The 72,089-nt window shown below is 42.8% G+C and overlaps 2 protein-coding genes across 3 annotated transcripts; both read left to right on the forward strand.

The window, feature by feature from the left end:
- The first annotated feature begins 7,594 nt into the window (after positions 1-7,594).
- On the forward strand, positions 7,595-22,333 carry LOC140135322 (surfactant protein C-like). 2 transcript variants are annotated; one of them, XM_072156645.1, is made up of 6 exons: positions 7,595-7,701; positions 16,681-16,824; positions 16,912-17,049; positions 18,087-18,203; positions 18,949-19,071; positions 21,776-22,333. In XM_072156645.1, exons 1-6 carry the CDS (start codon positions 7,660-7,662, stop codon positions 21,854-21,856), a joined length of 645 nt encoding a protein of 214 aa, XP_072012746.1. In that variant the 5' UTR covers positions 7,595-7,659; the 3' UTR covers positions 21,857-22,333. The 2 variants fall into 2 exon arrangements, with proteins under 2 accessions (XP_072012746.1, XP_072012747.1); XM_072156646.1 differs by having other exon boundaries at positions 7,611-7,701; positions 16,699-16,824.
- A 15,072-nt stretch (positions 22,334-37,405) lies between these two features.
- Positions 37,406-39,004, forward strand: LOC140065940 (general transcription factor II-I repeat domain-containing protein 2-like). The gene has a single exon (XM_072113500.1). It carries the CDS (start codon positions 37,406-37,408, stop codon positions 39,002-39,004), a length of 1,599 nt encoding a protein of 532 aa, XP_071969601.1.
- Positions 39,005-72,089: the final 33,085 nt, after the last annotated feature.

Below are 72,089 nucleotides of genomic sequence, written 5' to 3' on the forward strand. Positions count from 1 at the left end.
GTCCGAGCCAAAGCCCTACCCATTCCCTTTCCTTAACTTCTGTGATAGGCCATCCCCTCCTATCTACTGGTCCCTCTGATTTAGTATTTTTAGATATGGATTGCTAGTTCCAACCTCGACATTTCAGAAATGAGACTGGATGGTTTGATCTTCTATCTCTTCAGTCATTACAAGACCCGTTGACTCTTAACATGTGTTGCTCTCTTCAAGTCTGACAATTTCTTTATTCACATTCCCCTGATTCTGGATATGAACATAACCTCACACAATTTGAGAGGCTATGCTTGGGTGCTTCTGTCATCCCACACACGCCCTCTGGCGTACTCTCTATTGTTGGGCTCCCAATTGACTTCCCCTACTCAAGATCAGGATAGAGTTTTTTTTTTTTTTTTTTTTTCTTTTTTTCTTTCTTTCCTTAGAAAAAAATCAAACTTTATTCCAATATATATACAGATTACCACATTTTCCTTCACTATACAATAAAAGCAGCCCAAAAACCCCTAACATACATCTCTAGTCCAAAAATTTTTTTCTTTTTTTTTTTTTTTTTTCCTCCCTCTTCCCTCACTCTTTGTACAGTTATTAGAGGTACATATCATCACTCTCATACTACAAGAAAATTACATTACAAGACCAATATTGAATTGCCTATACTTAACTACCACAGTGCATATTACATAGATACCTTTATCAAAGTGCCTAGTACAAAAATACATGATATCTGGAAATATTCTTTAAAAACATGTTTGGGCCCTCCCTATACAGATATCCAACTTTACATATAAAAAAAAAAAAAAACAAAACACCCTAAATAAGAACAGAAAAAAAACAAAAGAGGATCGCACAAGTGATTATAACATCATGGCCTGTACTTAGACTCTCAATGCTTGATATGAGATAGAAGATAAAATCATTACTAAGTACTTTTTACCCATCCTGCTGTATATACAGAGCTTTGGAATACAAGTACATCAATAAATATACAAATAACTGTAACAGAGTAAGAGATGCTCATTTTGGACAAATCCCAAATATCTGCAAAGCTTTGAAATAAAAACTTCATCAATGTACCCCAAAATAGACATTATTTTTCTCCTTTTTTTTCCCCCTTCTTTCTCTTTTTTCTCCTCTTTCCACCCCTCTTCCCTCCGCCCCTCTTCTTCCTCCCCCCAGTCCTCCCTCCACGGTGCATGAGCAGGGAACTCGTATCAACCTATATATGGAAAAAAAAAAAAAAAAAACCCTCTCGTGCCTCTCTCCTCCAACCATCCCTTTTTATCTAACCTGCTTCTTCCATCTACTCCATTTATTTTCATACTCCAATGTCCGACCCTTTGCTCTTGCCCATCCCATTTGAATATCTGACACTCTATTTACTTCATTTTCCCACATATTAACTGTTGGAGCATTTTCGGATATCCACATCTTAAGAATTATTTTTCTGGCCAAGAATAACATTAGAGATAGTAATTTTTTTTCCTTATTTGGTATCTTAATTTTCTTAATATAGCCCAATATACCTACCCAAGCATCTAGCTGTAACTCTATCCCTATTATTCTACTCATTTTTTCAAAGACATCCACCCAATAACGGTGAAGTTTCGGGCATCTCCAAAAGAGGTGTACCCAATCTGCTCCATCATTTCCACACTTTACACATTTATCGTTGTGCCTGTACCCCACCTTATTTAACCACTTTGGGGTTCTATGTAACCTGTTAGTGATAAAAAATTGTGAAATTCTATGTGAACCGTTATTGGATACCCGTGTAAAGTTCCTTAGGATATACTCCCATATCTCTTCACCCTCTACATGATTTCCCAAATCCTGTTCCCACCCCTGTATACATTTAAACTTTACCTTTTGCGTGTTTTCGTGACTAAGTAAATTATAAATAACAGCTAAGTTTTTCTTCCTTACCAGTTCATTAAATTTCCCCGAGCACCTAATGGTGCATTTGTGTTTCAATTTTTGAAAAAACCACCATAATCTGATGTACCTAAATAGGTCCTTATTCCCTAGCATAAACTCCTTTTTTAATACCTCAAACGTTTTTATTGTTCCATTTTCAACTAATTGACCCATATACCTTATACCCTTATTTATCCAACCCTTATAGTCCCTTAACCTCTCCCCTTTCACTAACAAATTATCCCAAATAGGGGTAGATTCCAGCCAGTCATTGTTACCCAAAATTTTTTTTTTAACCTTTCCCCAACTATCAAATGAGGTGGCTAACAGCTTAACCCTCTTAATCTCTGGTGTGGGAACTGTCTCCATAATCTCCTCTATCCTTAACTCACGATCTTGAAAATTAAATTGGCTCACAACCCCCCGTATCAAGTCCTCTGGAGTGTCTTTCAGAATGGCTGCCGCCTGAGCGGCCAAAAAATACAGGTTCCAATCAGGCAGAGCAAGACCTCCTTTTTCTTTTGGGCACTTCAAATTGCTTTTGCCTATACGTGCTTTCCTACCTGCCCAGAAGAAATTAACACATATTTTATCCATTATAGCAAATATTCTTCCGGGTATTTTCACTGGTGAGTTCCTGAAGATGTACAGTGCTTGTGGCAAGAACACCATCTTGATCAGGGTAAGTCTCGCTGCATATGATAATTTTAGTTTCGCCCATATCTTAACCTTATTTCTCCATTTTCTTAGCAAAGGTACCACGTTCAGTTCTACAAACCTATTCACTGAGTTAGAGACTATGATCCCCAAATACTTAAATGTTTTCTGCCCAGAAATAATTTCCACTGGCAGGTCAGATACAATTTCTTCTTTCCCGAGGGGCATTAACATTGATTTTGCCCAATTTATACGTAAACCTGACACCCTCCCAAACTTATGAAGAATATCTCTAACCTTATTTATGGCTTCAGACGGGCTACCAAGGAAGATTATCATATCGTCCGCGTAAAGGGACGTTTTTAGTTCTCTTTCCCCAAAACTAATACCTCTAATCCCTCTCTCTTTTCGTATCATAACTGCCACTACCTCTATCACTAGGGAGAAAATAAAAGGGGATAGGGGGCAACCCTGTCTTGTCCCTCTAGCTAAGGGAAACGGGGGCGACCTCTGTCCCCCGATACAGACCGCGGCACCCGGATGTTTATATAAAAGTTGTACCCATCTAATAAATGTCTTTCCGAATCCCATCTTCTCCATCGCCACCCACAAGAAGTCCCATTCTACTCGGTCAAATGCCTTGGTTGCATCGAGGGAGAGGATCGCCCCCCCATCCCTCAGCACCTCCGGGGCTTCCATACAGGAAAATAACTTTCTCAAATTAGACGTGGTTGTTCTCCCCGCCATAAAACCACATTGATTTTCAGATACAACCTCCGTTATCACTTTCGTAAGTCTCTTAGCCAGAACTTGTGCTAGGACCTTTACGTCCACGTTCAAAAATGAAATGTGTCTATATGCATCAGGGTCAGTTCTATCCTTATCTGGTTTAGGGATTAAAATGATGTCTGTCTCATACATTGATAAAGGTAACTCTCCCCTAGTAAAGGCCTGTTCAAATACCCCTAGTAATTCCGTCGCTAGAGTTTCCCCGTATCTCTGGTAGATCTCGCCTGGTAGCCCATCCGGACCTGGAGCTTTATTCCCTGGGAGTTCCTCGATCACCTCCTTGATCTCCTGTAGTGTCAGGGGGGAGTCCAATAGATTCCTACTCTCCTCTTTCAGTACCTCTACTTCCACCCCACCAAAAAAATCCATTAGCTCCTCCTTTGTCCCCTTCCATTCTGAAGTGTAGATGTCCCTAAAGTATTCCTGGAAAAATTCCAAAATCTCCACTTCCTTATTTAACACAATCCCCCGTTTATTTTTAATAGCTGTTATTATTTGCGTGGAGCCTTTTTCCTTTACTAAGCTTGCCAGGAGTTTGCTGGGTTTTTCACCCTCCATAAACCACATACTCTTACAGATTAATGAGGAACTATACACCTTTTGTTCAATGTGCTTCTCATATTCCTCCGTTGCTTTTTCCCAGAGTGCCTTGTTCTCTATTGAGGTTACCTTTAAATAGTCACTTTCCAATTTTTCAACTTCTTTCTTCAACCCTACCTCCTTTTGACGAAACTTAAATTTACAATTTAATACAGGATAGAGTTTTAATGCTTCCTCACAAACCTCTCATGAGCTCCTGTTTGCAAGAAGCCATGTCCTATTCATATTGGGTCTCCACGAAATTGTGAATCCTGTGTCCTTCTCTTGATCCCATGTGTTAGCATTGTGAATTTGAGGGAGTTACCACCTTCAGCAAATTCTAGACTTGTTATTCCCTCACCCCTTGCTGGGACTCCATTCACACTCTTATCCGCTCAATTAGAAATACCAACATTGATCTGAGCCCTGTTCTCTTCATTCTTCATCACTGTGATATTCACCCATTTGTACAAACATTTGCCCCTGTGCTTCTTGTTGTTGCTAAGAAGTGCAGGAAAAGAACTGAAGCCCCACTGTAGCTTTTTGCATCCTTAGGGTCAAAAATATAATATACATGGAGACTCTGACCTCTTCTTTGAACCATTCCTATAACAAATTATATCGAACATGGTTGCCTTGGGTTACCTTTCAGATTTCCCAAGCTTACCATTTCCCAAGCTGAAATTTAAACGCAGTTAATATTACCAGCGAGTTGCCTTTTGCTTTTATTTCGCAAGTCCAGGAGACAAGTTATCTGCAGCTGATATTAAATGTCTCAAGTTTTCCTTTACCTGCTCCACATTTTCTGTTTTCAGGCAATAATTACAGAAGATACAATCAGAGGTAGATGTCCTTTACTTCTACCCACTGCATGTGCACTGCCAAGACTTGGTCCTTACTCGACGCTGTTTTGCCTGATGAATGCGCCAAATTGATTTTGAAACGCATAGTCCTACCTTCTCCTCAATAATAGGCTTTGCCAATTAACTGCTCACCACACGCTCAATCATCCCAACATTGTTACTCATACTGCTTTGGCTTGGATTTCATTCCCCCATATTGATCAATTGTCTTTTCAAAATGGATTCTCATCCCTTTTTTGGTGGTGATAGTAATGCAAGTCAGCCAGCAGTGTGGTAGTGGTGTCAGAGTTGAAGTAAAATATGACCAGCAGTGGTGTCGCTATGTTCTCATGCAACAGTTGTGCATCAAATTCTTCCTCTTTTTGGTAAAGAATTGATTTTAAATTTTAACTTTCTTTATGTAAGAAAATACTGTTTTTGTCTGTATGAGATTCATCTGTCAAATTGATGCTTCAAATTCAATACAATGAATAATTTTTTATATAAAAATATAGAAAATAGTTAGATGTTATATGAGGGTCCCTATATAAATCTCTTTTCTAGTACATCTCAAAATAACTATTCTGCTTATAAAAAAATATGAGGCTGCGTGACTATTGGCTACTGGGGGCTGCATCACTATAGGTTAATGTGATCTGTGTGACTATTGGTTACTGGGGGCTGCGACTATTGGCTACATGTGGCTTTGTGACTCACTAACAGAAAGAACGTTGTGTTGGAAAATATTTGAGGGTTTTGTTAGAAATGCTATCCTGGATTATTTCACTGTATGTAAGCTCAACCACCTTATATAAGCTATGGATGTTGTGTATGTGGACTTTTCCAAGGCATTTGATACAGTGCTGGTTGGTACATAACATGAGACTGCTAGGACTAGGGAAAAATCTGTGAATTTGGGTTAGTAATTGGCTTAGTGATAGAAAACACAGGGTCGTCATTAATGGCACATTCTCAGATTGGGGTGATGTAACCAGTGCCACAAGGGTCAGTATCGGGCCCCTACCTTTTAATATTTTTTTATTAATTATCTTATAGTAGGTTTACACAAGCTTTGCAGATGATACTAAGCTGTTTAAAGTAATTAATACCAAGGCCAATAGTATAACATTACAGAGGAATTTGTGGAAGCTGGATGATTGGGTGGATAAATGGCTCATGAGGTTGAATGTCGATAAATGTAAGGTTATGCACTTGGAAACAAAACATACAATTATGTTCTAAACAGTCAATTAACGTATATACTTGTACATAAGCTGACCCAAGTATAAGCCCTGTTGCCTAATTTCAACACAAAAAACTGTGACAACCACCACCCAGTATATAGCCTGCCTGCCCCTGCCCCCCAGAATATAGCCTGCCAGTCCGAAGATGCACCGATGCATCCGAAGCAAGAAGAGAACATTGGAAAGGTGATTACAGTGTAAATTTTTTATGGACTCGCATATAAGCCGAGTTAGGTTTTTTCAGCACAATTTTTGTGCTGAAAAACTTGTCTTATAATTCAGTATATACAGTAAAGCTGCAGCGGAAAAAGACTTGGTGGTTTTGGTGGATAGTAAACTTACTTTTAGTGATCAGTGCCAGACAGCTTCTTATAAAGTAAATATAATTATGTGATGTATCAAGAGAAGAATAAATCACATGATAAGGACATATACAGATCCTTGTCAGACCACACATGGAAGTTTTAGGCACCAGTGTATAAAAAGGACACAGTAGAACTGGAGCGGGTGCAGACGAGAGTAACAACGATTACTAGGGTATGGACAGACTAGAATACAATGAGAGATTACATAATTTGGGATTATTCAGGTTAGAAAAATTACATCTGAGGGGAGAACTCATTTCAATGTACAAATACCTAAATGGGCAGTACAAGGATCTCTCCAAAGACTTTATTACACCCAGGCCTGTGACTAGGACAAGGGGGCATCCTCCATGCCTAAACGAGAGGCGATTCTACCATCACCATAGACAAAGGTTCTTTACTGTAAGAGCAGTGAGACTATGGAACTCTCTGCCGCAGGAGGTTGTTATGATGGACTCTCTGGGGCATATTTATCATACGCTGGCGCTCGCGCATGTTCCGCCTCTTGATGTATGGGGGCAGCCGGCTGCGCATCGTTTATCCTAGAAAAAAACGCAGCCTGCGACTATTCAGATAGCAGCGAGTGCGCAGACACGGAGACAGTAACACCCAGTGCTGGCACACTCCCGGCCTGCAGCACCCCCACTTCACGCCCCACTGGTGAAGGTGGCGGATCGGGGCAAATAATCGCAAGAGCTAGCAATAAGCTAGCATTCGCGATTATTTCAGGGCCTCTGCGCCACTGGCGTTGCGCAGAAGTCCTGATAAATATGCCCCAATGTATGTGTTCAGGAGAGGCCTGGATGCCTTTCTGGAGAGCAAAAATATCACAGGTTATGGGGGGAAAAAATTGTTAATTCTTAAAGGTTGGACTTGCGTCTTTTTTCAGCCTGATATACTATGAACGAACAGTGATGTAGTGATGTAAAGTACTGGGCAGTGGGACCCCTGGACAGGAGAGACAGAGCTGCCAGACACTTTGTTGGATAAGTGACTTTTCTATTGGAGCTTTGTTGGTCTTGGAATAGACAAAAGGATCGATCTTCCTTATACCTTGTGTAAACATTATATGTGTTTGGCTTTCTACTTTATTACTTACTGTGTTCAGTGTTCCTTTTCTTCTTTGTTTCATGGTTTAATACTTGACTTCTACATTGAGTAATAACAATTTAAGTTATTGGGCTTGATCCAAGTTCCTTCAAAGGGTCACCACCCAACACAAATCTCTGCCTACAAATACTCTGGGGATGCTGATGGCATCTCACTGCAGCCATGGAGGAGAAGGCGCCAGAACAGTTGAAGATGAAGATGCCAGTAAGTACAAAGATTCATAGGAAACTTTTCATGCATATATAGTGTACAGCATAAACTGTATAAGAAATGTTGCTTTGTTATATTCAGTTTACACAACTTTAGTAATGTAGTAACCTTAATTTGACAGTTATAAAACATCAGTACTAGAGATGAGCGAACATGCTCGTCCGAGCTTGATGCTCGGTCGAGCATTAGGGTACTCGAAACTGCTCGTTACTCGGACGAATACTTCGCCCGCTCGAGAAAATGGCAGCTCCCGCCGTTTTGCTTTTTGGCGGCCAGAAACAGAGCCAATCACAAGCCAGGAGACTCTGCACTCCACCCAGCATGACGTGGTACCCTTACACGTCGATAGCAGTGGTTGGCTGGCCAGATCAGGTGACCCTGGGATAGACTAGCCGCTGGCCGCGCTGCTCGGATCATTCTGTCTCTGGATGCCGCTAGGGAGAGAGCTGCTGCTGCTCAGGGAAAGCGTTAGGGTGTTCTATTAGCTTACTGTTAGGCAGGAGTGATTCTCAAAGAACCCAACAGCCCTTCTTAGGGCTACAATAACGTTCTACTTTTTTTATTTTAATTTGCATCTTTTACCATTTTGTGAGGAATTAGCAGGGGGACTTGCTACCGTTGTGTTTAGCTCTTAGTGGCACACATATCCATAGCAAAGACCGAAGTGGGAAAATTCCCACTTGCCAATTCTGAGCAATTTGTAGTGAGACTTGCGACCGCTGTGTTCTGCGCTTAGTGGCGCACATATCCATAGCAAAGGCTGAAGTGGCAAAATTCAGTAGGGGTTGGATTTCTATTAGGCAATAACTCAGTGTCATCTCATCTGGCATAGTACTGTGCTTCCTTTGATACTTGGCTAGAAAATAGCCATAGGAGAATACAAACAGCTTCTTGAAGCCTACAGTAGCGTTCTATATATTTGATTTCTGGTTGATCTGCTGGTGACTGTAGTTTCTGCAGTGCATGTACTTGCCAATTCTGAGCAATTTGTAGTGAGACTTGCGACCGCTGTGTTCTGCGCTTAGTGGCGCACATATCCATAGCAAAGGCTGAAGTGGCAAAATTCAGTAGGGGTTGGATTTCTATTAGGCAATAACTCAGTGTCATCTCATCTGGCATAGTACTGTGCTTCCTTTGATACTTGGCTAGAAAATAGCCATAGGAGAATACAAACAGCTTCTTGAAGCCTACAGTAGCGTTCTATATATTTGATTTCTGGTTGATCTGCTGGTGACTGTAGTTTCTGCAGTGCATGTACTTGCCAATTCTGAGCAATTTGTAGTGGGACTTGCGACCGCTGTGTTCTGCGCTTAGTGGCGCACATATCCATAGCAAAGGCTGAAGTGGCAAAATTCAGTAGGGGTTGGATTTCTATTAGGCAATAACTCAGTGTCATCTCATCTGGCATAGTACTGTGCTTCCTTTGATACTTGGCTAGAAAATAGCCATAGGAGAATACAAACAGCTTCTTGAAGCCTACAGTAGCGTTCTATATATTTGATTTCTGGTTGATCTGCTGGTGACTGTAGTTTCTGCAGTGCATGTACTTGCCAATTCTGAGCAATTTGTAGTGGGACTTGCGACCGCTGTGTTCTGCGCTTAGTGGCGCACATATCCATAGCAAAGGCTGAAGTGGCAAAATTCAGTAGGGGTTGGATTTCTATTAGGCAATAACTCAGTGTCATCTCATCTGGCATAGTACTGTGCTTCCTTTGATACTTGGCTAGAAAATAGCCATAGGAGAATACAAACAGCTTCTTGAAGCCTACAGTAGCGTTCTATATATTTGATTTCTGGTTGATCTGCTGGTGACTGTAGTTTCTGCAGTGCATGTACTTGCCAATTCTGAGCAATTTGTAGTGGGACTTGCGACCGCTGTGTTCTGCGCTTAGTGGCGCACATATCCATAGCAAAGGCCGAAGTGGCAAAATTCAGTAGGGGTTGGATTTCTATTAGGCAATAACTCAGTGTCATCTCATCTGGCATAGTACTGTGCTTCCTTTGATACTTGGCTAGAAAATAGCCATAGCAATAGGATAGCATTGTTTGGTTTTAAAAACTCAAAAAAAAACAAAAAACACAAAAAAAAAAAAAAAACACAAAAAAAAACAAAAAAAAGTAAAAAAAAAAATAAAGTTATAACTCTCATTTTAAAAATGTTTAACCCGAGGGCTAGGGGTAGAGGACGAGGGCGGGGACGTGGGCGTCCAACTACTGCAGGGGTCAGAGGCCGTGGTCCTGGGCGGGGTGAGACACCACCTGCTGATGAGGGAGCAGGGGAACGCCGCAGAGCTACACTCCCTAGGTTCATGTCTGAAGTTACTGGGACTCGTGGTAGAGCACTGTTGAGGCCAGAACAGTGCGAACAGGTGATGTCGTGGATTGCTGACAATGCTTCGAGCAATTTGTCCACCACCAGTCAGTCTTCCACGCAGTCCACCCATGTCACCGAAATCGCCACTCCTCCAGCTCCTGCACCTCAGCCTCCTCCCCCCCAGTCTGCCCCCTCCCAGGAAAATTTGGCATTTGAACCGGCATACTCTGAGGAACTGTTTTCTGGACCCTTCCCACAGTCACAAACCACTTGTCCGGTTGCTGCTGAGCAATTTTCCGATGCCCAGGTTTTCCACCAGTCACAGTCTGTGGGTGATGATGACCTTCTTGACGTAGTGGAAGTGTGTAAAGAGGTGTCCGACGATGAGGAGACACGGTTGTCAGACAGTGGGGAAGTTGTTGTCAGGGCAGGAAGTCCGAGGGGGGAGCAGACTGAGGGATCGGAGGATGATGAGGTGACAGACCCAAGCTGGGTTGAGAGGCCGGGTGAACACAGTGCTTCTGAGACGGAGGAGAGTCCTCGACCTGAACAGGTTGGAAGAGGCAGTGGTGGGGCCAGACGGAGAGGCAGGGCCAGAGCTGGTGCATCAGCGCCACTGTCAACTAGTGAAGCTCCCGTGGTGAGGGCTCTTGCGGCGAGGGCTAGATCTTCAGAAGTGTGGAGGTTCTTTAAGGAAACACCGGATGACCGACGGACTGTGGTGTGCAACATTTGCCAAACCAGGCTCAGCAGGGGTTCCACCACTACTAGCTTAACTACCACCAGTATGCGCAGGCATATGAATGCTAAGCACCCCACTCAGTGGCAACAAGCCCGTTCACCTCCGGCCGTGCACACCACTGCTCCTTCCCCTGTGTCAGCTGCTAGTCAGCCCCCTGCCCAGGACCCTGCCACAAAAACCCCATCGTCGCCTCCACGATCCTCCACAGCATCCACCAGCGTTCAGCTCTCCATACCCCAGACGCTGGAGCGGAAACGCAAATATAGTGCAACCCACCCGCACGCCCAAGCCCTTAATGTGCACATCTCCAGATTGCTTAGCCTGGAGATGCTGCCCTATAGGCTAGTAGAGACCGAGGCCTTTCGCAACCTCATGGCGGCGGCCGCCCCTCGGTATTCGGTCCCCAGCCGCCACTACTTTTCCCGATGTGCCGTCCCAGCCCTGCACCAGCACGTGTCAGACAACATCATCCGTGCCCTGACCAACGCCGTTTCTGACAAGGTCCACCTGACCACGGACACGTGGACGAGTGCTGCCGGGCAGGGCCACTATATATCGCTGACGGCACATTGGGTTAACTTGGTGGAGGCTGGGACCGAGTCTGACCCTGGGGCTGCTCATATACTGCCGACGCCGAGGATTGCGGGGCCTACCTCGGTCCAGGTGTTTCAGGCCTACTATGCCTCCTCCTCCTCCCACCCCTCCTCCACCTCCTCCTCCGAACTACCATCCGTGGGCACGGCGCCATCAGTCGGTAGCTCTAGGCACAGCAGCAGTGCCGTCGCTAAGCGACAGCAGGCGGTGCTCAAACTGCTGAGCCTAGGCGACAAAAGGCACACCGCCCAAGAGCTATTACAGGGCATCACGGCGCAGACTGATCTGTGGCTGGCACCGCTGAACCTCAAGCCGGGAATGGTTGTGTGTGACAACGGCCGTAACCTGGTGGCGGCTCTGCAACTCGGCAGACTGACACATGTGCCATGCCTGGCCCATGTGTTAAATCTGATAGTGCAGCGTTTCCTCAAGACATACCCCAATCTGTCTGATTTGCTCACGAAGGTGCGCCGCATCTGTGCGCATTTCAGGAAGTCCAGCCCAGATGCTGCCACTCTCAGGGCAGCGCAGCGCCGCCTCCAACTGCCCGCTCACCGACTGTTGTGCGACGTGCCCACGAGGTGGAATTCAACACTGACCATGTTATCCAGAGTTTACCAGCAGCGCAGAGCGATTGTAGACTGCCAGATGTCAACTTCCACCAGAACTGGTAGTCAGGTCAGTCAGCTTCCTCAAGTCTACAATGAGGAGTGGACGTGGATGTCTGATATCTGTCAGGTGCTGAGTAACTTTGAGGAGTCAACACAGATGGTCAGTGGCGATGCCGCCATCATCAGCCTCACCATCCCGCTGCTTGGCCTGTTGAAAAACTCTCTGGTCAGCATGAAGTCGGAAGCTTTGCGCTCGTCACAAGAGACGGGGGAAGAATATTCCCTTGTTGATAGCCAAAGCACCCTGAGGTCTGTTTCTCAGCGCATATCGGAGGAGGTGGAGGTGGAGGAGGATGAGGAGGAGAATGTTGGCGAGACACAAGAGGGGACCATTGTTGAGTCCTTCACTGTTCAGCGTGTATGGGCAGAAGAAGAGGAGTTGGAGGAGTTGGAGGAGGAGGAAATGGACAGTCAGGCCAGTGAGGGGAGTGAATTCTTACGCGTTGGTACTCTGGCGCATATGGCAGATTTCATGCTAGGCTGCCTATCCCGTGACCCTCGCGTTCAAAGAATTTATTCCAGCACCGATTACTGGGTGTTCACTCTCCTGGACCCACGGTACAAGCAAAATCTTCCCACTCTCATCCCTGGAGAGGAAAGGAGTGTGAGAATGCATGAATACCAGCAGGCCCTGGTGCACAAGCTGAAACAGTATTTCCCTTCTGACAGCGCTAGCGGCAGAGTGCGTAGTTCTGCGGGACAAGTAGCGAGGGAGAGTAGGCGAGCAGGCAGCTTGTCCAGCACTGGCAAGGGTACGCTTTACAAGGCTTTTGCCAGCTTTATGTCACCCCAGCAAGACACTGTCACCTGTCCCCAGTCTCGGCAGAGTAGGGCTGATCTTTACAGAAAGATGGTGAGGGAGTACGTAGCTGACCATACCATCGTCCTAAATGATCACACAGCTCCCTACAACTACTGGGTTTCAAAGCTGGACATGTGGCACGAACTGGCGCTGTACGCCTTGGAGGTTCTTGCCTGCCCTGCCGCTAGCGTCTTGTCCGAGCGGGTTTTCAGTGCAGCTGGTGGCATCATCACCGATAAGCGTACACGCCTGTCGACTGACAGCGCTGACAGGCTGACGCTTATTAAAATGAATAAAGGCTGGATTTCTCAGAATTTCCAATCTCCACCAGGTGAAGGAAGCTCAACCTGAATAATTGATCCACTCCTCCTCCTCCTCCTCATTTTCCTCCTTCTCCTCCTCTTTGTACAGTAAAGCAGAGGAAAATGGCTATTTTTTGACAGGGCCCACTGGCTCTTGCTATAGTACTTCATGCATTTAATTTTTCTGGAGGGCCACCTACCCGGTCCTCTGTTTGAAACAATTTTTGTGAGTGCCACATACAGGCACTCAATCTATTCCATTTTACTGCAGGGCCACCTACCTGCTCCTCTGGTTTGAAACATTTTTGGGACTGCCACATACAGGCACTCAATCTATTCCATTTTACTGGAGGGCCACCTACCTGCTCCTCTGGTTTGAAACATTTTTGGGACTGCCACATACAGGCACTCAATCTATTCCATTTTACTGCAGGGCCACCTACCTGCTCCTCTGGTTTGAACAATTTTTGGGACTGCCACATACAGGCACTCAATCTATTCCATTTTACTGCAGGGCCACCTACCTGCTCCTCTGGTTTGAACAATTTTTGGGACTGCCACATACAGGCACTCAATCTATTCCATTTTACTGGAGGGCCACCTACCTGCTCCTCTGGTTTGAAACATTTTTGGGACTGCCACATACAGGCACTCAATCTATTCCATTTTACTGCAGGGCCACCTACCTGCTCCTCTGGTTTGAAACATTTTTGGGACTGCCACATACAGGCACTCAATCTATTCCATTTTACTGGAGGGCCACCTACCTGCTCCTCTGGTTTGAAACATTTTTGGGACTGCCACATACAGGCACTCAATCTATTCCATTTTACTGCAGGGCCACCTACCTGCTCCTCTGGTTTGAACAATTTTTGGGACTGCCACATACAGGCACTCAATCTATTCCATTTTACTGCAGGGCCACCTACCTGCTCCTCTGGTTTGAACAATTTTTGGGACTGCCACATACAGGCACTCAATCTATTCCATTTTACTGGAGGGCCACCTACCTGCTCCTCTGGTTTGAAACATTTTTGGGACTGCCACATACAGGCACTCAATCTATTCCATTTTACTGCAGGGCCACCTACCTGCTCCTCTGGTTTGAAACATTTTTGGGACTGCCACATACAGGCACTCAATCTATTCCATTTTACTGGAGGGCCACCTACCTGCTCCTCTGGTTTGAAACATTTTTGGGACTGCCACATACAGGCACTCAATCTATTCCATTTTACTGCAGGGCCACCTACCTGCTCCTCTGGTTTGAACAATTTTTGGGACTGCCACATACAGGCACTCAATCTATTCCATTTTACTGCAGGGCCACCTACCTGCTCCTCTGGTTTGAACAATTTTTGGGACTGCCACATACAGGCACTCAATCTATTCCATTTTACTGGAGGGCCACCTACCTGCTCCTCTGGTTTGAAACATTTTTGGGACTGCCACATACAGGCACTCAATCTATCCCATTTTACTGGAGGGCCACCTACCTGCTCCTCTGGTTTGAAAAATGTTTGGGACTGCCACATACAGGCACTATCCAAATTAAATTGTCTCCATAGCAGCCTCCACACGTTGTCTCCATTGCTACCTCCAAAAGTCGTCCATATAGCTGCCTCCATACATCGTCCCTTTATCAAACGAGGTGTGTCAGGCAGAAATTTGGGTTGTTTTCATGGATTCCACATCAAAGTTGTTAACTTTGTCGCCACCCTGCTGTGTAATCCCCAAAATATACTGGCAAACTTTTACCATTTAGGGATATTATTTCAGCGCTTCTTGCGCATCTGTTTACATTCCCCTCACCCGGCATATCCTAAACTTATAAGAACGCTACTACACTTGATCTTATACAAAAGGTTCTTAGAAGTGCTGTTTGGGGAGTAGCCTAGAGACAGGGGCTTGGATTGGCGAAAGCTCGCCTGGCAGCGGAACGCCAGCTCCATGCGCATCATGCGCTTCTTGCGCATCTGTTTACATTCCCCTCACCCGCCATATCCCAAACTTATAAGAACGCTACTACACTTAACTTGGTGCAGGCTGGGACCGAGTCTGACCCTGGGGCTGGTCATATACTGCCGACGCAGAGAATTGCGGGGCCTACCTCGGTCCAGGTCTCAAAGGCCTACTATACCTCCTCCCACCCCTCCTCCTCCTCCGAATTACCATCCGTGGGCATGGCGCCATCAGTCGGTAGCTCTAGGCACAGCAGCAGTGCCATCGCTAAGCGACAGCAGGCGGTGCTGAAACTGCTGAGCCTAGGCGATAAAAGGCACACCGCCCAAGAGCTATTACAGGGCATTCCACATCAAAGTTGTTAACTTTGTCGCCACCCTGCTGTGTAATCCCCAAAATATACTTGCAAACTTTTACCATTTAGGGATATTATTTCAGCGCTTCTTGCGCATCTGTTTACATTCCCCTCACCCGGCATATCCTAAACTTATAAGAACGCTACTACACTTGATCTTATACAAAAGGTTCTTAGAAGTGCTGTTTGGGGAGTAGCCTAGAGACAGGGGCTTGGATTGGCGAAAGCTCGCCTGGCAGCGGAGCGCCAGCTCCATGCCAAGATCCAACTAACATAGTTTTAACTGCAGCACCTTTAATCTACTACTAGTTCACTGCCTCCATACATGGTCCCCTTATCAAACGAGCTGTGTCAGGCAGAATTTTGGGTTGTTTTCATGGCTTCCATGTTAACTTTGTCGCCACCCTGCTGTGTAATCCACAAAATATACTGGCAAACTTTTATCATGTACCGATATTATTTGAGCGCTTCTTGCTCACCTCCTTTGGTTCCTCTCTGCTACCCATTGGTTTGAAGCCTGAGTCCATTTAGGGTATGTTGCCATGCCTGCCGCTGCTGCCGCTGCCTCTGCATGCCGTCCCCTATAGTGTCAGGGTCAATTATTGGATGTTTTAGATGCTATCTAGCTTCATTCTGTCACTCTGTCATGGCCATGCTGTTGCCCATAATTTTGGCATAATGGTGCGATTATGCAGCCTCAGAGGCATCCATGCATGCTGCCCCTGCTGTTTCCTGTCCATTTCCGTGGTGTTTCCATCCTTTTCTGAGGTTCCCAGGTGTTTGGCCAAGCTTCCCTGTGCAGAGCCTTGGTCCCCTTGAAAAATGCTCGAGTCTCCCATTGACTTCAATGGGGTTCGTTATTCGAGACGAGCACTCGAGCATCGGGAAAAGTTCGTCTCGAATAACGAGTACCCGAGCATTTTAGTGTTCGCTCATCTCTAATCAGTACCCAAAATTAATCAAGACCAAAAAGATACAGTTATTTTTAAAGCTATGCATTAAAATAAGGATAGATGCAGAATCTTATTTATAAACCAAAAACATGCAGTGGATTGTAGACCACAGGTTGTGTTCTCTTGCCATAAGATGACAGTATTTCTAGTGATGTGCAGTGCACTAGAAAAATTTATATTTTCTTCAGATAAGTAGTGCATACAGGACCCATAAGAAGTAAACATTGTCATGTAATATGTAAAAAATTATCTGCACAACAATAATTTATTTTTGTCAGAGTCTTCTCTTCTCACAGATGTCTCAGGTCCAGTTGTCCAGGAATAGATGGATTTTGGGTACCGGACTTGTGGTGCTGATGGTCGGAATAATTGTGACTGCAACTTTAGTTGGTGTTTACATGACACAAAAACATACAGAGAAGGTGAGCCTTACCAACAGGATAACTTACCATGTATACTTTGTTACTACACAGTAGCCTGTAGCTGATGGACATTGTTTATTCTTGCAGATGGTGACTCTGGTGTACAATGCCATGGATGGTCAGAAGGTTCAGCAGATGATAACTGTCAATGAGCAGGAAACCATGGCTGTCATTTTTGTCAAAAGCAGCAATGGTTCTGTCACCGTGTTGTATGATTACAAGAAGGTGAGCTATAGATGTGAATAGTGACAATAAGAAAGGGACACTAGCCCTTTGTTCATAAGGCTTTAAGGGAATGCATCCCGGCATACATCCGGCCCCATGGAGAGGAGGAGGGGTGTCCCCTCGACTCTCCAAAGAAATGCATTGCGTATGGGCCGTAACACGGGTAAACATAGTCATTTCTTTTCCCAGTTTATGGAGAGGCACGTACGTACGTCCCCCATACGGTGTGACTTAAGCTGCAATAAGCTTAAGTCACACAAATTAAGCATCATTAAACATTCAACCTTACTCTGCATACTAAAACACACATTTATTAAAGCATTTGTATCAGTTTTTACATGACTTTGCACTGAAGAGAACGTACAAACGGTTTGCACATGTATTTATAAAGTGTCTGCCAACGTTTTGTTGCGGCACTGTGTCCGCAGTGCCACAAACTTCTGCACCTAAAGGAGCATTCCAGTGCAGAGTCTGCCCCCAAGCCCACTCCACAGGCAAACTGTTTTAGTTAGGGAGAAAAGATTAGGTAAAGGTAAAATAGGAAAGGAAATACAGAACATACAATCAGGAATTCCCTCAGTTTTCTGGCGGATTTTGCTTTAGAATGAATACTGTTTGAACATGTATTCAAGAAGTTTCTGCAATACATTTGTGTCGTGACTGCACTACGCTCGCTGCAACACATATTTCTACACATAAAGAGGCATTCCAGTGCAGAGTTGGACCATACACCACATTTATCATGCGGTGTCCTAAAGAAATGTATCGTATGCTTTACGTTAAAGGTACACCCAAAAAAAGTTGATGCGCTCTCCTGAAGAAGCGCAGGGAGATTCATGAAGAACTTGCACCACAATTTATGAATCTATCACACCGTGCACAATACACATTGTGCAGCTTGCATTTCTTTAGATAACTGTGGGCCTAGGTGTTTCAATATTAGCTTTTTCAGGTTAATTTGATAAAAAAAAATCTCTTGTCATTTGTTGATATTGTGAAAGACACTCTTCTCACAATTACATATGGTTCCTTCCTAGAATGTCATTGGGATCCGGCAGATGAACAGCAGTGCATGTTATGTGCTCAGAATGGACAGGTCCCATACACCATCTATACGCGATATTCTCAAGCAGATGGATTATATCAAGTCCCATGTAAGTGTCACTCTTTCTCTATATTGAGTGCAGTGGTTAGTCATTGGGGTCATTTATCTTATTTTCTCTCTCTGCTTTTCTTCTGTCTCTATTTTTGCTCCCCGTAATTCTGCTTTTTGCTTTGTGCAGCTTCTTTGATGCCCATAGATACTGGACTAGCTTAATGTATAATTTTTGATTGATGTGTTAATCAACTTGTGCATACTTTTCTTTTTTGCCTTGTTTGAAATAAGAAAAAAAATTGTCTATTGCTTATCATGCACAATGGAAGTTAAGTCTTACAAAATATAGCAGTGAAGACGGTCCGGTTGTCTCCATTCTATCTGCGCTGTGCAGAAGGTGCTGACCGCGCAAGCGTGAGTTACGCTTGTAGCGGTCAGCAAGAACAGGACAAAGACGAGGGAGGGGTAGGAGTGAAAGGGTTTTTTTTTTTTTAATGCAATGTGACTATTCACTTGACAAACCTGCTCCTTGCTGGAACCTGCCCAGGGGACAAGTTGGTGGGAAGCCAAGTAAAACTTTGATCTAATTTATCTTTTTCACAATAAATGGCAGAAATTTAATAGAAACTGTTGTGGGTTACGAGATTAATGTCTGTGGGGACATGGGCAATTTGAAAAAAGGGTCTCTGATGACAGGTTCCCTTTAATGAACCATGTTGTTTACATCAATTATCCAGAGATGACCATGAAATTGTTCTGATATACCTGTTTCCCTGTATAACATATCAATTTTATTTGTATAGAATGTAACTAGTGACGCTGAAATCACCTACAGCTTAGAACCGGACCAGGTAGCAAACCCTATAGATGTGGGGATGAGCGTGAACATTCTCTGCAATGATGTCTCCATCTATTGGGCAAAATTGGTAAGCTTTGTATTTTCAATTATCGGGTGACAATGTCCTGAAATAATCGCAATTACTTGCAAACGTTATTTTCCCCTTCACACCCAAGTAGGTGTGGGGCGGGTGTGATGAGTGAGTGATGGTGGCGCAGGTGGCAGAGTTGGCCAGTATGAGGTGTTCCAGCTCTGCTTCTTTGCACTCGCTAATGCCTGAAAACATTTACCCCCAAACTGGTTTTTATGGAAAACTAAAAAGTCCTAAACTACAGATGCACTCAGTAGGGGATGTGCGGCTTCCATCCTATTCCAGCTCCGGGCAGTTTCTAGGTTTTTGTTCTGCAGGGCGGATCTCAAAAGATCGCATAACCCCCAAGGCCCCCATACAATGCGGCCCGATTTTAGCATAAACAGCCCCCCATCACACACAAATTAAATATATTAGAGACATGCATTTATGTATGGATTATAGTGTATGCTGTACTATCCCACTAAATTGGCTTAGACATTGCTCTACCCAAGCTCATTCTAACATATACAGTGTCCACCTTTAATTAAAATGTACAGTGTCTTTCAAATTCTAATATTGTGCCTGTCATGAATTATAGTGAATTACATATATACTACACCAGAACAAAGCTAAGTACATAAATACATAACCAGTACAAAACATAACTACAGTACTAGAACCTTTGTATTGAAGCACAGCACCAGGACCAATTCCCGATCCCTATACAGGCAGTCCCCGGGTTAAAGAATGGCTGGACCATTCTACAACCTCTTGTGTCACCCCCTCATCCTCATAGTCTGTAAACTCTTGAGAGCAGGGCCCTCACTCCTATTGTTCCATATGTTCTTTGTAATGTAATATAGTTGTATATGTCCCCTATGATTTGTAAAGCGCTACGGAATTTGATGGCGCTATATAAATAAAGATTATTATTATTATTACATACAAGATAGGGTCTGTAGGTTTGTTCTTAAGTTGAATTTGTATATAAGTCGGAACTGTATACTCTATAATTGTAACCCCCAGCCAAATTTTTTTTGGTCTCTGTGACAATTGGATTTTAAAAATGTTGGATTGTCATAAGAACCAGGATTAGCAATAAAGCTTCATTGTAGACACCTTTAATAACTAGTATAGCTCTTTATTGTAGCCTAAGGCTAAAGTACAGTAAATTGCCAACATCCAGAGGTCCGTTTGTAACTAGGGGTCGTATGTAAGTCAGGTGTTCTTAAGTAGGGGACCGCCTGTATACATATATAGAGAATCACAAATCCCAATATGTGTGTATATATTTGATTCCCCCTCTATTAGATTTACTGTGCTCCTATATTAAATACTACCCCCTTTAGTAGATACTGAGTCCCCTTATAAAATACTAAAATCACTGTATATACTCAAGGATAGGCCCGGATATAAGCCAAGGAAACTTATTTTACCACAAAAAGCTGGGAAAACTTATTGACTAATATGTATCCAGCACACATTGCCAGGACACTGCTCCCACCCCGGGTATATAGCTAGTGAGCACACTGCCATCCCCAGTATATAGGTATCTAGTACACTGCCCCCTTCAGTATATTGGTTGCCAGCACAATGCTCCCCCAGTATATAGGTAGCCGCAGCACACTGTTTCCCCCAGTATATGAATATCCAGCACACTGCTTCCCCAAGTGTATAGGGAACCCGCACACTGCTTCCCCCTCCCCAGGAAATAGGTAGCCAGCACACTGCTTTACCCACAGTATATAGAAATCCAGCACACTGCCCCTCAAGTATATAGGTAGCCATCACACTGCTCCCTCCCAGTATATAGGCAGCCCCAGCACACTGCCCTCCCACCGTATATAGGTAGACATCACAATGCCCCCCCATTATTTAGGTAGCCTGCTTACATCTCCCCCAGTATATAGGTAGCCAAGCACACTGCCCCCATACATAAAAAACCTAAGTACTCACTGTCCGTGGTTCCTTTTTAAAGTTACGTATGTTAACCCCTAATTGATTGTACAGCACCATAGAATTAATGGTACTCTGTTAATAAATAATAATAATAATCTGCTCTGGGGGTCTCCAGTATTATTTGCCTGCTTAGGGGTTTCCATCGTTAGCTGTTCTAGCTGTTCTAGGGTTTTCCATTTTTATTATTTGTCTGCTCTGGGGTATCTATTATAAATAGTCTGTTTTGGACACTGTGGGGCAAATATATCAAGCTGTCTGAAAGTCAGAATATTTCTAGTTGCCCATGGTAACCAATCACAGCTCCCCTTTAAAATATTCATGAACACTGGTAAAATGAGCTGTGATTGGTTGCCATGGGCAACTAGAAATATTCTGACTTTCAGACAGCTTGATAAATCTGCCCCTGTATTTATTGCTTGCTCTGGGGTATGTAGTGTAGATATTGTCTGAATGAATTATTTGGTTTCTGGGGTGGTGTTTTTTTTACTGTAATGGGGTGTTTGTTTTATCTGGGGTGACATTTGTATTGTGGTTGTCCGTTTATCTAGGGTGATGGTTTCTAGTGTGACAATGCGGGCCTCATACCAATATAGGTTGTGCACCCCTGCTCTGTAGAGACTGTATGACAGACATTAATATAGGTCACCTAGCACTTACCATTTGTGCAAAACAAAGACTGCTGAATATACCATATAATAATTTATATTCTGAGATTTCCTGGTCTGTAGTACAATTTATATACTTTATATGCTTTTTTCAGATGAATACAGAAGAATTAAAACGAATTAAAATTAAGGTGAAGGTGAAGGTTAAGGTTAAGATTAAGTTTGGAAGAAAGTGAAGAGATCAAAGAAAATTCAACTTTGGAGGGGAATTGTATCTATGATCTGCATAGGAACCTGGCCATAAACAAGAAAAGTTATTCATTAATGTGCATCATAAACCTTATGTTTGTTTCTCTCTTCTGCATTCAAAACCGGATTGAAAAATTCACCTTTTTATACTATTGTATCCAGAAAACCTGGGAACTTGCTGAACTCTATGCAAAACAGAGAAAAGTTTTATTTTATATATACATTTGTATTTACTGCAACTTTCTATTACTCATATAACTTTAGCTACTTTAGCTGTGATCAATGTGATTGCTAACGTGGGTGGTGGCGATGCTGTGTCATGTGACTGCAGGCTGTATGAATATCCTATCATGATGTCACATGACATTTATATTCTTAACAAAATCAATCTTAATAAACATGGCCATATTATGATATTTAAATACCATTTCTTTAAGTCTGTGAATAAATCAGTATCCCTCCAATATTGGGCTCCAGTTTTGTATGTATATTTTGGAAAAAATAAAAGACAGTGGGGCAGATGTATCAAATGCTGGCGCTGCGTACTATGCGGTGACACAAAGAGAAAAGAGAAAGAGAAGGAAGAGAGAGAGAGAAAGCTAGTAAGGGTGATAAAGAGTGAGGGAAGGAAAGGGGAAAAGGGAGAAACAGAAATAATGGAGAGAAAGAAAGAGGAAGGAAGAGAAAGAAGGTAGGAAGAAAATGAATAAGAGAGTGAAAGAAGAGAGAATGAAGGAAGAAATAAAGAGAGAAGAATGTGAAAGAGAGAGTGAAATAATAATAAGAGAGAGATGAAAACAGAAAGAGAACTAGAAAAAATGGGAGAAATTGAAGGTAAAGTAAGAAAGAGAAGTAAGGTAAGATACAAAGAGAAAGACAGTAAATGGGAGTGAATGATAAGAAAGAGAAGGAAGGGAGAAATAGAAAGAAAGAAAAATACAAAATGAAAGAGATAATGAGAGAGGGGAGAGGAAGAGAATGAGGGAGATAGAGAAGGAAGGAATAGAGAGAAAGTGAAAAAGAGAAAGAGAGAAGGGAGAGAGAAAAAGGAGAGAAAGAAAAGGGAGGCTGAAAGGTCAATAGAAAGAGAGAAATAAAGGAAGAGAGAATGAGACAAGACAAGGGAGGCAGAGAGAAAGAGAGAAGAAGAGCAGGAGCAGAGAGTTGGGAGAGAAAGAGAAGGAAAGAGAGGGTGAGTGAGAGAAAGGCGGAGAGTTAGGAAAAAAACAAGGGAGGGAGGGAGAAAGAGATGGAAAAGAGAGAAATAAAGAGATGTAAGAGAGAGATAGGAAGAGAAGAAAGGGAGAAAGAAAGAGACAGAAATAGATACACAGGATAGAATAAAAGAAACAGATAAAGTAAAGAGGACAGAAAGGGGAGAGCAAGGAGGGTGGAAAGAGTGAGGAAGATGGAAGGAAAAAAAGAATTAAGGGATAGAGAAAGATAGATAAAAATAGAGAGATGAGATAGAACGAGAAGGAAGGGAAAAAGTGAAGGAAGAGGGTGAGAGAGAAAAGAAATTGATATTAGAAATATGAGGAAGGGTAAGAGAGAGGAAGCTTGAAAAAAACAGATAGCAAGAGAAAGAGATAAAATAAGAGATGGAAGTGAAAAGAGAAAAAGTAGGGAGAGAAAGAAAGAAAGAAAGAAAGATAATGTAGACATAGAGAGAAAAAGTAAAAATGGGAAAGAAAGAAAGGGAAAAAAGAGAAGAGAGAAAGCTGGAAAGAGAAAAACAGAGAGTGAGAAAGGGGAGAGAAAAAGAAGGAAAGGAGAAAGATGCAAATAAATAGAGAAGACCAGGTGAAGATGGAAAAAAGAGAGAGAAAAGATGGGAGGGGGAAAGATAAATAGAATGAGATAAATAATTGGAGAGAGAAAGAAAAAGTAGGGAAAAGGAGAAGGAAGACAGAGAGAGAAAGAGAGAAGTGGAGAAAGATAAAGAATAAAGTAAAAGAAAAAGAATGTTAGAGACTTAGGAAAGAAGAAAAAGGAACAAGTGAGCGGGGGAATGAGTTAAAGGAGGAGGGTTGAGTAGTGAGAAGTTGGAGTGAAAAAAAAGAACTAAGTGAGAGAAACATAGAAAGAGAGAGTTATCTTGAAAGGAAGGAAAGGAAATGAAAAAGAAAAAAGAGAGAAAAATAGAAAGGGGATAGAAAGAGAAGGACGTATAAAGAAAGAGAAAAGGAAAGAGAAGGAAAGAGAGGAGTAAAAGATAGAGAAATAGGAAAAAATAGAAGGCAGGCAGAGGTAGAGTGAGAAAAAGGGAAAAGAGAAAAAGTGGAGAGATGGGAGGGGAAAGAAAAACAAAAGGAAGAAACATAGAAAGAGGGAAGGAGAGAAAGAGAAGAAGTGAATGGGAGAGAAAGAGAAAATGAGTAAAGACAGAAAGCAAGGAGAGTAAAGGAGAGAAACAAAAAAAAAGAAATATGCAATACAAAGGGAAAGAGAGAAGAAAGAAGAGAAAGAATGAAAAAGAGAAAAGAAGGAGAGAGAAAAAGTAAAAGAAGAGAGGAGAAAAGAGAAGAGAGGAGAAGGAGAAGGAAGATAGAAAGAAGAAAATAGGGATTGAAGAAAGGGAAAAACAAAAGGAAAAAAGGAAGAAGAAAGAAGGAGAAAAAAGGGAGGCCAAAAAAGACAGAAGGAAAGAGAGAAGGAAAGAAAGAAAGAAAGAAAGACAGAAAGAAAGAAAGAAAAAGAGAAGGAAGAAAGAAAGAAAGAGAGAAGTGTGAAAGATAAAAAAGGAAGGAGTGAAAGAAAAAACAAAAGAAAAAAGGAAGAAATGAGAGAAGGTAAAAGAGGGAAAATAGAGAAAAGGAAGAAAAGAGATAAGAAGAAGCTAAAAAAGAAATAAGTAGAGAGAGAAGGAAGGAAGAAAGAGAAAGTAAAAAGAGAGAACACAGAAGGAAAATGAGGGAAGGAAGAAAATAAAAGAAAGAAAGAAGGAGGAGAAGGGAAGGAAATAGAGAATAAAGATAGAAAGAATCGAGGAAGAAAATACAGTAGGAAGAACAAGAGAAGGAAAAAGGATAAAAGTAAGAAAAGAAAGAAGAAAAAAAAGAGAATGTAGAAATAAAGAGAGAAGGAAGAAAGAATGAAGGAAACAAAGGAAATGAAAGAGAGAGGGAAGAGAAAGAGAAGTAAGTAAAATAAAGGGAAGAAAAAAAGAAGAAAGGAAAGAGAAAAGAAATAAAGAAGGAATAAAAAGGGAAGATGAAAGAGAATAGAAAGAAAACAAGAAAGAGGGAAGGAACAAAAAAAGAAAGGGGGAACTAAGAAAACAGATGAAGAAAAAAAGAAGATAAAGGAGAAAGAAAGAAAAGTAGAGAGAAAGAAGAAAGAGAGAAGGAAGAAAGAAAGAATATAAAGGGGAATGAAAGAAAAGAAAGGAAAGCTAGAAGAAAGGAAAGAGAGAAGGAATAAAGAAAGAAAGAAAAGCGAGAAGAAAGAGAGAAGAGAAAGAAGAAAGAGAGAAGAGAAAGAACAAAGGAAGAAAGAAGGATGAGAAGAAATAAATAGAAAAGGAAGAATAAGTGAAGAAAAGAAGTAGGAACAAAAAAGAGAAACAAGACAGAAAAAGGAAAGAAAGGGAAGAAAGAAGGAAGAAAGAGTGTAGGAACAAAAGAGAGAAGGAAGAAAAGAAAGAAGGGAAAGATAGAATAAAAAAATAGATAGAAGAAAAAGAGAAAAGAAAAAGGAGAAAGCAAGAAGGAAGAAAGAGAGAAGGAAAAAGAGAGAGAAAAAAAGAAAGGAGGAAGACAGAAAAAAAGAAATAGAGAAGGATGGAAGACAAAAAAAGAAATTAAAGAGAGAAGAAAGAAAGAGAGAAGAAAGAAAGAGAGAAGGAAGAAAAATAGAAGGAAGAAAAGAGGGAAGGAAAAAAGAAGGGGAAAGAAGAAAGAAGAAAGCCAGATGGAAGCAAAGAAAGTGAGAAGTAAAAAGAGAAGTTAGAAACAGGAAGTACAAAGAAGAAATAGAGAAGAAAGAAAAGAGGAAAGGAAGAAAGAATGAAAGAGGAAAGGAAGGAAAGAGAGTGAAGGAAGATAAAAAGAGGAATGAAAAGAGAGAAGGAAGAAGGAAAAAGAGAGAAGGAATCAAAGATAGAAAGAAATAAAAGGTGAGCAAAGAGAGACGAAAGGAAAGTAAAAAGGTAGAAAGTGAGAAAGAGAAGAAGAGGAGTGTCTTTTTTGCGGCCATGGGACGCTACAGTGAGCAACTGTCCCCCAGTTGTTCGTATGCATGGCCCCTAAATACTAACATTCTCCTTTTGGTGCACATTATTCTGTCTTGTCATACACAGTGCAGCCGCGACACAAAACTGGCACAGACACTTTATTAACACATGTGCAAGCAGTTTACATGTTCTTCTCAGAGCAAAGTCCGGTAGAAAACTGGCACAAACACTTTAACCCCTTAAGGACGCAGCCAGTTTACAGCTTAAAGCTCAGCTCCATTTTTTGTATTCTAACATGCGTCACTTTATATGGTTATAACTTTTGAACTCTGTTACTTATCAAAGCGATTCTGAGATTGTTTTTCCCCACATGTCTACTTAACATTTTCATAATTTTTGAAATGTTTGGATAATTTATTTTGATGTCACGCGGCTTACAATTCGAGTAGCGATTTTCCATATTTTCAGAATTGACTATTTTGGGGATACAGTTTTGAATGAAATTTTACATATTTTACATAAAAAACCCCTATATAACCAACCCATTTTCAAATGTGCACCCCTCACCCTACCAGAAACAGCTTTTAGGAAGACTGTTAACCCCTTGAGATCTTCATAGTAATTGAATCAAAATGGAGGTGAAATTTAGAAAGGTCAAATTGTGCCGGTTATACATTCATTTAGCCCTAACAATTTACACATTTCCAAAAGATAAAAAGAGAAAACTCATCTTACAATTTGTTATGCGATTTCTCCCGAGGACAGAGACCCACAACATGTGGCCGTTACTTGTTTTATGGGCGAACAGCAAGGCGCAGAAGGGAAGAAGCGCCTTCCCCTCATTCCAAATGATATAACTTTTTTATTTTTCCATTATCCCCGAGGCCCTTTTTCATTTTTGCAGTTCCATTATTTTACTTTTTATTTTCTCAGGGTAATGAGCATAACTTTTATAACTCTATTTTTCGCCAATCATGGCATATAGTTATAATAAAATAAGTCCTTATTAGGACACATCTGCCATCAGTCCTCAGAACCAGTCAGGGTATTTGCTTACAAAAAGAGTATTGTGCATTACCCAGAGGAATAACAGAGGACAATGAACACAAACACAGGTATATGCAGACCAAGGCAAAACATGCCGGGTGGTGTCCACCACTGGTCTGTATATGTGTGTATGTATATATACACTCACCTACCATTTTATTAGGTACACCATGCTAGTAACGGGTTGGACCCCCTTTTGCCTTCAGAACTGCCTCCATTCTTCGTGGCATAGATTCAACAAGGTGCTGGAAGCATTCCTCAGAGATTTTGGTCCATATTGACATGATGGCATCACACAGTTGCCGCAGATTTGTCGGCTGCACATCCATGATGCGAATCTCCCGTTCCACCACATCCCAAAGATGCTCTATTGGATTGAGATCTGGTGACTGTGGAGGCCATTTGAGTACAGTGAACTCATTGTCATGTTCAAGAAACCAGTCTGAGATGATTCCAGCTTTATGACATGGCGCATCCTGCTGAAAGTAGCCATCAGATGTTGGGTACATTGTGGTCATAAAGGGATGGACATGGTCAGCAACAATACTCAGGTAGGCCGTGGCGTTGCAACGATGCTCAATTGGTACCAAGGGGCCCAAAGAGTGCCAAGAAAATATTCCCCCACCATGACACCACCACCACCAGCCTGAACCATTGATACAAGGCAGGATGGATCCATGCTTTAATGTTGTTGACGCCAAATTCTGACCCTACCATCCGAATGTCGCAGCAGAAATCGAGACTCATCAGACCAGGCAACGTTTTTCCAATCTTCTACTGTCCAATTTCGATGAGCTTGTGCAAATTGTAGCCTCAGTTTCCTGTTCTTAGCTGAAAGGAGTGGCACCCGGTGTGGTCTTCTGCTGCTGTAGCCCATCTGCCTCAAAGTTCGACGTACTGTGTGTTCAGAGATGCTCTTCTGCCTACCTTTGTTGTAACGGGTGGCGATTTGAGTCACTGATGCCTTTTTTATCAGCTCAAACCAGTCTGCCCATTCTCCTCTGACCTCTGACATTAACAAGGCATTTCCGCCCACAGAACTGCCGCCCACTGGATGTTTTTTCTTTTTCGGACCATTCCCTGTAAACCCTAGAGATGGTTTTGCGTGAAAATTCCAGTAGATCAGCAGTTTCTGAAATAATCAGACCAGCCCTTCTGGCACCAACAACCATGCCACGTTCAAAGGCACTCAAATCATCTTTCTTCCCCATACTGATGCTCGGTTTGAACTGCAGGAGATTGTCTTGACCATGTCTACATGCCTAAATGCACTGAGTTGCCGCCATGTGATTGGCTGATTAGAAATTAAGTGTTAACGAGCAGTTGGTCAGGTGTACCTAATAAAATGGCCGGTGAGTGTATATATATATATATATATATATATATATATATATATATATATATATATATATATATTAACACTTGTTTCTCTTTACGTCTCTTAGATACAGGCATCCCGTGGACTACGACGATGACCAGTGGATTTATATTTTTAAATAAAATGGTTAACGAGCAGTGGCGTAACTAGAAGCTGATGGGCCCCAGTGCAAAGTCTGTGCCCGGCCCCCGAGTATAATGTATGGTTTAAAGTAATAGTCTTCTCATATGGGAAAGTGACACCATAAGGGCCCCCTAAACGTCTTGGGCCCGGGTGCGACCGCAACCTCTGCACCCCCTCAAGTTACGCCCCTGTTAACCAGGGTGTTTCTGGGGAGTTTATATTTCAATTAAATATTTCTTTCAATTATGTGTTTTTTATTAGGAGTTGGAATTTCCTTCTGGCGCTGTCAAACAGACGCTGGTATTATTGGTGATAATAATGCCAGGCTGTACCGCTTTGATGTATCTGGCTGGTCGTAGAAAGTAGGGGGGACCCCACATCGTTTTTTCAAAAATAAATAATTCATTTTTAAAAAACACATAGGGTCCCCCTTATTTTCTTCAACCAGCCAGATACAACAGAGCAGCTGCATCCTGGTATTACTGAGGTGGAATAGATCACTGTTTTGGGTCTTTTCCAGCCCAATAATAATAGCCTGTGGCCACCCCAGTACCCATCCATTACTGGATAGTTGGGTACTGGTTGGGTACTGGATTGTACCCGGCTCATTTGTTGTGCGGTTTCTAATGAGTATGCCAATACCTTTAGGGGCGCAAAGCACAGAATGCTAGGAGGCATTGTGCTTTTAGGGGACAAATTTTGATTACCTTATTTTCAGGTGCCATAACACATTTCAAAAGTTCCTGAGCTACAAGAACAGTGAACCCCTCCTATAAACTATCCTATTTTGGAAAGTACACCACCCAGAGAATTTATCAAGGTTTATATTGAGCTTTTTACCACCGGGGATCTTTTATAGATGTTTTAAGGAAAGGAACGTCTATTGGCAGATTTTGCTGGAACAGATTTCAGGCGCTATGCCGCATTTTCTGAACCTCTCAGACAGCAATGGCGAACCTATGGCACGCGTGCCACAGATGGCACGCGGAGCCGTTTCTGTTGGCACGCGTACCGCCGCCAGTAAGCCGCTGCCCGCTGCCCGTAAAATTTACCTATACAAACGGCGGAACCGCGCCGCTCCATAGACAGCACGCGCCGCTCCACAGACAGAGTTTTGCGCATGCGCGGTAACTTGGGAAGCGCTGAAAGTTTCAGTCGCTCCCATAGAAACCGCGCATGCGCAGTAATTGTCGCGGACCGACAGGGAGCATGGTAGATGCATGCGGTTGGGAGAAGGCAATTTCAAAAGTGATCCCACTACATAGGATGGGGGTCAGCGGACCCCTATTAGTGTCAGGGCACATTAATAAATATTTTATATACTTTAGTTTAGTTGGCACGATTTATAATGCTTGTTGGCTGACAGCAAAGCCTCAGCCAATCAGATGCAGGTTTACTATGAGCTCTGCCCCCCCCCCCCCATTCTTTCCCCTGAACAGTGCACAACTTTACACGAGCAGGTGACAGCAGCAGTGTACTGTCAGTGTTAACTACAAAGTTCCCCACAAAGTTACACATATGTAAGTAATATTTCTGGGGGATCATTTAAACCACTAAAATAGCAGTCTCCACATGTAGTCTTCGTTTAATAATAATAATAATTCTTTATTTATATGGTGCACACAGATTACGCGACACTGCACAAAACTTGTCAAATTTGTCCCAATGGGGCTCACAATCTAACCATCCTACCAGTATGTTTTGGAGTTACGTGTAAAAAAACACTTGGGGGAGATTTATCAGAAATGTCTGAGCAGAACCAATTGCAATTGCAAGTTCGGATCTCAACCACTTCTAATAAATCTTCCTCATGGAGCTTAATACTGATAACGTGCGTTTTGGTGTAAAAGTATCTGTGATCGCATAAGACCCCCTGTTGCATTTTTTTAAAAAAGTGTTGTGGTAGCGGTCATCTGTGCACCCACTGTATTATACACATTGGCCCACATTTATTAAAATGTTTGCACCAGTTTTGTGTCTGACTTTGCAGTAGAAGTAACATGCAAACTGCTTGTACATGTATTTATAAAGTGTCTGCACCAGTTTTGTGTCGCAGCTGCTTTGTGCTGACAGGACAGAAAAATGTGCACCTAAAGGGGCTGTTACCAAACGGGGAGGAAATTGGGACAGACTGATTCAGCAAAAGGAGGCCAGGTGGATTTACACCTTGAATACGGTGGAACCTAATGGCCTCAATGAAAACCTGTCTTTTGTTAGTTTTCTGTGACCTCCTGCTCCCTGAATGGATGAGGCTAAAGTTAGGGATCTCTCGACTACATCTTTCCAGATCTCCTCTACTTACCTTCACCATTTCTCGTTCTCTTTTTTGGTTTCGTCACGTTGCCGTGCCATGCTTTGCATGGCATAATAATCCTTTGTACTTTAGGCCATCTGATTCGATTTTGTCTTTTTTTGTTCTCCCTTCTTCCCTACACGCTGTCCTATGTAGACCATATATGCCTGTTTCAGACAATATGCATCTACCTTATATTATCTTGTATGCTATATCAATAGTTCGACATGGTACTGCTTATAACTGAACCCGGCCGCCGATGTTTATGTGACAGACATCGGTTTATTTTCCCCGCCCCCACTACCATCCTTGGTACCCCTTACCTCCCCGCATTCTTCCTTTAGCGGGAGTGGTTTGTTATTGTTTCTATTGGCGTATCTTCTCACGCTTCTACGCTGTCCTATCACCAATGGCTTCGCTGAGTCGGGGCGGCCCTTTAGGGTGCTTACCGGACTGGCGATCATGTGATTGGAGGCGGATCCTCTCCTCCGGTCCTTCCATTGGCTTTTACCATTCTGACGCGTAGGGGGGGGCGTGTCCTCTGCGGGAGGCTCGATGTCTTCGGCTCCCCGCATTGGTTGTCAACCACTCTGTGACATCACAGGAAGGTGGGGCTACCTACTTAAATACCCAGCGTTTCCCCGCGGCCGCTGCCGCTGACATCTATGCGGGGACACGCTGTTTGAATGTGTGTTTATATCGATGTGTGTTTAACTTAGACACAATGTATCAGATCCCTGATGAATTAGATTAGGAAACGCGTCGGATCTCTTACCTGTAGGAGAGCTAGCTGGAGATAGAGTTTTAGTCCTTAGCTGTCACTAATCGGACTATGTAGTCAGAATCGTCTTCATGAGACAACTTACCTCTATCGAGACATCACCAGCCTCCATATAGCCTCCACATTAATACACCATCTCAACTGAAAGTTAATTATGTGCAGTGTGAGATAGGTTTCTACCGATATCAATTTTATCCTATTATCTTGAGGAGGGTAGTCGGGAATAGGAACTCTCAGGTAGTCCTAGGCTAGTGGTATGCGCATGCAGTGTATGCGTGCCTACCATCCGCTAGACAGTGAGATCTATTTCCCCACTGAATAGACTACAGACCTCCACAGTGTTTGTCCATATTCCGATGTCAGTGTTTCCCTGCACAAAACTGTGCGATACCTGAGGTCGGATAAAGTTTTTATTATTAAAACACTTTATTAGTTGGGTGTAAGATCTACACCCTAACTACACACTTCTCTACCCATTTTAATATATATCCAATAAAAGTTATTTTTTAATTTTACTTATACTCTCTTTTCCCTCAATTTCAGTGAATTACTTTTTGAGAGAGGTGAACAATCTTATATTTTCATACAGTGAATATACAATTACTCTTGTCACCTATTTATCACAACTTGGGGTATGGCCGGGTTTGTTTTTGCAGACCCATGTACTGAGAACTGGACCAGTGAGGCGCAGAGTGTTTTTTCTGAAGGGGAACTTCCCCTATCTGGACACGCAGTATCCATTAAGACAGCCTTTCACTCCCTCACCAAGACTTACAAAGAATACATTAGATCGTGGTGGGAAATTCAGAGCCTAGAAAATTATCTGAAAAATAAGATAGTTCCCAGGGGTCTCAGAATACCTATTATCCCCTCACCGCGTTTAAAGACACCCAATATAAAAAACAGGTGGGAAGAGGAGGTTACTGCGAGCTCCCTACGTCTAATTGGCATCCTTCTTGAAGAAGAAAAGATACTATTTAAACAAACTAGTGAATCACTTCAAAGTGAGATCACAACAGTGAGAACTCTTAAGGATACGGCTAGCTTCGATAGGAAGGACAAAGCACTCCAACAGACAATTGAAAGGTTTACATCCCAAATCAAGGAGAGAAAGCACTTTCAATTTCAACGTGATCTCCAAGAGTTTAAAGATAGGCGGGCATACGACTTTTTAGCCCAGGCACATACCCCCCCCAATAGCCATAATAAAACTGTGGCACCTTCTACCTCTGAGAGTGACACAACTGACTCTGATTACCCTAGTGGCTCCCAAGGGACAACCAGGGAGAACCAAAGGGGAACAAGAAGAGGTAAACCTAGGGGACGTGGTGCCAATAATCGGGGGACTCGGGGAGGTTTTTTAGCCAACAACCCCCCGATCTCGGGGTACCTCCTAAGAGGAGACCTGAGTCAACCTGGCAAAAAGTAAGACCCGACCAGGATATTGACAACTGTATCATTAATCTTTCCCAATATAATCCTGATGCAGCAGAGATGAGTCTGCTCAGAAAGGGTCTCTCTTTTGTCCCATCTGTACGTTTTGACCCTTTTACATGGGTTAAAGATGTACATTTATTTGCTAGGAGATTAAAATGGAGGAAGTTTTTTAAATGCAATGACCGGAGGAGATGTTTAGAGCTGGGACTTAATGAAACAGACCTGGGGGATTTTGACGTCATGATGGATCTCATCCAGGAATCAGATAGAGAACCGGGGAAGGGTCCATTCACCACTCTCAAAGAAAAGAATCTGAAATTCCCTGCAGTAGAATCCACATGTGTTGATCTCTTTGTGGATCTTGTTACAGAAGAACTGAAACATCTTGATAGGGGCATCCTTGATCCCTTTAACAACCTGAGCCCTGAAGAAAGGGTAGCCTTAGTCGACCTGGAGCGCAATGATCAATTGATCATTAAACCCTCGGACAAAGGGGGGAACATGGTCTTGCTCGATCGCGCAGACTATGTAAAAATGTGTGAAACAATGCTATCTGACCCAAATGGCTATCGTCCGCTTTCACACAATCCAGTTGAAAAATTCTCCAGGGAACTTAGAGGTATTCTGGATGGAGCCCTACGGGACCAACTCATTAGTGACCAAGAGTATAATTTTCTACTTCCAAAATATCCCACCACAGCGACCTTTTATGGCCTTCCAAAGGTCCACAAAGGCTACCCTCCCCTCAAAGGACGACCTATCGTGTCAGGGATTAATAGCCTTACCCAAAATATAAGTATTTATGTGGACCAGATCCTAAGACCTTTCGTCACGAGTTTACCATCATACGTACGTGACACCATGGACGTCTTGAGACAATTGGAGGGGATAATTTTGGATGAGAATACGTACCTCGCCAGTTTGGATGTGGAGGCTCTCTACTCCTCCATCCCACACACAAAGGGTTGTGAGGCAGTGGAGGCCTTCCTGAGTACTAGGGGGACACAATTTTCTGGTCACAATCGTCTTGTCAGGGATCTTCTCAGGTTCATTCTTGAAAAGAATGTTTTCCTCTTTGGGAATAGGCTCTTCCACCAGCTGAGGGGGACAGCAATGGGGAGCCCAATGGCCCCCAGCTATGCTAATCTCTACCTCGGCTGGTGGGAGGACCGAATTGTTTTCTCGGAGGAATACACCAGATGGACATCATGTATGCCCATCTGGCTTCGGTATATCGATGATATACTTATTGTGTGGTCCTCCACTCCCGCAGATTTTCATGATTTTGTTAGAGCCCTAAACATAAATGATCTGGGCTTACGCTTCACTAGCGAGATTCATGAAAACTCCATTGCATTTCTCGATATACGTATCTCCAAAACCTCAGATGGCCAATTACAAACAAGAGTACACAGGAAGGAAACGGCGACAAATAGTTTATTACGGTATGAGAGCTGTCACCCCACCCCCCTTAAAAAGGGAATACCAAAGGGACAGTTCCTCAGAGTGCGCCGTAACTGTAGTCACATGGAGGATTTCATGTCACAGGCTAAGGACCTGAGCCACAGGTTCATACAACGAGACGAACTGTGACAAGAGCTTTTCAACACGCTCTTACATCTAAGAGGGAAGATCTGTTGAGCCCTAAACATAAAGAAGATGACAATATCATCCGTCTGATCGGTACCTTTGATGCCAATGCGGATGCTGTGAAAGAAATCCTCAACAAATACTGGCGGATCTTAAGACAAGATCCAGATCTGAAAGACCTTGTGTTACCACATCCATCTGTTACTTACCGGAGAGGGAAAAATTTACGTGACAGGCTCGTCCATAGTCATCTCGAGCCTGCACGATCCCCCAGATCCTGGCTCTCAGAAAGAACAGGTCCCTTTAGATGTGGCAGTTGCAACATATGCCAACTGGTTTTACTGGGTAACACCTTTCAGAGTGCCAGTACAGGCGAAACTTTTCATATCAGGGACTATGCCAACTGCAAAACAGTGGGAGCCGTGTACATGCTGTCATGCCCCTGTCCGACCAACTATGTGGGAAAAACATATCGCCCAATTAAAGTGAGAATACAGGAACATGCCGGGGACATTAGGAATCAACGTAATACCACTGTGGCAAGACATTTTGCCCGATGGCACCAGAGTGACCCGAAACTCCTACGTTTTCAAGTCATAGAAAAGGTCAGACCCCCCAAACGGGGAGGAAATTGGGACAGACTGATTCAGCAAAAGGAGGCCAGGTGGATTTACACCTTGAATACGGTGGAACCTAATGGCCTCAATGAAAACCTGTCTTTTGTTAGTTTTCTGTGACCTCCTGCTCCCTGAATGGATGAGGCTAAAGTTAGGGATCTCTCGACTACATCTTTCCAGATCTCCTCTACTTACCTTCACCATTTCTCGTTCTCTTTTTTGGTTTCGTCACGTTGCCGTGCCATGCTTTGCATGGCATAATAATCCTTTGTACTTTAGGCCATCTGATTCGATTTTGTCTTTTTTTGTTCTCCCTTCTTCCCTACACGCTGTCCTATGTAGACCATATATGCCTGTTTCAGACAATATGCATCTACCTTATATTATCTTGTATGCTATATCAATAATTCGACATGGTACTGCTTATAACTGAACCCGGCCGCCGATGTTTATGTGACAGACATCGGTTTATTTTCCCCGCCCCCACTACCATCCTTGGTACCCCTTACCTCCCCGCATTCTTCCTTTAGCGGGAGTGGTTTGTTATTGTTTCTATTGGCGTATCTTCTCACGCTTCTACGCTGTCCTATCACCAATGGCTTCGCTGAGTCGGGGCGGCCCTTTAGGGTGCTTACCGGACTGGCGATCATGTGATTGGAGGCGGATCCTCTCCTCCGGTCCTTCCATTGGCTTTTACCATTCTGACGCGTAGGGGGGGGCGTGTCCTCTGCGGGAGGCTCGATGTCTTCGGCTCCCCGCATTGGTTGTCAACCACTCTGTGACATCACAGGAAGGTGGGGCTACCTACTTAAATACCCAGCGTTTCCCCGCGGCCGCTGCCGCTGACATCTATGCGGGGACACGCTGTTTGAATGTGTGTTTATATCGATGTGTGTTTAACTTAGACACAATGTATCAGATCCCTGATGAATTAGATTAGGAAACGCGTCGGATCTCTTACCTGTAGGAGAGCTAGCTGGAGATAGAGTTTTAGTCCTTAGCTGTCACTAATCGGACTATGTAGTCAGAATCGTCTTCATGAGACAACTTACCTCTATCGAGACATCACCAGCCTCCATATAGCCTCCACATTAATACACCATCTCAACTGAAAGTTAATTATGTGCAGTGTGAGATAGGTTTCTACCGATATCAATTTTATCCTATTATCTTGAGGAGGGTAGTCGGGAATAGGAACTCTCAGGTAGTCCTAGGCTAGTGATATGCGCATGCAGTGTATGCGTGCCTACCATCCGCTAGACAGTGAGATCTATTTCCCCACTGAATAGACTACAGACCTCCACAGTGTTTGTCCATATTCCGATGTCAGTGTTTCCCTGCACAAAACTGTGCGATACCTGAGGTCGGATAAAGTTTTTATTATTAAAACACTTTATTAGTTGGGTGTAAGATCTACACCCTAACTACACACTTCTCTACCCATTTTAATATATATCCAATAAAAGTTATTTTTTAATTTTACTTATACTCTCTTTTCCCTCAATTTCAGTGAATTGCTGTTACTGCTTAGTCGGACTGTGCGACACATTTCTGCCTGGCTTGCACCACAGTTGTCTGTGTCACAATTCTGCCGCATGAACAAAGTGCACCATTAATTTTGTGCACACTTCCCGAGCAGTGCAGAGTGCACCAAATTCATGAAGACCGTGCACTACAAATCATGAATCTGGTGCACCCTGCACACTACGCAAGACACTGCACTCTTTTTGTTAAATGTGGTCCATTGGATCTTCCTTGCCATCTATAACTATAACATGATAGTGTTAGCTACTTAGATTTGTATTGTTTGCTTCAAAAAATTTTTTAATGTTTTTCTAGACATCAAAAATGAGTACAGCAAAAAAAGGCAAAATGGAAATGGCAAAGCATTATGTGTACTGTGTAATGAAAGTGTTGTGTGTCGCACATGAAGTGTCAGACGGCACTTTGACACCAACCATAAAACAGTTGCAGAACTTGAGGAAACAGAGAGAAAAAAGTTTCTTGAAGGGCAATTAAGGAAACATCACTCCCAGCATCTTAGTTTTACTAACTATCTTTCAAAAACAAATTATCTGACTGCAGCCAGTTTTAAAATGTTGCTGTGTATAGCTAAACATGGTAAGCCCCTCTCAGATGGGGAGATTGTCAAAGAAGCCTTGTTGTCTGGGAGTAATTCCCTTTTTCATGATTTTCAAAACAAGGATAAAATCAGTCAGCGTATCTCTGAGATGCCACTCAGTAGAAATACTGTGAAAGATCGAGTCCAGCGCATGGCAAGTGATGTTAGTCAGCAGCTCACCACTGCCTACAAAAGGCAGCCTGCTACTCCATGTGCCTGGATGAGAGCACGGATATTAATAATCACGCAAGGCTATGCTGTTGGTGACAACATGAGAGAAGAGCTGGTGAAACTAGCGTCTTTGCCTAAAAGAACGCAAGGAGTAGATATTTACAACGCAGTGATGGAGGTTTTTACGTCACAAGGCATAACGCCAGGAAAAGTGGTTTCCATTACTAGTGATGGGGCACCTTCTATGGTTGGGACAACTTCTGGTTTTATACAGTTGTTTGTTAAAGAAACCAAACATGAAGTCATTCAGTTTCATTGTATAATACACCAGGAAGCTCTATGTGCAAGTGAAAGCAGCGAGAAATTTGCAGATATCCTCAAAGATGTCACAAAAATGGTAAATTTCATTATGGCTCGTGCTCTGAATTTTCGACAATTTCAAGCACTTCTTGATGAGGTTCAGGCACAGTATAATTGTCTGCCTATGTATAACAATGTCCGGTGGCTGAGCAGGGGACGGGTCCTGGAGCGATTTGTAGCTTGCTTGGAGGAAATCAGGCTGTTTATGCATGAAAAAGGGCAGGACTATCCACAGCTCACTTATGTGGCCTGGCTTACCAACCTCATGTTTTTTACTGATTTTACACAACACTTTAATGTACTGAACAAGCAACTACAAGGTGCAGCGGGGAAAACAGCAGAAAGAATGTTTTGTGATATAAAAACATTTGAGCGTAAACTGCAGGTTTTTGAAAAAGACCTTGAAACTGGAGAGCTGAAATATTTCCCAAATCTAAAAGACCATTTAGAAAATTGTACAACGTTTGCAGACAATCCTACAAGTCATCAGGACGTCTACAATGAATTTTCTAATGTTGTAGCAGTTGCAAAGGTGAATTTTAGTAAAAGATTTGTACAGTTCTGTAAGATGGAGGCAACCCTGCGTTTTCTTACTTCACCAGATAAAGCTCAGTTTGAAGAACTTTCTCTCTCTTGCTTACACTGGTTAGATTTAGGAAACCTGGAAATGGAGCTGTTGGAATTTCAAGAAAACTCGATGTGGAAAAATAAATTCTCTGACCTCGAGAAAATGGAAAGGACGACAAATGACAGCGCAGATGGAAACGGCGACAACACTTCAGAAAATGAAATCCTTAAAGTGTGGAATTCTCTGCCTGATAATTTTAAGTCCATGAAAGCCCTTGCTATTGCTTTGCTCACTTTGTTTGGATCATCTTATGCTTGTGAGCAGCTCTTTTCAGCTTTGAATTATATCAAATCTGACAACAGAAACAGATTAACGGATGACCTGAGTGCTACATGTGTTGCTCTGAAACTTACAAAGTATGAGCCCAGGATAGACAAATTGTCAGCGTGCATGCAACAGCAAAAATCTCATTAAAGCGTGCTTTACATCAGTTTTTACTATACAGTACTGCAGCCAGCGTTAGATGGAGTTTTGGTTTTACCCTTGTTAGAAGTAAAAATGTTGTTGATTTATATTCCTGGATTGTACCTGGACTTGGATTGTAGTGCACTGCTATGAGAGAGCTCACATCAGCGCTCAACCCCTTTTCTTACCTCTGAGTCACTTCTGTAGCTGGTTGCTGTTGTAATACAATGACCAACAGTTATTTAAGGGGAGGGGGGGCTGTGTAACACTGCAACAGAGTGCTCCAAATCCAGCCACAATTCTGGAATAGAAATGGAATACTGGAATTTCTCATAGTGATCACACATCTTTGTGGGAACAATATCTAACACTGGCTGTGTGATACATGATCAAAACTTATGACAGATTCCATTTTATTTGTTCAAAAGCACAGAAAATGCAAACCTTTGAGCTCTGTTGATAGTGTTTTTATTGTAATACAAAAGATTGTAACATTTGAGCTATGTTTTCTCAATTAAAACCTTGTTATTCTAGTTAAATTTTTGTGTTGGCACTTCGCTTCAAGTCAGAAGGGTTTGGGTTGCATTTTGGGCACTCGGCCTCTAAAAGGTTCGCCATCACTGCTCTAAGATAGTACAGCAGTTAAAACATCCAAATAGTGCACCTATTTTAATAACAAGACCCCTCAAGGATTGCAGTAACAATATATTTAGGTACACAACACCTCATTGTACAACCTTTATTAGCATTTTTGTGAGGGGGGGGTGCAAAAAAAATCTATTCTGTAATTGATTTTCAGTTTTTTTTGTGTTTCATACACAAAATAGCATAGCTAATGTGTTACCTATGTTCTATTGGTCAATACGGTTACAGAGATATCCATTTATACATCTTTCTACATCCCTTGATTTTGAACTGCAGTCTACTAAGCGGCATATTATTTTGTTGATTGAGCTGTTTTAGGGCTTTTTTTGCAGGACGAGTTGCACTTTTAATTGGTATCATGCAGGGGCAAATGTGACTTTTTGATCCCTTTTCATGTATCTCGTGGAGGTGGTGGATGGAAATATTTAGTGAAGCCTTGTTGAGGTGAAGCATATGTGGTTTGACTATTGTTTCCTGGTGAGAAGTACTTCTAAATGATATAGCAGTACTCCGCTCCGCATTGGAATAAGTTTGGCCAAATTCTTTCTCCAATGCCTGCATTTGATGCAGCTGACAGAAAACCCCTTAGTTTCCAAATTGGACATAATAGAATCGAAAAATTTAATCTGTATCCTGATCGACCGAATACCAGAAGATGTATATGATCGTTTCAAAAAAATTAAAAAAAAAGAAATGTATTGGATGTATAAGTTAAACACACTGTTCCCCTACGGACTAAATGAAGCCAGGTAAATTATTACCTAATGCCATACATGGTCTCTTTCTTCGACCTGAATATCTCCATCTCGATCAATGCTTCTTTTGCAAATTCGTCTGGATATTAAGACTGATTATACGTGACAAACTTCTGTCAGTTTTAATCATCGCTGACCTAAACAGCTCTCTTCTTCCATTATGATCTACATATGAATATGGAAATGAAATGAATTGAAACTTCCCGGAAACCTTCCACACTCTTTGCTTGATCATAGTTGCGGTTCTAGCAGTCAGAAGTCATTTCATGCAACACCTTTACTTCACCACATAAGGACGACGAAGTCCACAGTCGTCTGGATCTGAGCATACAAGAATAATCTATGCAATACCCAAATTCCACCACACGAGAGTGACAGAGAACCATTCTCTCATTGATTGAAGAAGACTCCATAGAAGACAATAGAATCACAAATTTATGAATGGGACCACAATAAACCGGAGTAATGACGTTTTGGAGCTGTTTTTGGTGCTCTTTTCCCCTTTATAGGAGTAAAAGAACGCCAGAACAGTTGTGTTTCTGACCTTGAAACGGGTAGCTTTAAGATTTTAGGAAAGCTTTTTACAATCTGCTTTTATTGTAAAACATTTTAATGTAAAATAAAATTTTGTTGGATCAAATTTTGAGTGATTTGTCTCTATGGTCTAATAAATTAGAAACACAGCTACACATGGAGCACCCTGTTTTTTTTCCATTTTTTCCTGACTAAACTCAGGGTGTTCCTTTTTTAATACCAACAACAGCTCGCTAGTATAAATATGACAGGATATAGGGGACATCCCTGTCTTGTACCATTTGACAGGGTGAAGAAGCACCCTTTGAGATAGTACAGACATGAGTCTTCTTGTGAATGATTCTTCCTTGCAGATCCTCTCCAGTTCCCTCAGTTTGGACACTGAATGTTGGTGGAAGCCATTTTCAAGTCTCTCCAGAGATGTTTAATTGGGTTTAGATTAGGGCTGGGCCAGTCAAGAATGGTCTCAGAATTATCCTATGTGCTTAGGGTGGTGAACCTTTGGCCCAGTCTGAGGTCCAGAGCACTCTGAAAGAGGTTTTCATCAACTATATATCTGTGGATTTCATACCATATAATTCAATCTTTATCTCATCACACCAGAGAATCTTATTTTTCATAGTCTGGCAGTCCTTCATGTGTTCTTTTGCAAACTGTATGCGGCTTTCATTTGTCTTGCACTGAGGAAAGGCATCTGTCAACATACTCTGCAATAAAGCCCCCAGTAGCACATAGCCGACCAGTCTCCAGTAGTATATAGCCAGCCCTCATGAGTATATAGTCAGTTAGCCCTCTGCCCCAGTAGAATATAGTGAGCCAGCCCCCTTCCCCCTGTAGTATGTAGTCACTCCCCCGTCACAGTAGTATATAGCCAGCCCCCTTCTCCCAGTAGTATATAGCCAGCCCCAAGTAATATATAGCCACACAGCCCCAGTTGTATTTAGCCAGAAAGCCCCCTGCCCCCAGTAGTTTATAGCCAGCCCCCCAGTAGTATATAGCCTGACAGCCCCCTGTCTTGGTAGTATGTAGCCTGCCAGCCCCCTGCCCCAGTATGCCAGAACATAAAAATAATAACCTGCATACTCACCCTTCCCATGCCCCCCATAGGTCCTCTTCTTGCCTCCTGTGCACCCGAAGCAACATCTTCATACGTGCTGGCCCTGAACAAACTAAGAGCTGTCTCTGTCTGCGGGGGGCATTGGAAAGGTAAGTACTTACTTTATTTTTTATATACCCGAGTATAAGCCAAGTGCAGGATTGTAGGTGCACCCCGTGATGTCACTCAAGAGTAGGAGTTCATCACAGCTACTGTGAGGGTAATTTGACTGTATTGGATACTGTGGGGTTATAATAGTAATCTCTAAATGAGCAGCAGTAAGGTTTGTATTACGAAGGTGCTAAAATGTGTTACTAAATCTGCAGGGAAAGGAAGCAGTTGACATTGTTACCAGTTAGTAGAAAAAAATGAAAAAGACTCCTCCTGTCAAAGAAGTCATGTGTCAGTCACTAGATTTAACCTAAGTTTTGGTATTACCTATGAGCTCCCAAATCTGCAGCATCTCCCCTGTGCTGAGACTCTCTGTTATCTTCTCCTATGAGGGGGCCTACATGGAGGCAGTCTTATAATACACTAGAATAATCTACCCTACATCAGACATTGTGATATACTGTATCCGGTGCAGTATAGAACAAAATCTGCTTCTGAGCCCGTAGGTAGTAAACTTGGTTGTGGTTCTTTTACTATCCAGTAATATTGGAAATAAATATATATATATATATATATATATATATATATATATATATATATATATACACTCACCGGCCACTTTATTAGGTACACCTGTCCAACTGCTCGTTAACACTTAATTTCTAATCAGCCAATCACATGGCGGCAACTCGGTGCATTTAGGCATGTAGACATGGTCAAGACAATCTCCTGCAGTTCAAACCGAGCATCAGTATGGGGAAGAAAGGTGATTTGAGTGCCTTTGAGCGTGGCATGGTTGTTGGTGCCAGAAGGGCTGGTCTGAGTATTTCAGAAACTGCTGATCTACTAAGATTTTCATGCACAACCATCTCTAGGGTTTACAGAGAATGGTCCGAAAAAGAAAAAACATCCAGTGAGCGGCAGTGCTGTGGGCGGAAATGCCTTGTTGATGCCAGAGGTCAGAGGAGAATGGGCAGACTGGTTCGAGCTGATAGAAAGGCAACAGTGACTCAAATCGCCACCTGAGTAGGCAGAAGAGCATCTCTGAACGCACAGTACGTCGAACTTTGAGGCAGATGGGCTACAGCAGCAGAAGACCACACCGGGTGCCACTCCTTTCAGCTAAGAACAGGAAACTGAGGCTACAATTTGCACAAGCTCATCGAAATTGGACAGTAAAAGATTGGAAAAACGTTGCCTTGTCTGATGAGTCTCGCATCTTTGGGATGTGGTGGAACGGGAGATTCGCATCATGGATGTGCAGCCGACAAATCTGCGGCAACTGTGTGATGCCATCATGTCAATATGGACCAAAATCTCTGAGGAATGCTTCCAGCACCTAGTTGAATCTATGCCACGAAGAATTGAGGCAGTTCTTAAGGCAAAAGGGGGTCCAACCCGTTACTAGCATGGTGTACCTAATAAAGTGGCCGGTGAGTGTATATATATATATATAAGACTTATTTCTGGTGCTAGGCTACACTACAGCCACTCAATAATAACAATAGAGAGGTTAGTGCAGCTTCCTGAGTTTATACTTAGATAGTGTGATTATCCTTCTCTCCATATCATCAAACAAACTTCTCAGCAGGCCAAGGTGGTATGGTCACTAGCTGCATTGTAATCTTGTGCTGAGACATTATGGTATTGATAACACACAGATGGATAAGGTCTCTACACTTCTATTATGTAAAACGCAATCAGGCAAGGGTTGCACGGATGGAAAAGATGTTTTTTTCGTTTCTGGTGTGTAACTTCAACACATGCAGAGTGTTACCACTGCAGAAAGTCTCAGAATCCTGTATAAAGTGTGGGTTTCCCTTATGCTAGAAACAGTCTTTCATACTTGAATAACCTCGGTATAAAGTTTAACACTAATACAATCTGTATAAAAAAAACAAACACAATTTCTTTATATATTTTATTAAACCTCACCGCTGGTCAGAGATATGAAGCCATAGATTCACCCGGTTTTGCGCCGCTGGTACAGGGGTTTAGAAGGGCATTGTGCCGCAAGCAGAGCGCGGGATTTAACTTTAAAATTTTGTCGCAAGACAATGCACTTACATACACCGGGAAGAAGATGGTGAACTCCGACAGACCTGAATGGGGAAGCAACACATGCAGGATATCGGCCGCACGATGTAAGTGAATCGCCGCAAAGCGCATAGGCGTCAGACACTCCGGATCGGGGAAAGCGCTGGACCAGGTAAAGTAAATGTGCCCCAATCTCTCTTTCCTGGGAAAGCTGGATGAAAGCAAATATGGCTGCCACATCTTTATTACCCATAGTGTTATCCCCACATAATCCTGTGCCTGGGATTATGTGGGAAATTGTGTGGAAATTGACCTGCGGAGCCCAATTTTAATCTGCAAAATTTTATATGAAAATCATCACCAGAAAAACAAATAGCAATCATGATCACACTCATCATGGAAATATAAGAGAAATGGACAAAAGACAAATACCAACATGTTTTTAAAATTTTTCTTTTTTTTTATTTTTGGCAGCAATAAGCATCATAATGTAATGAAATATTACTGGAAATAATTAATGAAATAATGAGTGCAGTGACTCTCAGGCCAGACCCAGGGGACCCCAGAATCCCTGCTCCCAAATATCCAGAGGAAGGCAAAGAAACCCCCCAAACTGATATATATATATATATATATATATATATATATATATATATATATATATATATTGTGGGAGATCTGGCCCAGTAGAGACCGTGGTAGCGGGGTGCTGTGATGCAGTTCAAGACAGTGACACCAAGGTTTAGTCCAAAACAGGTCTCGCCTGCGTTTATTGCAGCAGCAAAATAAAACAGCCTTTACACTCAGGCATTAAATAAACAAAAATCCTACCCGTCAGGGTGCTAACTATACAGGTATTCCACTAACTCACCACTATACAAAATCACTTGGCTGCTCCAGGCACAGAGGTCAAGGCTGCATGCTTTCCAGCCTCCTTTCAGAGAGAGACCACACTCTCAGCTCTGCTCAGCCACTTTATGCAGACTGATAAGGCTGCTCCCACCACCTGTGTCCAAGGTGCTGGACAACACAACCTCAGAACTAAGGCCTTGCATAATAGGAAAACCTAGGGGAAACATACCGCCCATCCACAGTTAACCTCTTCAGTGTCTCACATACCCTCCCCCTCTGTTTGACCCTGTGGGGGCGAACACTTTTGGCCATCAGACAGTGGGTACGAGACAGGGCATCGGCATTCCCATGCAGCTTTCCTGCTCGATGTTCTACCGTGAACTTGAAATTCTGCAACATTAGGAACCACCTTGTGACCCTGGCGTACCTCTCTTTGGCCTGACTCATCCAGGTAAGGGGAGAGTGATCGGTCACTAGTGTAAACTGTCGCCCTATTAGGTAATATCTCAGGGATTCCAGAGCCCATTTAATCGCCAAGCACTCTCGCCTTTCAACTATACTATAGTTCTTCTCAGGGGGTGTGAGCTTGTGGCTCAGGAATGTCACGGGATGTTCCTCACCCTCCACTACTTGGGACAGGACAGCCCCTAAGCCCAAGTCAGAAGCGTCAGTCTGCACAATAAAGGTCTTGGTGAAGTTAGGGGTGATCAGTACCGGTCCCTCGCACAAAACCGTCTTAAGTTTCTGAAACGCCCCCTCAGCCTCTTCACTCCACTTTACCATCACCGACCTGCTACCCTTGGTCAGGTCAGTCAGGGGTGCCGCTATTGTCACAAAATCGGGAATAAATTGGCGATAATAGCCCACTATGCCTAGGAAAGCCCTCACTTGCTTTTTGCTCATAGGTCGTGGCCACTGCTCCTGTTCCCAGGTCTCCTTAGCTACATCCAAAAGCCCACGTGGGGAACGGCCATATAACAGCTCAAAGGGTGAGAAACCCGTGGAGGACTGGGGAACTTCACGTATGGCAAACATCAAATAAGGCAACAAACAATCCCAGTCCTTCCCATCTTTGCTGACCACCCTCTTTAGCATCCCCTTCAAGGTCTTGTTAAACCTCTCGACCAGGCCATCTGTCTGAGGATGATATACCGAGGTGCGGAGCTGTTTAACTTGGAGTAATTTACACATCTCCTTCATTACTCTAGACATGAATGGGGTTCCCTGGTCAGTCAAGATTTCCTTGGGGAGGCCTGTACGGGAGAATACCTGGAACAGCTCCCTAGCAATGTTTTTGGAGGAGGTGTTCCTTAACGGGATTGCCTCTGGATACCGCGTAGCGTAGTCCAGGATAACCAGGATGTACTGGTGCCCCCTTGTGGACTTGACTATGGGGCCAACCAAATCCATTGCAACCCGTTCAAACGGCACCTCTATGATTGGTAACGGTACCAGAGGACTCCTGAAGTGGGACACCGGGGCAGTAAGTTGGCACTCAGGGCAGGAGCTACAATACCGGTTTACCTCCTCCCACACTGCGGGCCAGAAAAATCTCTGCAGGATCCTCTCTCGGGTCTTCTCAGCACCTAAGTGCCCTCCCAGCACATGTTTATGTGCCAAATCTAGCACCAGCCTACGGTGAGATTGGGGTACTACAAGTTGCTCAACCTCCTCACATCGTATCTGGTCAACCCTGTACAACAGTTCCCCAACAATCACCATTCGGGGGTATATTTTGTCAACCCCTGGTATTTGGAGTACCCCATTTATCACTTTAACATTCTCCCGTGCTTTAAACAAGGTATGGTCCTGTAGCTGTGCAGCCCCAAAATTTTCACGGGAAATCTCAAGGTCCGGCATGTCGGCCACCTCCTCGTGGCCCTCGACCTCACCAGCTAGGACCTCTAGGGGGGAGAATTCATCACATGGGGTCACCCCTACTGCTGGTGTGGGTACATTGGCCTCAAAGGGTTCAGGGGCCAAGGCCGGACACAACTGATGTCCATTATCTGCAACAGCACCTGAGGTGGGTCTTCGTCTCCAGAGGTCCCAAAACACCGGTAAGTCTCTGCCGATAATAGCCTCATGAAACAGGGTCCCCACCACCCCCACTTCATGGGTAATAGAACCACAAGGGGTATGTAGGTTGATGACAGCAGTGGGATATTCGCGAGTGTCCCCATGTATACACAACGCTCCCACTTTCCGCCCACTGTATAGTCCAGGATCAACCAAAGTTCCCCGCACCAGGGTGACCAGACTCCCTGAGTCTAGCAAGGCTTCCACCGTGTGATCCCCGATTGTGACCATACACACTTGGGGTTCCGCATCCGTGACCGTCTTGGCTGCCAGAACCGGCCGGGCAAACAGTGACACTCGCCGGGTCTGGTTGCAGTCCATTGGCTCCACTGACAGTGGACAGTTGGCAGCAATATGGCCCAATTCATGGCATTGCCAGCACTGGATACAGCTATGACCTCTGTCATGAGCCTCACTGGGTTTCTGTGTATCCACGCCCCCCAACGAACCCCCTCCCAACCTGACCTGTCTCCCCTTTTCCACAGTAGCAGTCTTACCAGATGGTTTGGTGACCCTGCCACTGGCACCGCTTCGTGTGGGAGAGGTAAGTAGAAGATCCTCCGTAGCCCGATATCTCTCTACTAGGGACACGAGTTCCTCAGCTTTTGTGGGACCGGCCTGTCCAACCCACCGCTGGAGCCGAGAGGGCAGAGAACGGGTGAACTTGTCGAGAACCACTCTCTCTACCATCTGTACTGGGGTGCAGTCCTCTGGTTGTAGCCACTTCCGGACAAGATGGATCAGGTCATGCATTTGGGAACGTGGGGGTAGTCTTTCTGAGTAAGCCCACTGGTGGACCCGGCTGGAACGAACTTGAACAGTGACGCCAGAATCTCCGCCTTTAGCTGGGGGTACTCATGGGCCTCTGTTTCACTCAGGTCGAAGTAGGCCTTCTGTGATTCGCCTGTCAGGAACGGCGCCAGGACATCTGCCCACTGCTCAGCTGGTAACTCCTCTCGCTCAGCTACTCGCTCGAACACAGTGAGATACGCCTCCACGTCATCGGTCGCCGTCATCTTTTGTAAAGCCTTCTGCACTGCAGCCCGTGCGGAATGCTGGACAACCGGATACCCTTGCAAACCAGTATGGGACCCCTCAGTAGCAGTTGCTTGCGGTGCTGCCACAATGCCGGAAAACTTTTCCATCATCAGCTGGAACATGGCTCGGGACTCTTCCTGCTGCTGGCGGGACCTCTCCTCCTGCTGCTGGAGCATGGCTTGCTGCAGCTGTCGATTAGCTCGGGACTCTTCCTGTTGTTGCTGGAGCATGGCTTTAATAAAGTCATCCATCTTGGCTTTATCCTGCAATTTGCCTGCTGCTTTCACCCAGGCCATGCAATGTTGCAGGATGTAGCAAGCCTTTCAGGTGTGTGTCTTTTGAACTGCCCGCATCCTCCACCATATGTGGGAGATCTGGCCCAGTAGAGACCATGGTAGCGGGGTGCTGTGATGCAGTTCAAGACAGTGACACCAAGGTTTAGTCCAAAACAGGTCTCGCCTGCGTTTATTGCAGCAGCAAAATAAAACAGCCTTTACACTCAGGCATTAAATAAACAAAAATCCTACCCGTCAGGGTGCTAACTATACAGGTATTCCACTAACTCACCACTATACAAAATCACTTGGCTGCTCCAGGCACAGAGGTCAAGGCTGCTTTCCAGCCTCCTTTCAGAGAGAGACCACACTCTCAGCTCTGCTCAGCCACTTTATGCAGACTGATTAGGCTGCTCCCACCACCTGTGTCCAAGGTGCTGGACAACACAACCTCAGAACTAAGGCCTTGCATAATAGGAAAACCTAGGGGAAACATACCGCCCATCCACAGTTAACCCCTTCAGTGTCTCACAATATATATATATATATTTATACACATATATATACATATATATATACACTCACCGGCCACTTTATTAGGTGCACTATGCTAGTAACGGGTTGGACCCCCTTTTGCCTTCAGAACTGCCTCAATTCTTCGTGGCATAGATTCAACAAGGTGCTGGAAGCATTCCTCAGAGATTTTGGTCCATATTGACATGATGGCATCACACAGTTGCCGCAGATTTGTCGGCTGCACATCCATGATGCGAATCTCCCGTTCCACCACATCCCAAAGATGCTCTATTGGATTGAGATCTGGTGACTGTGGAGGCCATTTGAATACAGTGAACTCATTGTCATGTTCAAGAAACCAGTCTGAGATGATTCCAGATTTATGACATGGCGCATTATCCTGCTGAAAGTAGCCATCAGATGTTGGGTACATTGTGGTCATAAAGGGATGGACATGGTCAGCAACAATACTCAGGTAGGCTGTGGCGTTGCAACGATGCTCAATTGGTACCAAGGGGCCCAAAGAGTGCCAAAAAAATATGCCCCACACCATGACACCACCACCACCAGCCTGAAAATCCCAGTAGATCAGCAGTTTCTGAAATACTCAGACCAGCCCTTCTGGCACCAACAACCATGCCACATTCAAAGGCACTCAAATCACCTTTCTTCCCCATATTGATGCTCGGTTTGAACTGCAGGAGATTGTCTTGACCATGTCTACATGCCTAAATGCACTGAGTTGCCTCCATGTGATTGGCTGATTAGAAATTAAGTGTTAACGAGTAGTTGGACAGGTGTACCTAATAAAGTGGCCGGTGAGTGTATATATAACATGAATATATAGAAAGGTGAACTGGTGAATCCACTGTTGACCCCGGTGAGCCCCTCTCCATAGGTAGCCTGGCCCGGTCACAGTGCAGTCAGACATGGTGTGCTCACTGCACCGTACCCAGGTGTAATAGACCTCCATGGGGGCCATGATCTGGCGGCCAGATCAGAGTCCCCAATGCAGTTGTGTGCATGAGGCCTCACAGAGTATATGTGTATAAAGCAGTGGCTCCATTCCACATGCAACCCGGCATAGTGAATACCGGATGCTCGCCAGCCGAGCATCCGGTATTCACTATGCCGGGTTGCATGTGGAATGGAGCCACTGCTTTATTCTAACTAGCTATACATCTTTTATTATCTTCAAAAAGGATTAGTTTAACCTGATCTTTATCCCCTGATGAATCTGCACCATAGCAGAGGAAACGCGTTGGGATTGATGTTTGCTGGAGACTACCTAAGCCAGGGCAAGATAAAGGTCATATACTACATACAGATTTATTTGTAAAACCCACTGATAGGAACACCTTGTTAAGGTATGACAGTGCACACCCACGACATATGCTAGAATCATTGCCATTAAGTCAATTCCTTCGGGTAAAGAGAGTTTCTAGTAATGAAAAGACATACATTACTATCAAGACAATAATGCTAAAAAAGTTTTTGGAAAGGGGTTATCCCAAAAAAGTTATTGATAAAAATATCAGATTGACTGACATTCACGACAGAAGGGATCTACTTTGACCAAAAAACAAAACACATAATACTGACAGAATTCCCTTTGTGTCTACTTTCTCTGACAAAAGTGATCAAATTTCCAACATTATAAAAAAACATTGGAAGGTGTTGACTAAGGAACCCACTGGTGTTCCAGAATTCCGACACCCCCCTCTTTTTTCTTATAGGTGGGCAAAAAGTATCGGTGATTGACTTGTTAAATCAGATGTAGGACTATTGAGGATACCCAGACAGAGGGGCATAATGGGCACAGTTCGTACCGGCAGTTTCCCTGGGCACAAGGGTGAAACATTTTCACACAATGGCACAACTTATAAGATACGCCATTATCTCACATGTAACAGCGATTATGTAATGTACATGTTATCATGTCCAAGTGGACTAAAATATATTGGGGAAACGACAAATGATTTTAAAACTAGGATCATTCATCATAAATACGCGCTCCGCAAGAAGAAACAGGACCTACCAGTCATTCAACATTTTTTTGAGAAGGGTCACACTGAATCTCAATTACGGTTTATCCTCATTGACCATTTCCCTCCCTTGAGAAGAGGGGGTGATAGGGCACTACTATTGAGGAAACTATAACGTTACCAGCATTATTTAAAATAATTTTTTCCTTATGTATAATCATCAGTATACTGTGGAATGTGTGAAATTGTGAATCACTTGGATTGTCGAGATATCCCTCCTGCTTTCTCATATTGTGTATATCTATCAGGAGAACCCCTGTTTTATCCAACTAACCTTTATGTCTATATCTTTCTGATTTCAAGACATGTGTTTAAAAAAAGACCCATTGGACGGACCAATTTTTTTCACGTCTCCTATCCAAATTACGTTTTTTGTTTCTTGACAACCCTATAAGAAGTCCCCACACTCACTCAGATGATGGGATTATTATGCTATCTGGCGACAACACGTCTGTGGTGTATAGTACCATATGCCCACGTGGACACAGATCTGTCGAGGGACGGATTAGTGACAATTGGGTGGTACCTGACATACTGTGAGCCTTTTACAGACTGGAACCCACAAGAATTGTCCACCTATACAACGTATAACGTATAACACTATCAGTATTTTTATACTTACCTCTCCACATTCTAACGTGTGTCTTGTGGGAAAAGGGCTGCCCGACTACAAGATGGCCACCGCTAACGCTGTATATTCAATACACCTGCGCAAGTTGTGATGTACATATCTATGTCATCACTTCCGGGGCTTCCGTAGTTCAAACCATTTGCTTCCGGCACCATGCCTAATTGTGGCGGAAGGCAACTGGTGGATCCGGATAAACAAAGTAACATTATGAATGAAAACGAGGAGACTTGGGGCAGGTCTGAATACCGATGGGAGGGTTTTGTTCTTTTAATAAAGTACTGTGTCACTTTTTCACTGTTTGCTTTGTTTTTTTATGATGTATGAAGTACCAATGCACTTTATAATTAACACATGGATTCTAATGTGATGCAATTGGATTCACTTTGAATAATGTATCAGAAGTCTGTTGGTCCTTAAATAGTTGGATTTGTGTCACAAGTGTTACGCTTGAAAAAGGTGTAGATTTGCACTGAAACGTCGCTTTTTGATGGAATAAAGGATCACCACTTTTCTACATAACGTGGAGTGCTGCCTCTTCACTATCTATATTGGGGACCCATGTCAAGGGATCATCGGCTACTGCACCAACTATCAGCTAGTGCTGCTCTGAACTTTCCTATATATATATATTATATATATATATATATATATATATATATATATATATTAGAGCTGTATATTGAATACAATAACCTCTGAGCCACACTTGTCCTTTTTAAGTTGATTATCAAGAAATTTTTTTGAAGTGTAAAGAAATATGTGCTCTTTTTGCAAATTATTACTAATTAAAATTCTAAAAATTGTTGCATATGCATGCAGCCCCCCTGTACTGCGATACCCCCAAATAACAGACATGTGTCCTACTGTCTTTATCCCCTTCCCGACATTTGACGTAATAGTACTGCATGGCGGGAGGTGCGTACCCGCAAAATGCAGTACTATTACGTCAAGCTTCTGGCCCCGGCTCCTGAACGGAGCCGAGGCCAGAAGCTGCAGGTGTCGGCTATATATTATAGCTGACACCTGCCTCTAACACCCACGATCGGAGATGTTAACCCCTAACACGTGTGTTAGAGGCATTTAAAGTTAATTAAAAGTGAATCAGACCCACCCGCGGCGCTTACCGGGGGGGGTCCGTGGCTCCGATCGCAGCCCCAGTACTGTCAGTAATACACTGAGCATGCGCAGCGAGCTTACCTGTATAAGTGATAAAAAAGAGTGAAAACACAAATATTCCCTATACACATGCAATAAAGTGAAAAAAACACAAAATCGCCCAAAAACCCCACATATTTGGTATTGTCGCGTCCATAACAATCCGTACAATAACTCAGAAACATTAATGGACCCGCTCAGCAAACACCGTAAATACAAAACCCGAAAAACTCGCCAAAAATGTAAATTTTTCATAAAATCTCTTCCCAAAAATGTTCTAAAAAGTGATAAAAAAAAGTGTGCCAAAATGGTATAAATTGAAAAGACAACTCAACACGTAAAAAATAAGCCCTAAACCAGCTCTGTCAACCAAAAAATATTAAAATTACGTCTCCGAAAAGATGGCGATGCAAAAACAAATGAGATTTCCTCTATATTAGTTTTTTTCCAGTAAAATTGTAAAAATAAATGAGGTAAAAACTATATAAATGAGGTATCACTGTAATCGTAGTGATCTGTAGAATAAATATAATATAGTATTTTTAGTGTACGGTGTACGACCCCCAAAAGATACAAAAAGAAAGGAAACCAAAATTGACAATTTTCTTTTCACCCATACATTCAAGAGTTAATAAAATCTCATCAATAAGCTAATGACCCACTAAAATGATGTATTTGTAAAGTGCATCTCATGTCGCAAAAAATAAGCCCTTATATGTCCAAATTGCCAAAAAAATAAAGATTGTATAGCCAATAAAAATTGACAATGCATAATCTGCTCTGAATGGCGCAGCTTCCCTTCGATGCCCTGGCGTGTGCCCATACAGCAGGTTACCACCACATATGGGGTATTGTTATACGCGGGAGGGATTGGGTATCAAATTTTGTGGAGGGTTTTGGTATTTTATCCACTGAGAATTTGTACATTTTTTGAAAAACACATTAATTTAATAAAAAAAAATTTACTTTCAAAGTTTTATCCGATTTTGTTTTTACCCCTGTAAAACAATTAAAGGGTTAACAAACTTCATAAAAGTTGTTTTACATACGTTGAGGGGTGTAGTTTCTATAATGGGGTAATTTATATTTTACTTTTATTTAGGCCTCTCAATAGCAGGATTTTGCAGTTTTTATGAAAATGTAAAAAGTCGCACCTAACGTTCAAGGGCCCATAACATCCTACAAAAATAAGAGTATGCATAAAAAACCATGTCCACATAAAGTAGACATTCGGTTAATGTTAGTAATTAAGTTTTTTTGCTGTTATGACTATGTATGGGAAAAGTAGAACATTTTCAAGTTCGAAAATCGAGAATTTTTCCAAATTTTCACCAAATTTTTTCAACTAACATGAAGTACAATGTGTCACAAGAAAACTATTTTAAAATCACTTGGATATGTTAAAGCATTTCAAAGTTATAACCATTTATAGTGACACAGGGCAGATTTGAAAAAATTGGCCGTGTCAGGAAAGTGAAAAGTGGCTTCGGCGTTAAGGGGTTAATAGTCAAGTCATAAACAGAGTACATCTGTATGTAATGCTTATCACAGACTAAAAACAATGGCCCCGTGGTCCGTGTCATCAGCGGCTAAGCCCCACTCATGGGGCCATGGAAAGTACAACTGTCCATGTGAGCAAAGCCGTTAGAGACATCCCCTGACGCACTATATCTAAAGATGGTCCTACAATGTATGGACACTGTTGTATTGACTATATGGGGAATAAGATGGGGGTCATGGTGGAGTGAGATGAAGAAAGGGCCAATCTATTGAATGTCGCCTTCTCAACTGTCTTTACCCAGGAAAATCCCGTGGTGGAAGACATGATGAGGGATAAAGTAAATTCTCTTTTGCATGTCAGCTGCTTCACCCAGGAAGAGGTGCGGCGCCACCTAAAACCACTAAAATAGACAAATCGCCAGGCCCAGATGGCATACACCCCTGGGTACTGCATAAATTAAGTACTGTAGTAGACAGACCACTATTTGAATAAATCCAAAAAAGCACATGTTAACACATATATCAACATAGTGTTAACATGTGCGTTAACATCTAGTTTACATTGCGTTTTGTAAATGCAAATGTTAACAGTAATGTAATTAGGCAAATCACCTATCCTTAGCTGTTGTAATGTCAAAACACAACGTGTGACCTCACACTTAGAGGTAACCAATAGATTTTTTTTTAAAATGTAAGTGTAAACATTTATTAAATTTAAAAAAACAGATTAATGTGCAAAATTTTAAACTCTTAAAGCTGGGAATATAATTCCAATTTACATGTTAAAACAGGGCCCATGAAAAAAATCCTTCCTTTGCACCTGCCCTTGACCAGGTGCAGATTTGCGCATAAAAAGTCACAAAAAAAGTGATGCATAAGTGAAAAGTCGCATAGAACATCTGGAAAATAAAAATACATAAGGCACACTGCACACGGTGCAGACCAAGGCGTACTTGAAAAATGACAGTAAAAGTCGGAGTGAAAAGTCGCAAAAAAATAGCAGAAATAGAAATACATGTCCCCCAGTGAATGGGATTTCCAGAGATGCCCAAACTGCAATTTCCAGCACTCCCTTAGAAATAAATAGAGCCACAGTGAGAATGGGGCAAAGAGTTTTTCATTATTGGTGGTCAGGCTCCCAGCAATACACCAGATAACAATCTGTAGGATAACAATCTGTAATGTCCTGCTGGATGGGTCACCATCGCTTTAATTCTAGAGTTCCCCTGGCCTGAGAGTTATCCATTCGCGCCATCTACTGTCTGAAAGTACTATTTACCCCTATATTACATTATGCTTGCCACTGTGGAGTTAAATGTTTATTTATGTTATTTTTCAAATGTAACTTTTCTGCAGAACCTAGGTTGGTCGGAAATCCCCAGAAAAGAGAGTCAATAAACAGTCTATAAACACGTTCTCTGTTTGGCTTTCTGGGTGTTTGGTCTTTTGTATTTTGTATTTGGTGTTAAACACATTAAATGTCGCGACCGCAACATTTACCTTGCCTTTGGGGGGTCTTTTCCCCACAATCGGCTCCCCAAGAAGTTTTCGGGGAGACGGGACAATCGTTGCTATAGCAACTCTGGGGTCCGATCTACTATAGTAGCAGAGGCAGGCAGTAGGAATCTGCCATCATATCTAATTCTGATAGTAGAATCCTCATGGTAAGTTTTTTTTTTAAGTAAAATAATTTTCATCAACTACAGAAAAATGTGTAGTCACTTCTAGCACATGTCATCATTGTTTGTGCTGCAATCCTAGAAAGAGACCAAATGGGAGATGTATTATGCCTGCCTTGTCTGTAGCCTTTAGAGTCATGTAGATTACTCTTACCACTTTGGTCCAATAGGTGGCAACAAATCTACATGGTTTTCCAAAATAAATCCAAATTAAAGCTGATTTCATGTTCTTTACCACTTTACCAACTTGTACTGATTTTCAAAAAAGGAGATATAACATTTACATAAGCTTATGGAATATTGAAATTCTGCTGCCTTGTGGTGAGTGCTGGGTAAAGTATCAGTGTAACCAGTACTGCAGGGAATAAATGGGGGGACAATGCTTCTACCAGAGCTAAACAAATGGGAAATGGACCATGACAGTGGGGACTGAATGCATCTCCAGGAAGTGATGTGGGTACAATGCCATATGGGGCTTGTAGATCTTAGTGGCACTAACTGCAATCTACTGCAATTCGAATTGTTGCATAATTTACAAATTGACACATTCATTTATACCGTCTTGGGAAGTTTTTATTCATTGGTTTTATTTTAAGGTTCCACACGGTGTTTGTATCTTTGGGGGAGGTCTCTTTGCTCATACAATCTACAGCAATATAATTGTGTTGCAGTATACCGTGAATATGCTGCTTCGCTATAAAATGAATCATTGCCATTTTCAGGTTCTGTGATGGTATTTAATGGCAGGTGTGTGCTGTATAATACAGCAAACACCTGGCCCCTATGGAGTGGGGTCAAAGGGGATATCATGACATAGAGTTATGGGGGATCAAAAAAGTTAACCCCTTCCAACCAAAGCCATTTTTTACCTTTGTGACCAGGCGCTATTTTTGGAATCTGCGATGTGTCATGATAATTGATTATAACTTTGGAGCGCTTTAACATATCCAGGTGGTTTTGAGATTGGTTTCTTTGACAATTTGAAAAAAATAATGATAAGTTGGAATGGGAATTGGGATGGAAATTGGCCAAAAATTCTGAAGAATTCTCCACTTTCAAAGTTTGGAATGTTCTAATTTCTAGGCAGATAGTCCGACCACCCAGATACCATGAGAACTCACATTTGCTGAATGTCTGCTTTATGATTTTTCATGCATCCTTTCATTTTACTAGGATGATATGAAGCTTAGATCTTTAGTTGGGATTTTTCTTATCTTCATGAAAATCACCAAGACTCATGTTTTGAAGGACAACTCAACTTTCAATTCACTTTAGAGGCGTGAATAATAGTAAAACCTCATATATTACCCCATTATAAAAACTACACCATATAAAACAACTTTTACAAAGTATGTTAACCAATGGTGTAGCGATTTAAGACGCAGGGATTACAACTGCGACTGTGCCCATTGGAAGGGAGAGGTTCATAGCTGTCACAGTTCAGGAGCAGGTAATAAATGTAATTCTTTATTTATATAGCACCTACAGATTATGCAGTGCTGCACAGAGTTTACCAAATTGGTCCCCGTCCCCATGGGGCTCACAATCTAAACAACCTACCAGTATGTTTTGTAGTTTGGGAGGAAACTGGAGGACACCCACACAAACATGGAGAGAACATACAAACTCTTTGCAGATGTTGACCTGGGTGGGAATCGAACCCAGGACACCAGCGATGCAAGGCAGAAGTGCTACTCACTCTGCCACCGTGCTGCCCTGAACAGTAGCTAGCAAGATGCATGATTCCTGCACTGCTGCAACTAAGGTGCTGCCAGGGACCTCTGGCCCCCTTTGGCTGTGTGCAGTGGCAGAGCAGGGAGTAATACGTTCCCTGTTCTGCCCCTCTGCAGGTAAGAACTCCCAACACCTGCAGCACAATGGGTCGCCAATGCTGGGCACCTTACTGCGCAGCAGCAGCGCTATAAAGGCATCAAGTCAGAAGAAGTACCCCTAATGACCAAAATAAATATTCAAAATTCTATTTTTGAAAAATGTTAAATATCTGTACAAATTTCACAGCCACACATCTTTAATAACTTGTTTACCAACAAGTGCAATTTAACCATGAGTATCTGTAATGTTGTTTTTTTTTATAATTCCCCCTCACAAAATAGGAAAAAAAATGATTAAAAATAAAAGAGCCATTAAAACCATTCCCCCCCAAAAATGACCCCTGTACGACTCCATCTATCGAAAAATAAAAATGTTACAGGAGTTTAACCGCCACATAAATGGATTATTTTTAAGGAGCTTGCATTATGTATGTAAATTTGGTATTAGTGTAATCCTACTGACCCAGAGAATAACTAGAGTACTTTGTCGGAGACTACTACATGTAATATCCAGCCTATGTCAGTAAAATTATGCTGCTAAGATGTAGGGGATATTGGCATGTTGGATATTATGGTGCCAATATTGTCTTTTTATATTTTTGATCTAAATTGCCTTTTGCTAAGTTTAACCTTATAGCTGAGTCTTGATTGTCCAGTCAGTCTCTGAGTTAGAAATGTCAAGGTCAAGTTTAGGGTTTTACTTTAAATTGAACAATTTTACTTATGAAAAAAAAATGTTGATCTCAGAGACTGGAAAATATTATGCACTGCACAAGTTCTGAGGAGGCAGGGGGAACAGGAGACAGTTTAATGGTCTGTAAAGTCAGATCACAGAGTGGCTAGGATAGCCCCTTATGCCAATTAGCATCATTTTTAAAGTTGATTTTAGAAGGAAGGAAACAATGGAGTGCCTGGGTCTATGAGTATGTGTCTCTGGTTTATCATGCTCAATGTAGATGGTAGATTTCCTTTGAGTAAAAACTGCAGATCTTTATTTACCTTAAGAGATTTGCTTCAGTCCAGTTGTATTGTGATATGGGTGGTCATCGACCATTTCTCCTAAATAGCGAAATTTTGTTCATCTGATATGTGTGCATATTGGGGCACATTTACTAAGGGTCCACGGACCGCATTTTCGTTGTGTTTCCTGACTTTTGCTTCGCATTTAACTGGGTTTTTTTGTGCACTCGATCGGATTTTGGCGCAACACAAATCGGGGGCGTGGCCGTCTGACAACCCGACTGATTCAGACTAAGCGCGGGTTTTAACATTCAAAATTGCGTCGCAAGACATACACTCACATACGCCAGGAAGAAGAAGATGAACTCCGGCGGACCTGAGCGGGGAAGCGACACATGCAGGAAATTGGAAGCATGATCTTTGTGAATCGCGGCAGCTCCGAATCCTCGTCGGACAACGCACCTCGGGGATTGCGACGGGACGGGTAAGTAAATGTGCCCCATTGTTTTCCTTCATGCCAACTTGTTTATTAAACACACCAACAAAATGTTTGTTTTCAGATTTTGGAGTTCAATTTAAATCCTGATTTTGCAGGTCTCTCTGTAGATTGCATAATGTCTTGGTTAGACTTTACTTCTGTGTAACATCCACATGCAGCAGAAGAAGGGTGGATATCATCAGACAACCAAGTCAAATCCTGCAGTGACACAGTAACATCACTCTCCCTGCATTACACAAGCCATTTCCCTGTACCCTTAAAATGTTTATTTTTTTGCTGGGAATTTCTAATGTTGTGAAATTGTTCAGCTTCCTGATTACACACACGAAATTTTGGTGACCTACTTTATTAATTGCATAGAATTGACAAAGATTACACTGGGGAACACTCATTTTGGTGATTTAAAAGTTGAAACTTTCTTTAAGGCTCCATGCACACACAATGCAAGTAGCATCCGTAAACCTAGCCGCAAAATGGCAGCTAACTCATGGCCGCCATAGACATGCATTATGTGCAGGCACCCAGGTGGCTGCATCCTAAAAGATAGGGCAGGTCCTAATCCTTAGAGGAGAGGCTACCATAGCCAGAGACAAAGGTTTTTTACTGTAAGAGCAGTGAGCCTATGAAACTCTCTGCCGTGAGATGTTGTAATGGATGATAATTTGAACATGTTCAAGAGGAGCTTGGATGCCTTTCTGGGGAGCAATAATATCACTTTGTATGGGAATAAATGTTAGTAGTTTCTGTTGATCCAGTGAATTATTGATAGCCAGCTGTATACTTCTGCACGTAACATCACCCCTGTCTTACTGCAGAACACTAGTGACTGTCTCTCTGCTGTCTCTAACATCATGTCCTCTCTCTTCTTGAAACGTAATCTTTCTAAGACTGAACTTCTTATCTTTCCACCATCTACTAACCGACCTAACCCTGACCTCTCCATCTCAGTCTTTAGGATCATTATAACACCGAGGCAGTAGGCCCGCTGTCTTAGGTTTATGTCGGACTCCGAACGCTCTTCTGCACCTCATATTCAATCTTTTGCTCACTCTCGCTGCATGCATCTCAGAATCTCCAGAATCCGCTCATTTCTTACAATTGAAACCTCTAAAATGCTAATTGGTGCATTTATTCACTCTTGACTAGACTACTGTAACTCCAGTTTGTGCCAATCACTGCACTGGTTTTAAATAATAACACTCATACACAAAGCTCTGTATAATGCTGCACCTCCCTATCTCTCTTCTCTCATGTCAGTCTAAGCTCTTCGATCTGCCAGTAATATTAGATTAAGAGCTGCACCAATTCTCTGGAATGAGCTTCCCCAGACTATGAGACTAATACCAACCCTCCAAAGTTTCAAACGTGCTCTTAAAACCCATCCCTTTAGGCAAGCCTACCACACATGCTAACTGAATGAAATGTAAACTCTCTTTTTACAAATTCATCCTATGTCCTCCTCCAGTCGGTTATCCAGCAAACACCAGATATATACCAAGCTGCAGGCTTCACCATGGACCCTGTAAATAATATGGCTTGTTCAAACAGCACAATTTTTATTTATTAAATTATTTAAATTATTTTATACAGTTCCCTTATAAAGGATCGCTGGACCATTATACTTACCTCTTGTCAGAATTCGAACCTGTGTTCTGCTGCCTGGTTCTGTGTCTCCTTGTTTGCTGGGCCACTCAGCTAGTTGAATAGTTGTCTGCTGGACTATGGTCCTGAACCTACTTGTATAACCCGCCACCTGCTTCTCCTGATTAGTACCGCCCTGAGTTTACCTTGATTGGTCTGCCTATATATATATATATATATATATATATATATATATATATATATATATATATATATGTCTCTGACATTTCCTGCTTGTGTTGGTATTGTGTCCAGTTTACTGAGTACAGCCTGTACACCCAGGAGACCTCCTTGCTGGAGATCTTCTTCTAGTTCCTTGGAAAATTACCTTTCATGACTGCAAGTTGTCTATACTGCACCTTCAGCTCCTGAGATACAACAGACTATTACTCTGGTCCTGCTCAAGACTGTTACTGCAGCCCCCTGCGGGCTATCTGTGTACTGCCTCCAGCCTCCTCTTCCTAACCTGACTACTGGACCCCTGCTCCCGTCCCATTAGTATCGTGACACCTCTTGTGTCAACCCCTCATTCTCATAGACTGTAAGCTCTTGTGAGCAGGGCCATCACTCCTATTTTTCCATATGACTGTTTGTACTCTGTAATATAGTATTTTATTTGTATCAGGGGCGTAACTACAGCGGTAGCAGCCATAGCAGCCGCTATGGGGCCCACACTAGCAGGGGGCCCCGTCATCTGACCTGACACAATAAAGAATGGAGGATGTGCACCATTATATCTATATTGTACTGCACATGTCCAGCATCATATGTATATAACATATACTGTGATGTATATATATGCAGTATCTGTGATGTGTATAAGGTGTCTGTATACACTGTATATGAGTATGTTGCATATGGCACTGTATGTGTGTGTATATTTTGTGTGTGCACATGAGTGTATTTATATGTGATTGTATCTTGCATGTGTGAGTATACTAATATGTATATTTTTTAAGTGGGAAGGGGGGGCCCATGCGGTAGCCTGCTAGGGGGCCCTGTCTTTCCTAGTTACGCCACTGATTTGTATATGTCCCCAATGATTTGTAAAGTGCTACAGAATTTGAGGACACTATCTAAATAAAGATGGTTATCATTATTTTGACCCCCATATTCGGATTTTCCCCTTCTTTTGGCCAATTGGCAACAGCCTTGCAAGGTTTTTGCCTTCTTTTCAATGTATACAATATAATGTAAAAGTTGGACTTGATGGACTGATGTCTTTTTCTAACCTTTTTTACTATGATACTATGATAATACTTTACTAAACACATTTTGGATAGGAATATCATGTTTTGTAGCTGTAGTTAAATTTTTCCATCAGGTCACTGAAATGTTCTTAGACATTTGCACTGGATGCCCCATCAGTAATCAGCCATCATATGTATATCATCGACCACAGTATTGTTCTTCCATTGTACTTATTTCTTGATGGAATCGCTCACCCTGTGAAAACTAGAGAAATATAAGGTATTTTTGGAATCAGTAGTTCAAAAATACCCTAAATCAGGTGAAAAAATACTAGGCACCACAAACATTTCTTTTATTTGTTCCCTGGTGTTATTCTTTACACAGAGGGTTTTGAGAAATACGAAATTAGCACTCCATTACCAAGCATAAAAATCTTGTTTGCAAAAAGGTACAAAAATGGTTACAATCTCTTTCCAAGGGGGTGCATGGAAAGCAAAGTAATATCTTTAATGAGAAGTGTAAAACTTTTATTAAATATATAACGTCATTAAATATAAAACATCATGAAAAATTTGATATCTGCTGCAAATCTGAGGATTTTTATAAATGAACCATGACTAATGGCGTAATTAGCGTCTTCTAGGCCCCAAGATGAAATTCCTAACGGCCCCCTCTTATCATACCCAAAATGTGTTAACACTGTTTCAGTGTTTTGTAGTTCAATACTACTGAAGCCAGAGGTTATTTTTTTCAGCATATAAACATATGTTACCAGATTAGATTAGATTACAAGATTACTGCATAGAAGCAGCGCAAGAAATAAGATAACTACATTTATACAGTACCAGAACCAAGATTACTACATAGTTACAGGACCAGTACAATTATTACTACATAGATCAGGGCCAGATTTATCACACTGGCCCAGATATATCATTGTGTCTGTGCCAGTTTTTTTTTGTCTAAGTTTGCATCAGAAAAAGTGTTGCATGTATTTATGAAGTGTTTGTGCCACTTTTGTGTTGTGCTCCTAAAAGGGCATAATACTGCTTAGTCGAAGTTTGCGCAACATTTATTACTGAACTGCAACACATCCCAAAATCAGACAGGATTTACTAAGAGCAGGTGCTACTATTGGATTATATGGTGTACACTGCACATTAATGAGGCAATCTGCCCTAAGGCATGCATCATCCATCTGGGCCAGTATTTAATGCTGGATGATAAATCTGACGTAGTATAAAACAGTCTCTATGTAGCTCCCCCTTATAGGAGAAGATAACAGAGATGAACAGCACAGAGGAAATGCAGCAGAATTGAGAGCTCATGGGTAACAACAGCACTTACTATAAATCTGGTGACAAATTAGACTGATTAGAGAATTTCTGCTTTATTACTTCTCTCTGGCTGTTATGTGAGCTTCTTCCAACAATGACTCGTCAAATTTAACAAACGCTTTGTAAACTGTCATTTTTGCAGAATGTGATGACATTTACATTGTTACCATTTGTGGGACTGTACAATCTTTTGATAACTTTATTTAAATTCTTATGAGCTAAAAAAATTATTTTTAAAAAAAGTGGCATTGTGGACATTTTGGGTGAAATTTTCCTCTACTGTGTTTACCACCAGGAATAAACCTTTTTATATATTGATAGACAGGGACTTTTGGGACGCACAATCTTTATGATTTTTATTGTTTATTTTTATATCAGTTCTAGGGAAGTGATTTGTACTTTAGGTTTTTTTTGTTTCTATTTTTTTAAACCCCCTATGTACAGCCAGCCAGCTTGCCTGCCCCCCTCGATATACAGCCAGCAAGCCTGCCTGCCCCCCTCAATATACAGCCGGCCAGTAATAAACAATGTAAAGGATTGTAAACCAAGCATACTTACATGCTGGTGTGTGCCCCCTCTGGCAGGATCCACTGTTCTTTTAGCTCCTTATTCCTTCAGTTTTATGAAAAGCCTTTTTTTGTGAACAGAAGGGCATAAGGAGATAAAAGAACAGCGGATCCTGCTGGAGGGGGAACACACCTGCAAGTAAGTGTGCTTGGTTTCCTTGAATTCATTTGTTTATTAAAAAAAAAATTTACTTTTTTATTACTTTATTGTTTGTGCCACTATGGAATATTAACAAGCAATCATTCAGTTGCGTGTTTATTATAATACCATGCAATACTGATGTTTTGCAGGGTATTATCAGTGTCAGCCTTTGAAATCGCTTAGGCTGACACAATGGGGCACATTTACTTACCCGGCCCATTCGCGATCCAGCGGCGCGTTCTCTGCACAGGATTCGGGTCCGGCTGGGATTTAAGATGGTAGTTCCTCCGCCGTCCACCAGGTGGCGCTGCAGCGCCGAAAATAATCTTAACGCCCCGGAATGAACCATCCCATAGAAGGTGAAGGTGAGCGCTCCCCAAGCGACACATTTTCGGTTTTTAAATGCGGCGGCTTTTCCGAATACGTCGGGTTTTCGTTCGGCCACCCCCCCCCCGATTTCTGTCGCGCGCATGCCGGCCCCGATGCGCCACAATCCGATCGCGTGCGCCAAAAACCCGGGGCAATTCATGTACAAGCGGCGCAAATCGGAAATATTCGGGTAACACGTCGGGAAAACGCGAATCGGGCCCTTAGTAAATGACCCCCAATGGGTCTAATTTACTAAGGGTAGCGGATTGCACTAGAATAGACACCTTTATAATGTCCATACTGGGCCTGCTTATTATGGAGTAGGAGTAGGCTTGGAGTGGGATGCCTACTCCATCCGGGCTTTGGTCCTGGGTTTTTGTATTGCCCACAGGTGCGGGTCACAGACCTCGTTAGAGACTGATTTAGACTGCAGGCCAGAATCAGTAGGTGAGGCACTACTTGGAGAGCTGAAGGCTGGACTGTGTTCACACAGCAAAGGTAACTGAGTGCCTCCATATATCCTGCCGGCCAAGAGCGGGTGCTTGGAAACCAGTTGTCAGTATAGATAGGGTCTTCTTATTGTATCAGACAGTACCGAAACAAGTAGGATTTGTTTTTGTTTATGCCTATGCTGAGGCTTACATTGCGTTGTTTGAATAGAACCCTTGTTTTGGACCATAACCTGCATGTGTCCCTGTTTCCTGCACTACTGACTAGCTTCTGCCAGAGTGATTCCCCACAACACCTTATATTGTACAATGAGCAGCATAATATGTATATAGTGGTGCACTTCTTCCAATTTTTAGTGTGTCAGGTGTGTCAGATGATGGGGCCCCCTGACACTGCAGGCCCATAGCAGCTGCTATTGCAACATCCCCCACTGGGGCCCACCTTTTTCTCACTTGGGAGCAACCAAATTCCTAAGTACTGAAGTGTCTGGCGGAGCGTGGCCTAGCACTCATCTTCAGTCATGGTGCTTGGTACCAGGGGACAGAGGCCTTGTCCACAGCCTTAATGGTGCACTTGATGGTAACGGCCTTACACTCGAAAGTCAAGAATTCAACTTACAGTTTGTTTATTTGGAACTTGGCAATGGCCAAAACAGCAGCAACATCAACTGGATCAAGATGGCTAGTTGGATAGTGTTCCACAGAAGATGCTCACAGCCTGGCATGGTTAAATAGACAAAGTGCACTTCTATAAAGTGCAAAGGCCATATCATGGTATAATATATTTGTGTGTGGAAAACAAACCACCCACAGTCCTGGTTATGTCATGTCCTGTAATCCACTCCTTGCACCAAGGACTGAAATTTGTCCTAAGACACCTCGCCTAGGTAGCATAATCATATACATATATCAAATACAATACAGTATACCTGCAGTCCTACCCTACCATGCAATGTCTAGGCATCACTTCTTAGGTACCCAAGAGGCTACAAAAGTACAAAGCTTTGATTTGAGGCGTAAGCCTGCGGTCAGGATTTGACACAAATACAGACATAGAGACGATCCAATACAGTCTATCGACAGCTGAAAAGCTAGGAAAGATTAGTGCACACTAGATATATAGTAATTGTGACTATATGTGTGTAAACATTTACATTGGCATAAAATACTGACACAATAGGTACATGGCTTGTAAGCCGTTTCATAACTTTACATGGCAAATACAAGAGTGTGAGTGTCAAATATTGAAAGCAATCAATCATGTCAAATAAAAGTCATTTTCCTTAGAAAGTAGTGACTCAGTCTCAGAGGGATCAATTAGAGTCCTTTCTCTGGCCACAGTCCTTGAGGGAAAAGGGGCACTCTGAGCCCTTTCTGTGGGCACCCGGGCCATCACCCCAGAATGAAGTTCACCAGACAGAACTCAAAGAATCTGCCTGCAGAATCTTCCTACAATGATAGATGAATTTGCCCTCCTCCTTTCAACTGGGTTGGTGTCATTGGGAGGCTGAAGGATTGAAAGTTGTCAATGAATAAAGAGAAATACATTACTGCTTAAATTGCTGCGCTGGCACTTTGCAATAAATAAGTGGCTTTTGGTTGAAGATCCTCTAAAAGGTTCGCCATCACTGCTGTGGGCCTTAGAGAAAACCCTATTGAATGGAGGATGTTGATTTTGCAACACTACATTTGCACTGCATTAGCAGGGGTGTTGCACTATGGCTGCTACTGCTGTAGCCCCTGCCCCCTCACCAAAAACCAAACAAAGTACCTTTCAGGGGTCGTTATACATGTTCCACTGATGCTTCTATCCATGGGATTAGAGCTAGCATTCCTCTAAAAAAGACTTTCATTGATGTCCTCTGTGAATTCCTTAAGGAAGGGTGAGGAGCAAGGTTCATTTCCATTCATATAGGCAGCATTTCTCTCAGGTAAAAGATAGATAGTGCCAGCTCACCTCCCCATCAGGTGTCGAGTTCGGCACGGGCCACCCTTCTGCCGGGTACAGCAATGGCAAGGAAAAAGAAATGCACGGTCCAGCCAGGCTCCAAACACCAAGAACTTCTTTATTCAATGCATATACAAAATTCAGTAATCCACTCGGATAGACAGTGATGCCTACGCGTTTCGGACAGTTGCCCTGTTCTTAGTCATGGCTACATTACATAAGGCATGTTGATACATTTAAAGCCCAGTACAAATAGAGGTACCTCCCCTTCCCCACAGCATTCCGCCCACTTCCATTGCCACCCACCAGAATAAAGAAAACTGCCCACAGAAACATCTTATCTTGTTCCTTGAATTGTAGATAGTCAGTCTAGATTAGTAGCGCAGTCCCGGCATCATGGGCGGATCGTGTTCGATCACATGACTTGGATCACATGACACACCCAGGTGACATGATCTTGCGGCGTGTCACGCTTGTGGTTGCCTATCAATCAAGGCACACAAAAGTCTCGGGCTTAGAGAGCTGTATAACAGGCAAGGCACATCCCAGTAGGGACAGAAAAGGGGGACCATGGCGAGGAGGAATCCTGTCGGCACCGCGGCGGAGATCCCGGACGAGAGCCCCTGGAACAACTAGGTTCAGAGGAACACGACGAGCATCCTCGCGGCGAAACCGAGAAAAACCCCCAAACGTCAAGGAAGGTGGCGTTAGATCTAGGGCAAATAAAACAGGTAATGTTAGAAAAACATGAAAGTACAATCTGGTAATACCAACAATTTGAGCGTATTAAAAAATTTATGACAAGGACTCATTAAAAAGAAAAAACATGGACAATGGAATACAGTGGTACTGGGTAGGCTGCAAATAGTTGAGAGCAGTCCTGAACCAGCACCACTGAAGCATGAGATACTTGGAAATTTTTAGGAGACCGGCATAACATAGGATTAGTAGTGATACATTAGTTCCCTTCTCATGTTGAGACCTTGAGGGAAACAGGTTTCCAAGGAGAAAATCCAAAATGCCTCTCTATTAGCCAGGCGGGCTGTCATGTTGCCACCCCTAATGTTCACATGGACCTTCTCTATGGCATAAGTGGTAAGAGAACGAACATCCCTATTGTGAACCGTAACAAAGTGCTGTAATGCACCGGAAAGGTTGCGACCCGTGGGATTCATGATGTCACGTACATGTTCCAAGAACCTGATTTTAAACTTGCGGGATGTGTGCCCAATATACATCAGATTACACATGGTGCAGTGTATGATGTATACCACATTAACCGAGTTACAGTTAAGAAATTTTTTGATGGCAAATTCCTTTGAGCCATCACTTGAGGAGAAAGTTTTCTTTCTGTTTTCCACAAAATTACAGGTTTGGCAGCGGGTGGCTCCACATTTAAAGAAACCCTGGGTAGAGACAAGTTGGTTTGGATTGTGTGGAGAACAGAGAGGGGAAAAGTAAATTCCCCAGACTTTGACCTCTTCTGGAAACAATCCGGCAACCATTTTTAAGAATGTTTTAAAGTACGGGGTCTGTTTTGAGTAAGGGGATATGTTCACAATGTTGGAGATAGCTTTGAACTGGGGGCTGTATTGCAGGACTAACATGGGGGTGTAGGAAGAGTCAGAATGCCTGTTGCGGGTATAATTTGAATCATCCAGTTGTTGTGGGTATATAAGATTGCCTCTGTTTCTGTTGAGGGCTCTGGTATGAGCTCTCTTCAATGTCCAATGTGAATAGCCCCTATCCCTTCACCTACTGCATACTTGTAATGCCTCCTCACGGAAAGTGGAAATATCACTACAGTTTCTCCTTACTCTTATTAGTTCTCCTACTGGAATGGCCTGTATGGTATGGGATGTTGGGAATCGGCATGCAAGATCGTATTGCCTGCCGTAGGTTTGCGGTAAGTTTTGGTAGTAATTTTTATTCCTGCAGCGCCATGTAGGGATAAGTCGAGAAACGAGATATCATTGGGGTGAGTGGCATGTGTAAACCTTAAGTTGAACATGTTGTTATTAATGTAATCAAGAAAGAGTGGTATGGCAGGCACATCACCGCGCCCGATGATCAGGATATCGTCGATGTACCTGCCATACCACTCAATGCAGTCCAGGAAGGGGTTGTCAGGGGAATAAATGGCAAGTTCCTCCCACCAGGACATCGTGAGATTGGCCAAAGATGGAGAAAATTTGGCCCCCATGCTTACCCCTTTTGTCTGTAAGTAAAAAATGTTGTCAAACATAAAGAAATTATGTGTAATAAGAAATTGACAAGTCATGATGACAAACTCCTTAAACTCTGCCGTATATTCAGTGTATTTATCCAAATTAAATTGGAGTGCCCTAAGGGCAATATTGTGGGGGATGGAGGTATTTAATGATACCACATCACAGCTCAGCCAATGTAGATCTTCCCTCCAACAGATTTTATCCAGTGACCGTAGGACATCACGTGAGTCCTGGAGAAAACTCCGGTCTCGTCGTACCAAGGGTTGTAATACCCAGTCCAGCCAGCTGCACAGATTCTCGCTCAAGGACCCGATGCCTGAGACAATCGGTCGCATAGGGGGCGGTATAACTCCTTTGTGGGTTTTCGGGAGACCATGTATTATAGGTACCACCGGATCCCCGACGAAAATCTGCTCAATCTGGCTTTGCGTGAGAGCACCTAGGCTTAGACCTTCTTACAATAATTTCCTTAGTTCATTATTGCGTAAAACCTGGGAGCAGAGTGGAATGCACACTATGCAATCTCCCTCCAAGAAAATAGGAGAGAGAACAGGGGAGAAAAAGACAGGAGCGCTCTCCTAGTGTATTATCAAAGGTAGGCACGTGTGAATAGAAGGTTTGTCCAAATGGACTCTCACCTATTCCATGATCAATAACAGCATGTCATCCTTGTGGTCCTATGTGTCCTGGCAGCTCGATTTTGGATTGAAGCCCGTCCTCCATGTTCCAGGGTCACCGGGGATGGTATTCCAAATGTAGATAGCAACCTGATGTTTCCACAATCACGCGGATTCGAGCGCTCAAGGATCTTCTGGACACCCGATATTTTATAAATTGTAGTTGTGGTCTGCAGTATGTGGGGCGTACCGTTCAGACACTTAGAGTTCGGATGAACGGCCATAGACATAAAACATAAATAGGGTATCTAAAACATAGTCTGTCAAAACATCTACTTCTAGAACATGAGAAAAACTTCGGAACAATCACAGTAACCCCGATTGAGCAAATTTCGATCGACGTTAAAAATAGAGTAAAAACCCTAAATAGGAGAGAGTCCTATTGGATATTCAAGCTCAGCACCCTTCACCCCTTAGGTCTAAATGAGGTGATCGAATCGGTCTAATAACTAATTCTAAATAACTCAAGCTAGTACACCACCATTATAGGGTAAATATACTTACTCACTCCAAAGCACTACTGCCCATCTGCGGGGATCCGGGGAACCCTTGATACCTGTCCGCCAGCTCAATATCACAGCGTCAGCTTGCTTGCCGTGAGCGGCTTTTTGATCTCTCTCGGCTTCCGTAGCTGACGCGAGCGCACTAACAGCGTTATGTATCACCATGGCTACAGGCTGAAGTGTAGCCTAAACTCCCGGAGCTGGAATTAACTTGAATAATACTTTTACTTGGGGTTATCTCTCCACCAATACGAGGCTCTTCAAGGTAAAATCTTACTATTCCTCCTCACCCAGTTTTAAACAATCAGTCCATCACCCGACACACATCGAACAAAAAATTTTTTTTATTTTGAATTAATTCATTTTTATTAATGTATGGACATATAATGGTTTTAATGTTGATTATTAGAGATGAGCGAACACTAAAATGCTCGGGTACTCGTTATTCGAGACGAACTTTTCCCGATGCTCGAGTGCTCGTCTCGAATAACGAACCCCATTGAAGTCAATGGGAGACTCGAGCATTTTTCAAGGGGACCAAGGCTCTGCACAGGGAAGCTTGGCCAAACACCTGGGAACCTCAGAAAAGGATGGAAACACCACGGAAATGGACAGGAAACAGCAGGGGCAGCATGCATGGATGCCTCTGAGGCTGCCTAATCGCACCATTATGCCAAAATTATGGGCAACAGCATGGCCATGACAGAGTGACAGAATGAAGCTAGATAGCATCTAAAACATCCAATAATTGACCCTGACACTATAGGGGACGGCATGCAGAGGCAGCGGCAGCAGGCTAGAGAGTGTCATGGCGACATACCCTAAATGGACTCAGGCTTCAAACCAATGGGTGGCAGAGAGGAACCAAAGGAGGTGAGCAAGAAGCGCTCAAATAATATCGGTACATGATAAAAGTTTGCCAGTATATTTTGTGGATTACACAGCAGGGTGGCGACAAAGTTAACATGGAAGCCATGAAAACAACCCAAAATTCTGCCTGACACAGCTCGTTTGATAAGGGGACCATGTATGGAGGCAGTGAACTAGTAGTAGATTAAAGGTGCTGCAGTTAAAACTATGTTAGTTGGATCTTGGCATGGAGCTGGCGCTCCGCTGCCAGGCGAGCTTTCGCCAATCCAAGCCCCTGTCTATAGGCTACTCCCCAAACAGCACTTCTAAGAACCTTTTGTATAAGATCAAGTGTAGTAGCGTTCTTATAAGTTTAGGATATGGCGGGTGAGGGGAATGTAAACAGATGCGCAAGAAGCGCTGAAATAATATCCCTAAATGGTAAAAGTTTGCAAGTATATTTTGTGGATTACACAGCAGGGTGGCGACAAAGTTAACAACTTTGATGTGGAATGCCCTGTAATAGCTCTTGGGCGGTGTGCCTTTTATCGCCTAGGCTCAGCAGTTTCAGCACCGCCTGCTGTCGCTTAGCGACGGCACTGCTGCTGTGCCTAGAGCTATGCCCACGGATGGTAATTCGGAGGAGGAGGAGGTGGAGGAGGGGTGGGAGGAGGTATAGTAGGCCTTTGAGACCTGGACCGAGGTAGGCCCCGCAATTCTCTGCATCGGCAGTATATGACCAGCCCCAGGGTCAGACTCGGTCCCAGCCTGCACCAAGTTAAGTGTAGTAGCGTTCTTATAAGTTTGGGATATGGCGGGTGAGGGGAATGTAAACAGATGCGCAAGAAGCGCATGATGCGCATGGAGCTGGCGTTCCGCTGCCAGGCGAGCTTTCGCCAATCCAAGCCCCTGTCTCTAGGCTACTCCCCAAACAGCACTTCTAAGAACCTTT

This window comes from Engystomops pustulosus, chromosome 6 (genome assembly GCF_040894005.1).
Source record: "Engystomops pustulosus chromosome 6, aEngPut4.maternal, whole genome shotgun sequence".
Classification (NCBI taxonomy): domain Eukaryota; kingdom Metazoa; phylum Chordata; class Amphibia; order Anura; family Leptodactylidae; genus Engystomops; species Engystomops pustulosus.

What these genes read in the sequence shown, in the direction of transcription:
- LOC140135322 (XM_072156645.1), top strand. Translation starts at nt 7,660, where the DNA reads ATGGAGGAGAAGGCGCCAGAACAGTTGAAGATGAAGATGCCA. An exon ending in AGTTGAAGATGAAGATGCCA is followed by an intron (nt 7,702 to 16,680) that starts GTAAGTACAAAG and finishes TATTTTTGTCAG; the next exon opens with AGTCTTCTCTTCTCACAGAT. An exon ending in TGGATTATATCAAGTCCCAT is followed by an intron (nt 18,204 to 18,948) that starts GTAAGTGTCACT and finishes TTATTTGTATAG; the next exon opens with AATGTAACTAGTGACGCTGA.
- LOC140065940 (XM_072113500.1), top strand. Translation starts at nt 37,406, where the DNA reads ATGTTGCTGTGTATAGCTAAACATGGTAAGCCCCTCTCAGATGGGGAG.